The sequence below is a fragment of the Lontra canadensis genome, unplaced genomic scaffold, assembly GCF_010015895.1.
Source record: "Lontra canadensis isolate GAN:19392208 unplaced genomic scaffold, GSC_riverotter_1.0 scaffold79, whole genome shotgun sequence".
NCBI classification, from domain to species: domain Eukaryota; kingdom Metazoa; phylum Chordata; class Mammalia; order Carnivora; family Mustelidae; genus Lontra; species Lontra canadensis.
In genome coordinates, this window is record NW_022631073.1 from 2,495,166 (window position 1) to 2,562,446 (window position 67,281).

Sequence of the window (67,281 nt, forward strand, 5' to 3'; positions counted from 1 at the left end):
TTAAATCCAATAAAAGTGTCCTTTGCAGGGACAGAAAGGAAGACACGGAGAGACGTCCATGTGAGGATGGGGGCAGAGACTGAGGGGAAGAGGCAGGAAGGACCCCCAGAGCCTCCAGAGGGAGTGCGGCCCTGCCCCACCTTGACGGCAGACTTCTGGCCTCCAGAACGCGCGAGGATCAGTTCCAGTTGGCCAGTGTGGGTCACTCGCCGCAGCCGCCCCGGGACAGCTCGTACAAGTTAGCACGCGGTGTGCCCGTGGGGGAGCAAAGAGCTAACGTCCTCTCCCGCCCTGACAAGCACGTCTGGGGAAGGAGATACACAGGAGAGACAGTAGAGAAACTCTGCACGGAGCCACCAGGGAGATATTAGCGGTTCCTAGAGCAGCCCTCAGGCAAGTCAGGGAAAAGAAGGGATCCCGGTAAAAGCAAAGGAATCTAAACACTCAGGCCCTGGAGGGTAAGGACCGGAGCCTCGTTCAGAAATTCCGGCATCGAGAATTCAGAACTGCTTGTCCCGGAGTAGGGTTTCCGTAGCACCGGGACGGGGTGTGCGGAGCAGCAAGCATCTGGCCGACAACCCAAAATCACCAAGTGTGGGCGAGGCCTGTTCTGGGGACTCCAAAAGGGGCACGGGGAGGAGAGACAGGGGCCCTCCGGCGCACGGGCTCTGGTCCCTGGAGCGCCGCCGCCGGCCGGAGACCAGGGTTCAGCTCAACATATGTGGCTCCGGGGGGCCCCTTGACCGGAGCGCGCCCCCAGGGAACGCGCGCTCTTCTGGGACTCTGGCTCGTCTCAGGTTCTTTTGCCTTTTCACAGCAACACACTTCTGTTTCCGTTTTCGTTTTTGTTTTTAACGTTGGGTGACTTCAAACAAAAGCAGGGATGAAATATACATGAACATTACCATGCGTGGCTTTTTAGCTAGAAACATTTCCTCACGGGTAGAGAACCTGCTTCAGAGGGTGCGGAGCTCGGAGCCATTTGATTAGGTTAACACGGGAGAAAAAACATTTGCAGGAAGCACAAAGCCGATAACCACATCCGGACCAGGAAAAGCAAAGTATTAATCAACACGAAGGAGACATTGAGCTCCTGGACGCCTACCTGAGCCCGCAGAAGCATCCGCAAGACGCAGCGTCACGGCCGCGGGTGCCGAGAAGCACGGGCCAGGCCCTGGGCCCCGAGCCGGGCTGACCACAGCTGCCCTGTGGGGGGACAGGTCGCCTGCCTCCGTGAAGACAATTCTGAGGCCATCCAAGCTCCAGGGCTCCCTGGGGCTGCTCTGTCGGGGCCGCGGCTGCGCTCAGCGCCTCCCTTTGCTCCGTCCTGCCCGCAGGCCCCTGCAGACGTTGCGCCAAGAGCCCTTGGAGAAATTCCTCGCTTGAAAGCCTTTGCCTCAGAGTCCGCTTCCCGGGAACTGGACCTGTCCTGGCTGAAACCCCCTGTGCCCACTTCCAGAACGCCTCCCCCTTCAGTGTCCTGGAGGGACCTGGTGTGCCTTTTCCTTTGTGGGTTCTTCTCACGGTCTCAGGGCCGTGAGTTTTGTTTTCTTTCGTTTTAAAGATTTCATTTTTAAGGAATTTCTACGCCCAACGTGGGGCTCGATCCCACAACCCGGAGATCAAGAGCCACACGCTGCACCGACTGAGCCCGCCAGGCGCCCCTGGGCTACGAGTTTCTTACTGTGATTTGTCGTTTTGTTTGCTACTTTTCCCGTGGATATTTTCCCTTTTATTTGTTTTTAAATTGCTTCAGCCTGGCCCTACAGCCTGTAGGGCTAAAGCAGATTCTACAACAAGCATTTGGGGCTGAAAAAGCCCTGTTTTCTCTACTCTATCTGGTCCCCACCTTTCCCGGACCCCCTTCAGTCTCTGTTCACCCCATCCTTTCCTCCAGTGCTGGGCCTGGGGGTTTTCCTCCCGAACAAATGGTTTCTTCTATTTACACAATTCAGTCTGCTTATCGCTGGCGTCAGGACCAGAGAAGGGAGGCCCCACTCCCCCTCCGCGGCTGCGAAGTCCCACCCAGCTCTTCAGACAAATGCACGTGCTCAAAGGCCCTTCTGCATCCTGAGCCTCAAGCTGCCCCCCCCCCCTGTTGTCTTTACTGCTCTTTGTCCACCCTGGGAAGCCACCCAGGGAAGGCAGCCTCTTCTGATGTCCTGCCAATATGTGGTCCCTGATGGTGGTTCCAATGCCTTTTTGGGCTAAACATCCCTGTGCTGCCTAAAACACAGTTCTGGAGACTTTTACTCCTAAGAAATCCTCCCCTGGATACACTCCCATGTGTCAATTCATATTTCTCTTAATAAAATGTTCTTAATGTAATTCTCTCCATTTCATTTTCCCATTGACAAGTCTACTTAGACTCCTAATTTCACTGCCGGAATCCTCCTGTGTGCACAGAAGTGTGCTCTCATGGCTCAGCGATCCCCCCAGGACACCCCGATAGGCGGCCAGCCTGCCCTCCCCGGAATATTCTGGACATGGAGAACACAAGAGTCACCAGCCAGTTCTCAGACCACTGGGCAGACACTGGATGCTGGTTCTTTCACTGAGTCCAAATCTTCCTTCAAAAAGATGAAAGTGCAAGGACACCAACTGCACCAGCCCTTCTCACGGAAAGCTGGGGGGGCGGGGCGTGCAGGCCAGACGCCCAAGCACCCATGAAGTAAGGGAGGGATTAAACAAACTGAGGTAAACCATGCCCAGGGAGAGATGAAATTTGTAAATGCTGACATCGTGTTTCTAAAGCCACAAACTGCCCAGCACACACTGCTGTGGTGGGAGTGGGGGAGGGGTCCAGTCTGCTCCAACTGTTCCCGCAGAGCTGCTAGGCCAGCGGGGTTCTATCTAGAAGCTTCCTCCTGTTCGTAAACACCTGCCATGTCTGCTCTGCCCACCCACCTGCCACAGGAAGACCGACCTCCCCCAGGGGAGCCCCAGCCTCTGTCCTGCAGCCCCAGGGCTCCGAAGGGCCAGGCGCAGGCAGCAGACGTGGGGCCTTTCACAGCCGCCTCGCAAAGCCTGTCGCACGCCGCCCGGCTCCCAGGGAGACCCCCTCAGGGGAACGGGTTTCTGCAGAACATTCCAGAGAACGCTCACAAATGCTGGCCAGCTGAGCTAATTAACAGAAGGAACATCATGGTGAGAACACCGGGAGCTCCTGCCGCCTCCACGGCAGCAGCAAGAGGCAAACACAGGCCGCGCGAACCCCAAGAGCAAGCAGGCTACTTCTCCGCCCGACTGACGCCCCCTTCCTTTGGGAGATAAGTTCCCACAATTCTTTCCTCGACTAGACCAATAAGCTGCTACCTAAGTGTTTTTGTTTGTTTTTTACTTAAAAGCTTTCTTCATCCCTCACCTCAGCTCTGAAACCAAATGCCCACGTCGAGAAGCTTCGCGAGGCAAGGAGGAAGGTTTTAACTCCTTGGTCCTCAGTCCTTCCGGTTCTCTCTCCATCCGGCGCCTCGCCCTGTCCTCTATCCTTGGTGCTGGACGAGGAAACCTGATGGCGCAAGTCCTGGGGTGGGGCCACACTCCCCCTCTGACCAGCTGGTGGCCAGAGGCAGCCCTGGAACGTGGGAGTGCCCCCTGGGAAGACGGGCCTGCCTTCTTACCAGCGGATGTGCTGCCTCCCCCCAACCAGCGGGCCCCCCAGATTCACAGAGACCCACGGTTGAGGGGGAGAAGTTGGGGCTTTGGGCTCGGACCCACGGACCTGGGCTCAAATCCTGCTGTGCACCCTGCCCCCATCCTCACCTCTCTGGACCTGTTTTCGGCCTCCAAAATGGAGTCTCGGTCACTGTTCGGCTTTGCTGCGAGGCTCCAGTGTGAGAAGGGCACCGGCTCACTAGGCACTAAACACCCCAGCCTGGCACAGTCCCTCTACCTCGTCTGTGTGCAGCCTGGCGCTGCAGAAGAGGCAGGGTCCCCCGTGCAGACCTGAGCCCCATCCAGGATGCTCGCAACAGAGACAAATGTATTAACCTGTGCTGGATGAGGACGCTCTCTCACTCGCCAACCCTGATGCATCTTCCCAATATACTAACAGCTCTAATGAAGATGTGTACAAGATTAACACGCGCAATTAGAAAGAGGGCCTTTCTGTCTCATTCGATACAGAATCAGCTTTTTATTGCACAATTTATAATATCTCCACATTTTCAAAGTCAAGGAACACAGAAAGGGGAACTCGGCGTGCCAGAGTGTATCACGTATAATCTTTGGAGGAAAATGAGAACAAACGCATGAGATAAATCTCATTGCTCACTGAATAGTGAAACCCCACAAGAAACTGTGTTCACAACAAGAACCATTTAAATTGGCTGGATACACCCTTTGTGACCTTCAAGAATGTGGTGAAGTGACCTGGCCAGCATTTTTGACCTGAAATAAGAACATTTCAGGAATCACAATATCAGACTCTCAGTGGGTTTTCATCGCCTTGGCTGCCAAGGTCAGGAAGACTGGCGCCAGGAGCACTGTGCTGGGCCACACTCACCTGCAGGCGGGGTGGGAGCAGGTCCCGGTGCGTGTCTACCTGCGGGCTAGAAGGCACAGGGCAACGGCCAGGAGCCCCGAGCTGCCCAACAGGCTCTGCCCATGGCCACTGAGCTTTGCAGAAAGGACACCTCCTCCCCCGTGCCTTGTCCATGGTGGTCAGAGGTGAGGAGGGCACTGCCTCCCTGAACACGAAGGAGGCAATCATCCAGAAAATCACTGACCCGCGGGCCGTGCCAGTAACACCAGGCTTTCTGGCCCCCATGGTTAGATAGAGGTCCTCTTCCAGTCAGCATCTCTGAGATGGCAAGCTGAGAGTGGCCGCCAAGGCACAGGTGTGCCCCTGGGCATTGTGGGGGGCACAGAAGGCAGAGCACCCACCAGCCAACTCGAGGATCTGCCCCTCAGAGCTCCACGCACAGGACACAGGACCACACCTGGAAGAGTTACTGTGTTATCACCTGACACCTGCAAGTCCCCCAGCCACCTAAGAGGGAAAGGGGGTAGCATGGGGAGGGAAGTGGGGAGGGGACATGAGAGGGGGGCGGGGGGGGGGGGGAGAAGTGAAGGAAGAGGGTGTGGGGAGGGGAAAGAGGGCAGAAGAGGGTAGAAGAGAGGGAGGAGGGATGGGAGGAAGAGGAGAGGAAGGGGAGGAAAAGAATGGAAGAGGAGGGAGAGGGAGGGAGGCTTAAGGAGGGAGGGAGGAGGAGGGAGGAGGGTGAAGGGAGAGGAGGGAAGAAGGCAGGGGAGGGAAGGAGGGAGTTGGAGGGAGGAGGGGGGAGGGAGGGCAGGCAAGGCTTTCCACAGATCCACAGCAGCCAAAGCTCATGGGAAAGAAACTATTTCTTGTGCAATTCGTATAACAAGAGCATTAAAAATAACCTGTGGGAATTACTTTGACTTTCAAGAAGCTCTCCTAAAAGGCTACTTCCTCTCTGGAGGGTAAGGAGCTTTCTGATGTTACAAACCCAGGAAGACAGCAAAGAGCAGTCTGGGGGAAAAGCGCGTTGTAGAGACGCAGAGACGCAGAGCTGTTCTCCGGACCATCAGCCACCCGACAAGTGGGATCACCTGTTCGTTCCCAGCAAAAACTGGCTCTGGGGGCTGCGGGTGCTGCTGGCAGGGGCAGGGCCCCCAACGATGGGGACACACGTAGCACCAGCGACTGGACACTTAAAACGGAGACGGGGATGAGTTTCGCGTTGTGTTGACTTTGCCATAATCACGTAGACGAACAGGTTTTCGAAAGCTTTACGAACACGCAGCGGGGACCCGGACCTCCTGGCCGTCCTTTGCGCTCCCTGGCGGGGACCCCTCCCGGCTCACTAGAACTTTCCGGGTCTCTGCTCCTTCGGGCTGGGCCCTGGCACCTCCACGGTCCTCTCCCGGCTCCCAGGGTCCCCAGCTAGAAAACAAACCTGGCCAGTCCTCTCCCCAGGACTGCACACGGCCTTCAGCCAGACCCAGCTCCGGGACGTTAGCATCTCAGCTCAGCACGGAGGCTCGGGGCTCCATCCTGGGGGTGGAAGCCCTTTGTCAGGGGGACCTGCCCCCGCCCCCCCAGACCTGCGTGTGCTGAGGCCACATGGTGCCAGCCTCCCCCACGCCATCCTTCCTCCAGGACATCAGGCCTCCCTCAGTCAGGGGTTGGGGGGGTGGAAAGTGACTCAGGCCCTGGCAATGTGGCCAGGCAGTGCCCTGCCCCGGGCGGCCCCCCAGCCTCTAGACCCCCCTCCCCGGCTGTCCTTGCTGACAGCCCCCTGCAACGGACACCTCCACGGCGCTCCAGGGCAGCGCCCCTCCAGCCGCTCACCGCGGGACCGGGCCTCCCTCTGCAACAACCCCCCGGCTCCTGCTGTGTGGGGACCCCTCCTGCCCCTGTGAGGGAGGCCACTGGGGAGCTCCTCAGGAGTGCCGGAGCCCTGCACGGTGTGCCCCCCGAGCTGCAGGCTCTCCCAAGGGACACACCCGGCATTTTCCCCCCACTCGGCTCCCCCAGGGTCTGCCTCTAGGGGCCACCACCCCCCGGGGTCCTGCTAGCTCGTCCATATCCCATGTCACAAATCCCCTTTTCTACCTGCTGTGCTACAGCTGAGGGTCAGCCCTGTCGTGGGAAACAAAGGCAGAAGGAAATGGAGGTCAAATCAAATGTCCTTCCACCTGGGGGGCTCAGTCGGCGAAGGGCCCACTCAGGTCGGGGTCCCGGGACCCGCATCACTGTGCCCCCCACTCAGTGGGGGGTCTGCTTCTCCCTCTCCCTCCAACCCAGCTCATGCTCTTGATCTCAAATAAATCTTTTAAAAGAAATTAAGTGTCCCTATAACCTGCAGCCCACAGACAAACACTAGAGGTGGACAGAGAGTAAGGTCCCATCCAGGAAGCTCCCAGAGTCCTGATGTCAGGGCCTCGCTGGGGAAACCCGCCTCCTTTGACAACAGCCAGGCCTTGGGTGTCCCGAGAGTCTCCTTCAGCAGATGAAGGTCCTTTTGGAGTTTCCCTTCGCTTTACTTCCCCAACCACAGCCGGAGGCAAGGATCGCAATAGGGCTGAGCCATGGGCAGGTCCAAACTGGGCCGAGGTAGTGTCCTGGGGCCCACAGGGGAGGCTTGGGTCGCGGGCCAGAGGTCTGCACTGTCTTCAAGCGCAGGGGAGCAGGGAGCTCCAGTCGGCAGTGGGAGGATGGGCCCCTTCTGATCCCAGACCCTCGGGGACCCCATCCCACATCTCAGGTCCTTTTGCTTCCCCTGCCAAGGCTGAGCTCTGCTCGGGTGAAGCTTTGGCTGCCCCCATGGCCAGGGTGGGGGCTCTAGCTGCTGCCCAGGGCCCTCCCCCTGGAACATCCACTGTCCCGGAGTGCCGTCCCGCTGCCCTCCTTGCCATGACGAGCCCCACGTTCCTCCAGCGCCATGGACTGTCCCTTCCCCAGCCACCAGGCCAGCTCCCCACTGCAGCTCACAGTTCTCAGAAGTGACCCTTGGTTTAGGCGAGGGCCCACACCCACCCCCCAGAGGCCAGTCCTCACTACCTGCTCCCAAATCTCACTGCGGTGTCTGCTCTCAGAGCCCCCCTGGAGGGGACCCACCCTGCCCTGGAGGCCAGTGTGCAGGAGGTTTCCTAGGGGCCCTCTGAGCAGGACCCTCCGGGCAGGGGGTGAGGGGCGAGGTCGGCTTCCTTTGGTCCCCACAAGGGCTTCAGCCCACCCCCGGGGAGCTCTACTACTGGGACGCCCTCCACAGGGCTGACACCCCGGGAAGGGGCAGGACCTCGGGCCTGTGGATGGCAGCCCCCCGCAGCTGGGGGCAGGACGCTTTCCACCAGAACAGCAGCTGGGCACAGCACGGCATCTTCCACGAATGGGGGCCCTATGTGTCACGCCATGAGGAGACGCCATGGAGAACAGACGAGCGCCTGGGGAATGGTGGCAGCCGCACAGGGACACGCAGTCACCCTAGGTATGGAGAACTCACCGTGGGACTCAGAACAAAAACCCTCACTTGAAGCAACCACACTCGCCACTCAGAGCCATTCCTCAAAACCCATCACGGTCCTCCAGCTTCCGCAGCTGCTAAGATGCTGAGGGCGCCGTCCCCATTCACGGAAGGAGGAACGAGGGGCAAAGGGTCATGGACAGCCAAATTCACGGACAGCCAGCACCCAGGATGCGTCTGCCCCGTGTGCTCCCCACCGCCCCGCACTCACGGCCAGCAGCCCGACCTCGTCTCCGGCGCTGGCGATCTGGGTTCACGGAGGAGTCAAGGGTCTTGGTTAATGCGAAGCTTACCGGGGCCCCCAAATTATGGTAAAACACACAGAACGTAGACGTCACCATTTTCTAAGTGCACAGTCGAGCAGCACAAAATCCATCACCCTGTGGTGTGGCCGTCCCCACCGTCCATCTCCAGGACGGTCTCGTCTTCCCGACTGAAGCTCTGTCCCCGTGACACACGAACTCCCCTCATGCCCCGGACCCTTGGACACCACCGTCTGCTTCCCGTCTACACCGGCTGTTTCAGCCACTTGGGAGTGGAACCGTGTGGCAACCGGTGGCCAGCTGAGCTCCACAGGGTCCCAGGCGCACCTGCGGCCCGAGTCAGCACTCCCCTCCTTCTAAGGTTAACTAATACCTCACCGCAGGTGGGCACGGGGGTCAAAACCGGAAAGCGGTCCTCAGCCCCCGGGGTAGCCCCGAGGCCAGCCATGGATGAGAGAGGCTGGTCTGTGCGCTGGGCCGCAGGTCACAGAGGCGGGTCACCGCCATGACCCTCGGGAATAGTCTCTTCCTCCTGTCTCACAAGAAGCCCCCTGTCCTCCAGGCCACTCCCTAAGCAGCCTCCAGGTTAATAAAAGCAAATGGGGTCTTACAGGGCTTCTAGTGAAATGATGGGACTTCTGACGTTCGCTCGAAAGAAAACTTAATTCTGAGATACGGCGCTAACCTGTGGTTCTCCTTTCAAGGGGAAGGCCATCGCCTGAGGGGCCTGGCAGGGCTGTCACCGCCCTGAGGACCATGCTGACATGCCGGGCAGGGACCGGATGCCGGGCTCTCACGGGGCCTCCTTCAGAGTGAGCAGCCCAGCAGGAAGGGGAAGGAGCCCCCCAACCCTCGCTGCATGCCTGGACCCCAGCCCCAGGAGGACAGCGAGCCCCAGTACCACCATCATCATGCGAACTCCTGGTGAGGCTGGCAGCACCGGGAGGGCCCAGTCCCAGGGACACAGGAGGCTGGAGGGCCACCGACCCCAGGGACACCCTGCTCCTTGCGGCCCAGAGCATCCTGTCTGCGTGTTTTCTGCTCAGCACACTACACACTTTGGGCTCCTCCCCCTAACAAACACATTTTTAGGGCCCCCCACATGGACGGCCCTCCTCTGTGCGGGCCCGAGCAGCCCCTCTGGACTCAACACGCGCAGCGGCCCCTGAAGAGTGAGGCTGGCCCCGTCCCTCCGACCCCCGCCCGCACCCCTCAGCTAGGTCCTGCTGCTGGCACCCTCGCTCCCTGCTCGGACCCCCACCCAACCACACGCGACAGCCGCTCTCAGGGACAGGTGCACCCCACCGCTGCCCCCCACCATGGACTCCACCAGGGAGCACCCCCACCCTTCCCGCCAGGCCCTTTCTGCCTCGCTCCAGCACACAGCTGTCCCTCCAGGGCCCAACTCACTGCTGGCACACTGCCACCCAGGAGTGACCCCTGGGGGCATCCACCACACCCTTCGCACCAGCCCCACCTAAAGAGCAAACTGAGGCAGAGCGCTGTCGGGGACCACGGGGCCGCCCAGGAGGACCAGCCCAGCACACCCGGCTTCACAGATGGGGGTGGGGTGGGAGATGCCTCAGCCAGCAGGGGTGGGGGTGCAGTCTGCCAGAGCACACACTCCAGAAACAGCCCTTCCTGCCTTCTCTTCCAATCAGAGGGACGGGGCTCCCTGTGGCCTGATGCCCAGACATCAGGCTGAGGAGGGCAGGGCCACAGCCCCGCCGGGGTCATCTCTACCCTGCCCCAGGGGAGCTTCCAGTCCGAGGTCTCTCCCTCCACCCCATCTCAGTGCTGGCCCCTCCTGCTGTCCCACCACCACCTGGGGAGGAAGGAACCCATGGGGGGGCAGTTGTCTCCTCTCCCACTCCCAGTCAGCCTTCCTCATCCCCCACCCCGTCCCCCAAACTGGGCTCCTTCCTCCCCCAACCCCAGCCACTCAGAGAGCTGGGGGAACAGAGGAGGCCTCCCTCCCCACCACAGGATTCCCCAGGACACAGCCACTAAAGGCAGGCACCTGCTGGGACGAGGGGAGGGGGACTGAGGGGGGTGTACATGGAGGATTAACACAGCAGAAAAGCCAGCAGAGCTGATATACAAATATCTCGAAGTCTGACATCCCTCTAGGCACACAGCAACTGAAACCTGAGGAAAGCCCAGAGTCCCTGATTTCCACCCTCCAGCTGCTCCTTGTAAATCCTCGGAGCCAGGCCTGTGGCTTTTACTGAGCTCTGAGGTCTCCTTTCTAAGTGAAGTCCACACCAAAGGGCAGTGCGTTTTAGAAAGCGACTTCGGGAACCCAGCCACCGGACGGAGCTCCCGACGAACCCTTCGGACCGCGGGAGAGGATGTTCGAGGGTGTTTTTAGCAGTAACTAGACATTCGTATTACTGCTCACAAGTTGCTTTCTCCATATTCTGCAACCCAGACCTCGCTGAGCCGGAGCGCTGCCGGGCAGGTCGGCTGCGAGGCCCCCACCCAGGCAGGGTGCTGTTACCTACAGCCGGGAGCCAGGAAAGCTCCAGGGGGGACTCCCTGCCCCTTCTCCAGCCGAGGGTGGGAGAGGACACACTCCTCACAGAGATCCAAGGGCTGTGACGAAGCACAAATTTCAACCGGCCAGACATCTGGTGTCTTTTTCACAATTTCTATCTCCAGCTATGTTTGGAATCAATCATTCACACATCGCACAGGTAGCCAGACATGCTCCCCACAAAACCGTCCACGAGCAGCATGCCTCCATCGCTGCGTCCATGCCCGTGCGGGGAGAGAAGGCTGGGCGCGGGGGGCGGTCCACACACCCGGCCCTTCTCCACAGGGTCTGCCCCGCGCCCTCCCACACAACGGTTAGGTCACTGGGGTTTGTGGAGAAACTGGCAGCACCACTATCCCTTTCCCTACAGCATCATCTTCTGGGCCGAGGGTCTCAGCCAGAAGCACTGAAAGAAATCAGTCCCCAGTTTTTTATCTGCTAACAGAAGAAAGAGTCTCTTGGTTCACCCTGCTTGCTCCATGCCTCGAGAAGAAAGCTCCAACAAATCCGACAGGGTCCAGCCAACGTAGAGGATTTGGAGCAGACAGGAATGTGGGGGGCTGGGGCATGTCCCCTCCACTTCGGAGCCCGTGGGACAAGTCCACCTGGGGAGGAGCAGCCTGGTGGGCATCAGCCGGAGCTGCTGCCCCCAGGAGGGCAGTCCGGATGCCCTGCAGGCTTCCCTCAGTCCGGAGCCTCCGGTGGGGTGGACAGGACCAGCTAGTCATTGACCTTGGCCACATCTACGGAGTAGGAACTGGGTGCCCCATGGTGGCCCGCTGTGCCCACGGCTCCCCACAGGATCCTGTCACTGAGAACAGTCACTCCAAGGTAGGGACTGAACCCAACGTGCTTCCAGCACCACTCCGCAGGGCCACGTGCAGACATCTCGGGGTCTCTCCTGGACAGCACACTGGGCACTCACACTGCTGAGGGCTGCAGCTCCACCGGCGCTCCCGCCCCAGCTCCCCTCTGCACTCAGATGCCGACCTTCCGCAAAATATCCCAGGGTTGTGGACAAGAACGCAAACAAGACGCGCTGGAGATGGGCCCTACATTCCCACACACATGCACACACATGCACACACGTCCGCACACGTCCACACACCCCCCACAGCAACCCCCCCTCCCAGACTCAGCCTGGGACCCCGGCATCAGCCACTGTCCCGGCAGCTCAGCCACACCAGGTCAGGCGCACAGATGCCACCTCTCCCTCCCTGCACACCGGCCCCTCTAGTGCACCCCTGTAGCCCCAGTGTGTGCTCCTGGACCTGGGGTGCCTCTGCGGCTGCCGAGGAAAGGCCAGGGACCAGCTCTCCCCCGGGATCCAGAGGCACTGAACCTGCCCACTGCCTTTCCCAGACACCTGGGTAGAACAACCCAGGCTGGCCGGTGGATGTGGGGAGGATGAGAGACCCCACAGAGCCTGGCCCACATATCCCGTGTGTGCGTCCCCCGCACCCCAGCTGGTAGCAGACCCACGAGGGTGCAGACAGGCCAGGGACAGGATGTGAAGGGACAGAGTGCTCTTACTGGGGCCACAGACAACTGGTACAGGCGCGACAAAACCCTGTCCTGTTCACAGGAAAGCATCATTAACACGGAGCACTCCCAAGATGCATGTCTCATTAAGTCACCAGGCGGCGCACCCAGAGCTCCGACCCTGCTTCCCCGCCCCGGACACCGGACTCCTGCTGGGATAATCGGGTAGGTGCCACCTGTCCGGGCGCAGCTTTGAAACAGAGCTGGTGTCATCTGGTCAGGGTTGGCGGCTTGCGGTGATATCGACACCGTGCTGGTAAACCGCCATGATGCCCTTACGGGGACCAGAGTGAGGCACCTGCATTTCTGTTATTTCTTACAAGTGCATGCGAACCGGCTATTACCCCGAGTTTTCTCTAAGTCCCACTGGCCAGCGTGTACGCAGCAGGCTGGAGCAGCCCAGAAGCTCGCAGGGGCCGGGCAGCTCCTGCAGGAGGCCACACCCCAGGGAAGCAGAGACCCAGGAAGACAGCACATGTCTGGACCTACTGGGGGTTCAGAGGGGTGGCAGGTGGGGACAGCCTGAGGAAGCAAGGATGGGAGGGCTGTTGGGCTTTTGCAGTAGGGAAGAAAGAGAAAAAAGGTTTCTCCCAGGATGCCCAGCCTCTCCCCCAGGCTCCAGAGTGAATTCCCCCCAAAACTGCAGAGTCTCATATGGAAATAAACCAAATTTATAACTTTGATAGGTCATTTGAGTTTGGGAACAAGTCTACCTCGCCAAAACGATTCTTCCTTCTTTAATTAAAATCCTTTATTAACTGCCAAGCCAATACTGTTCCCCAAGACAGACAAGATAATGAGCCCACATCCAACGGCCCAGGCGGGATGCAGTCCAAGCAGGTGGGGGGTGGGGGGTGGAGGCTGGGGGGCACAGGATAGGGGGCCAAGCCCCCACAGACACGCCTCCCTCGGGCTGTGAGCGTGGCCCAAAACCGGGCACAAACTGCAGGTGTGCCTGAAGCCCCCTGTGGTACCCAGCAGGCAGAGGCACACTCCAGCCCAGAACTTTGCAAAGTCACCTTTCCTCCGCGGTGCCCACACTGCTGGCCAGGAAAGGATGGGGTGCATGCCCGATGGAGGAGGCCACCTGGGAACACAGGGCCCTGGTCCAGCAGGTCTGAGGCTTGCTCTCAGTCTGTGTCAGCCGAGCAACAGCACTGAATATGGCAGGTGCTGGATGCCAGCAGAAGCTGGGCCTGTGCCCCATGAGCGTGGGATGGGACCCCAGACAGGGAAGTGGGTCAGAGATAGGCCAGAAACACCCAGAGCAGCCGCCATCCCCACCACAGGGTGCCATGGGGATGGTGACTGTCCGCCTGCTTGGTTCAATCCCCCAGTGATGGCCCTGACTCCGTTTTTTTTTTTTTCCACTTCATTTGAAATACTTCAAACACAGACCAGAATAGAGACCCCTACAACAAAAGCCATGCACCTACCACCAGCCTCACCCAAGTCTAAAACCATTCTCTCTCCTACCTTGAAGTCTAAAACAAATACCCATGAGTCCCCACTGGCACACGCAAGTCATCGGATAAATAGACAAATGGGAAGAAAAGACTAATCCGCCAACGTTCCCACGGAGAAGAACTCCAAGCCGTGTCATCAGATAGTCCCACCAAGGATGGCCCCGCAGTGCAGGCTGCGCATGGTGACCTCCTTCCAAAGAAGCAGTCCCTATGGACAGCAGTTTGTAGACACAGGGTCAACTCTGGGTGGACAGGGTGTAGACAGAGTGTAGACATGGTGTAGACACCGGGGAGGCACAGGGTAAACTCTGGGTAGACAGGGTGTAGACAGAGTGTAGACACGGGGTAGACATGGTGTAGATACAGGGTAGACTCTGCATAGACACGGTGTAGACACGGACTAGACTCTGGGTACTCAGGGTGTACACACGGGGTAGACTGGACACCCTCCGGTCTACGCGCTCCACGTTTCTGTAACTAGTCGAGTCTGACACCAGTCTAGAAAATACACGCTGATTCTGAAAATCTACTCAAGTGGTCCCCGGTGTCCCCCAGGCCCCTGGGCTCCGGGCTGTGAGGGGACACCAGAGAGCCCCCCGCAGGGAGCCGCCCCCACGCAGGCCGGAGGCCGGTCAGCTGCGGCCCTGGGACGGCCTGGGGACGGCGTGCTGAGCGCTGTCCCATCCGCAGGGCAGTGAGGGGCGGGCTGGGCCGTAGGGGACGGTGCGCGGCCTCCCGGAGGCCTAGGCAGGGACGAAGCTGCCAGCAGGCCCAGGTCTAGGGCGCCCGCCCTGCGGGGGTCCCCTGCCGCCCGGACCCCCGGCGGCCTCCAGGGCCAGAACACCACGTGAGCCCCGGCGGACCTCCGCACAGGTGCGCGGGGCGCGCTCCCGGGAAGCCAGGGAGGCGCGGGACTCCGGGCCCTCAGGCGCGCTCACGGCCCGGCTCTCGGCGCGCTCACAGCAAGGCGCGCGTGCCCCGCTCCGCGGGCCGGCTCCGGCGCGCTCCTCGGTCCTCGCACGCCCCCTGGTGCCCGTCAGCCTCCCTGCAGGCGGCGCGGGCCCGTTCGGGACGCGGTGCGCAGCGCCCCCGCGTGGACACGTGCGGCCTCGGCCCGAGCGGAGGCGAGCGGCCGGCGTGGAGGCCCTTCCGGGGCTGACCTCGCGCCCGCAGCTCCAACCCAGCGGCGGCCAGGGAGCGGGAGCCCTGGCCGGGCCGGTCTGCCCTCGCGGGTCCGAGGATTGAGAGGTTCTGAGTCTTTCGGGACGCGGCAGCTCGCGGCCCGGTCCCTCCGGGGTCGCCCCGGGCCCCCGCCCCGCCGCGCGGGCTGGAAAGCTCGGCCTCGCCGCCCGCCGCGCTGGGGCTGCAGGCGGACCGGGCGCACCTGGAGACCCCGCGACCGCGGCGCGCTGGGGGCCGGGGCAGGGACCCCGCGTGCTTAGGACTCCGACCCGCTCCGACCCGCCCACCCGGCTGCAGGCACGGGCGGCGCCTTCGCGCGAGAGCCCGCGGCCGGCCGCACGCACGGCCCCACAGGCGGGGGCGTCCCGGCTCCGAGCCCGCGGGGGGCGGGGGGCGGGGGGCGCCCTCGGGCCAAGCCTTAGGGAGGGGCGCGGTGGGACTTACCTCCCCGGGACTCGCCCTGCAGCCGGGCCCTCCGGAAGGTTGGCGCGCGCGGGCCGAGCCTGGGGGGGGGGGGGAGGGGGGGGGCGGGGGCGCGGGGCTGGCGGGGTCGGCGGCGGCGGGGCCTGCGCGCTCCCTCCCCGCGGGCCGAGCCTGCGCACAGAGCGCGGCGGGCGGCCGGGCGCGCACCCGTGCCCTGGAGGCGCCCGCGGAAGCCGGGGTGGGCAGCGCCGTGACTCCCCGCGCAGACGTGCCGCTCCCGGCCTCCGCCCGCACCTGCCGAGGTAAGAGGGCAGCGCACGCGGGAGCGTTTCCGTCCCTGGATGTCGAACTCCGGTGTGTGCGCCCAGGGTTGGAGGTCGGCGCCCCAGCCTGCCCCCGGCCGCGACGACCCCGGAGGCCTTGCCCCGAGCGCAGTTTCCCTCTGACCACGCGGCGGCCCGAGCACACTTCGGAGGAGGAGCGCGCGCCGCGCCCCGGAGCGGCGGGGATGGGGCCTGGCGCGGTCACTGCCCAGCGACTTGGGCGAACTGGGCGCCTGCTCCCCGCGGGCAGAGCGGGACCCTCGGCTGCCGCCGTCCTGGGCCCTCAGCAGTTCCTCCGTGCCCGGCCCGGAGCGCCCGGCCGCTCCTGGTTCCGCGAGAGCCGCCCCTGGGGCCGTCGGCTCTCCCTCCCGGTGGACGCGGGGAGGCTCGACCTTGCCAGACCTCCTGCCCCGCTCAGGGCGCGTGGCGACCGGCCCTGGCCCGCGCAGACCGGCCCCGCGCCCTGCCCAGCGCCCTCGGCCCCCTGACTCAGGGAGGTCGGCGCCTATTCCGTGTCTCCGCGAGCGGGAGGGCGGACTCTGGAAGGAGGGGACCCAGGGCCACCTCACGGGTCCAGCAGCTACCAGGTGACCTGGACCAGTTCTTCCAGCGCCGTTTCCCGGGCTGTGAAGCGGGGCTGGCGTCCGTGAGTTCTGCGGGGCAGCAGGACCTGACACTTCCACACGGCATGTCGTCATCGCAGGCCTTCCCACGGACGACGGGCCACCGTGTTGGGCAGTGGGGACGTTTCTCGAGCGAACAGTTTGGATCAAGTTCGAGAGAAGCGGCCTTAGCAGGCCAGTGGTTAGGCTAAGCGGCTCTTGAACAGAATCTCTAGGAAAGAGGGCGGGCGGGGGGGGGGTCACGGATAGGTCCCCAGTCCCGCACTCCTCGGACTACTTGCTCTGACGCAGAGCAGTCTTCGTGGGCCTTACCCAGCCCTGCACTCGGACGGGCCCGCGCTATTGTCATACTGTGCCGCCTGGAAATTCTTTCTGATTGCACCTTTGCACTCGGGTTTTGTATCCGCGGCGTAGTGGGATGATGGAGCGCGCCGTGGGAGGAGGGGACGGTGTGATAGGCAGGGCCCCCGGTGCTCCCCCACCCCACCCGCACACAGCATGCCTGATGCCCGGTGGGCTCGAGATCCCAGTGGCCGCAGCACGAGGTCAGTGGGGCTCAGATCAAGGACAGGTGACTCGTGACACCTATGACAGAGCTGTGGGGACCACGCAGCCCCGAGCAACCATGCCTTCCATTCAAACCAGAACTCGCCTCGTTCACCAAAAGAAAACAGCGGTCTTAGAAACAGACGACCAAGGAACCCTGTCCCCTGAGTTGCCAACCCTGTGCCAGCCGGTCTGGCGCAGTGAGCCAGGTCCTCCGCGGTCCTCCTCCGCCCTCCTCGCACGCTGAAGGCGCAGTGCTGAGAGATCGTGCGCCGGATCAAGAACTGAAACACGAAGTCTGGCGTGTGCTGCGGTCGTTCTTAACAGCTCGCAGCGCTACACGAGCTGCGGCAAACCCGACGTCGGGCGTATTCCAGGGACACGTCAAATGCTGCTAGATCTGCATTTAAAACCACCATTGAATGATGCAAAGATGGACGCATGCTAATAATTTTTAGCTTTACTTAAAACGCTAAATTGCAAATTTTAAAAATTTGAAAACTAAAAAACCCTTTTTTTAGCACCTCTAAGGGCACTTTCTTCCTGCTTGTTTTTTTGGTTTTAAATATTTTATTTATTTGACATCACAAGTAGGTAGAGCAGCGGGCAGAGAGAGGGGGGGAAGCAGGCTCCCCGCCGAGCAGAGAGCCCGATGTGGGGCTCCATCCCAGGACCCTGAGATCATGACCTGAGCCGAAGGCAGATGTTTAACCCACGGAGCCACCCAGGTGCCCCTTTCCTACGTTTTGAACCAGGGGCCCAAGTTTTCATTCTGCGCTGGGCTCTGGGAATTAGACAGCTGGCCCCGGCGCTCAGGCCCCACCCCAAGTGAAGCCACGGCTCCTTCCCAGCGGCAGGACACGCCTTGGAGAGCCCTTCTCTGGCGCATCGGGAATGTGTTCTCTTGGGAATGGAAGGCCAGGTTGTTTGGCAGAGGCTGACCAGGAAGCCCCAGCACTGTGCCCAGAGGCCACCCCCTCCAGTTCTCCCTCAGGAGGGAGGGGTCTTTGAAGATCTGCACTCCTTCCCTGTTTCATTATGTCATGGTCCTTCTTGTAAAACAACACACAGAAAAATACTATAAAATACTAAATTTAACTCCTGTAAAAATACTACGGTCCCTTCTTCCTGAACAGATGTCCCCATTCAGGTCCAAGGCCTTGTTGAGAGGCTAGACTGTGTCTCACGGCAACACTTGCTCCTAGAGAGGAATCCTTACCAGGACCACAAGGCAGGCATCCCCCAGGTGACCCCCAGAAAGGGCAGGCTCTCCCTGTAGGAGTTCCTATGGGAGACTTGTAACTTCCCCAGATAAAACTTGGTGTTTCAAGGGAAGATTAAATAATAGGATCTACAAATGATAACCATTTAGATAAAGGTGTGAGGGCATAGAAACTTTTTATGGTCACAATTTTCCAAGGCCTACCACTTGACAATTTTTAAAAAGCCACAATCCTAAAATGGATGTAAAACTGCTGTCATTTCAGAAGCCAGCCTTCTGCAAGGAGACCCTCAGGCAAGGCCTCCTCGAGTGGCCTGCTAGAGCACAGCCTTGGGGCTGGGATCGGGGTCCTGGCTCAAATCCTAGTTCCTGGCCCTGGAAACCTGCAGTAACATAAATGCACCAGGAGTCCTTTCCCAAGGGATGCTCAGTCCAAGATAAGCCAGTACATGGGGAGCCCAGGCACACGCCCAGCACACAGGCACCGGTCACCCTCCTGGTTGGGCACCTCTCTGTCCTCGAGGTCAACTGAAGTCCTGTCCTTCGAATCTGAACATCTCTAGGTAGCAGACAAAATTCCAGGGCGAGGAAGGGGAGGATGAGATTCTGAAACCAGGGTGGGGAAACCAATTATGAAACCTTGTCTTGGAACTACCCATTCCCCGGAATGATGCAACCCTAAGATCTTTCAAGTTCTGTCCATTCCCAGAACGCAACATCTGAAATGTATAAAAAACTGAATTCATCTACAAAGAACCAAATTGCTTTTCTTTAGGGAAAAAAAGGGTTTGGATTTTGGTAATAAGTACCAATCGTCCAATTTAAGAAAACGGATTTTAATTAAAAATTAAATCAGAAATCGTGTTTTGTATTTCAGTCTTAAGCTTTTAACTCTTCTCTGACCGCAGGACAGGTCTGCTCTGTGTGACGCTTTCCAAGGAGACAGGGAGGATGACCTGAGTCCAGCCGTGGTTTTACTGATCAGTTAAACTTTTCAGGACTACGATGTAGTTTTAAGTTACTAAAGTGAGGTTTTCTATTTATACAAGCCAATCTCAAAGAAATAAAAAATATAGATTACAAAAATCCATCTCAATTTCCCAACTCCTTAGATTTTTTGTACACTGAAAACGCAAAACCACTGTTTTCATCCTTCTTGAGCAAGTCGTCCATCAGTCAAGATGGACAGGCCCAGAGTTCCTGACTTGGCGAGGCTCAGCTGTCCCACAAGGTGACACGAAAACGTCTGCGCTGCCTCATGGGCAGAGCCAGCCCTCCGTCTTGTTCTCTTGTTCAAGAGGAACATGTACATCAACACAGCAACTTCTAACACATTTGCCTACCAGGCCTCCTTCAAGTCAATCCTCGAGTCCCTTGGTGCAGCCGGCAAGAGGGATTACCTGCTCTGACGCCCAACAGAGGGGTGGCCCCAGAGAGAGCAGCCCCCGAGCCTCCCACGCGCGTGAAGGCAATTTAATTGCACAGCCTCACTGGGGGAGGCCTCACAGAGGCAGTGGGCCTCAGCCTTAGGGAGACACATTATCCTGGAGGGGGACCCCCGTTCCAACCCTATGGCTGTGCCCTTGAGCAAGTTTTTACCTTCCTGCCTTCCTTCCTGCGCAGAATGCCCAGCTCCTCTCACTGGTTTTGTTTTTTCAATTTTTGGTTATGAAACAAAATCAGAGCTTAAAGGGGGTGGTGGCCCATTCCTACAGGCTTATCACCCCAGGTGGGTGCCAAGTCCCTAAGAATGCTTCCTTTGAAAGGACGTTCCCTCCAGTCCTGGACAGACAAGTCAAGAAGAGTTACCCGCCCTTCCTTCAGGCCTTTCTGGAAGGGCGATCCTGAGGGTGGGGTAACAGGTCAGTCACAATGCCAGCTGCCCCTTGTGCCCTGCAGACTTAACCGCCTGCCACAGCCCCTCAGGGTCCCACCATGAGCTCCAATTTACAAGGAAACTCAAGCATTTGGCAGCTGACCGAGCACAGCTGGGATGTGCAGAGCCCTGCATCCCAGACGCACACCCCAACTCCTCCAAAACATCCCAACTCACTAAAACCATCCCACAGCACCTCCCTGGAGTCCCTCCCACCACAAGCTCCCAGTAAAGCTTGGACGAGGCAACATCCCAGTGACACGGTCACCTTACCTAGAGGGCTCCACAGTCTCTCAAGCCCTGGGAACAGCCTTCTCTAGGATTTGTAGATTGAGACGGAGAGGATTTCAATTTTGACAAAACATTACAAGGGTAGGTTCCATTTTTATTAGAAAATTGGATCCGGGATTGCCCAGAGAAACTGAAGTTCAGTTGGGCCCAAGAATCGCTTGCCTTGCTCCTAAAATACACCTAATAATCAGGTTAAGAAGAGCTAAATCCGTTCGCATGGTTGAGATCTCTGACCTTCTCAACGGCTAGCTGAAAACACCTGTTAAGCAGAAATGCGTGCCACCGCCACTGTGACACTGGAGCCAATGGAGCCGACCATTTACAGAATCCAACCAAGGGCCAACTCCCCGAAAACTCTGAACACTCACCCTAACTCAACCTGTGATGCTCAAGGACGACACCACCGGTTTCGCACCATGCAAGTCACCCACCGGGAGGGGAGGCCATCCTGCCACGTGCGAGCTTAGACGCTATCAGAACCACCACCCTAGGCCCGAGCGCTGTTTCCCAAATTGGAATGGGCACTTGTTAAAACGTATGCGTTGTGTTGATTTAACTGTGCATTAGGAAAAAAAGTAGCTTATCAACTCTGCAGTGATCTATTCTTGCTTAGGACAAGGTGAAGCTAAAGCTGGCTTGTTGACAGGCGGCCCTTGCAGACGGAGCAAAAATCGCGAAAGCCCAGCACAGTACTTTCAGTTTGGGTCCCAGGACAGGAGAAAATTATGCACGTCTCCCCCGTGGTTCACGGCATCCCTGAAGCCAATGGCTTAATAGAGTTTGTTACAATTCATTTCCATCTACATTTTAAAGGTTTCACTTATGCAATGATTTGTTTTAAATGGAAAAAAGAAATTCACGGACCAGTGCCCAAAGGAGACCCATCTAATTACACACACTGGCGAGGAAAGCCACCACGACAGATGCAGTGCTCCGACTGGAAGCCCGGGGCCCTGCCGCCTTTAGGGTCTTGTGCAGACTGCCCTTGGTCACACACACACGCTACAGACGTCGGCACTCTCCTGCACACAATCGAATGGGGCAAGGGGTGGCCGGGTGCTCGAGCCCCGGTGAGAGCTAACTTCCCTCTGGTTTCTCATGAAAACTGCTGACTTCTGCTCCCCTTTCCTTACTCAACCAGCAGATGCTTCCGTGGCACCTCAGCTGTCCAGGCCGACAAGCCTGAGAATCTGATGAAGGGACACGGTCATGGCCACTGAAGTCGAAGAACCGTGGAGGCGAACTCGGCCACTGGCTTAAAGTGAACCGGACAAAGGCCTAATGGGGCAACTATTTTTTTAAAAAGATTTTATTTCTTTGACAGAGAGAGAGATCACAAGTAGGCAGAGAGGCAGGCAGGCTGGGGCGAGGGAAGCAGGCTCCTTGCTGAGCAGGGAGCCCGATGTGGGCCTCGCTCCCAGGACCCTGAGACCATGACCTGAGCAGAAGGCAGAGGCTTAACCCACTGAGCCACCCAGGCGCCCGGGACAACTATTTTTTAAACGTGAGATTCAGGATCAAAACACCTGTTGAAATTTTCATGGACGTCAGGATGTTCTCAGCCTATGCAAGGGCTAAATCAGTGATTTCGACAGAATGACTGAAATAAATTGTGGTGCGTAACACACCCTCGTGTCCAGCTCTCCCTGTTGTGAAGAGCGTGAGGCCAGGAACACGGTCACCAGCTCCGATCGTCCTCTGCTGACACGTGCCCTGGGGCCTTCTGAAGCGAGTCTCCGATTCAGCGGAGCCCTTCATCGCCTCCGCGGTCTCACTGGGGCCACATGCAGGGATGCTTCAGAAACGCATTTTCAGCTGAATTTTTCCAGGCTGTGAAGAGATCTTTGGCCATTGAGGGGAGCCAGTGGTTTGGTGTATGAGCTCTTCTAAATAGGACTGTGGCTTTCAGACGCCATCACCGTTCTGCATTTTCTGAAGCCTGCCTGCTTCTCAGCTCCTATCAGGTACCCACAGAGTATGAAAAAGAAATTTAAAGTTGGCCAATTACTATATATCTAACACCTATAAAAAAAGACCGCTTTTTTACACAAGTATTTTATATCGGATTTGAAGATGTTTATTGCATCCTGTTTGGTGAAAAACAAACAAAACATACATGTATTTAGCACAAGCTGGTGGGATACCCCGAGCCTAACGGGTGAGCAGCGGTCTGAGAACGGAGTCGTGCGCGGCCCGGCTGGGACGAAGGTCTCCCGCAGCAGCTGGGCACCGAGCGGACACTCCCTAGTTCTCTCCTTTGAGCACTGGCAGCAGCTCTCCACTGTCTCTCAGTTCCTAACGACAAAAACAGAAAGCAAAAATAGTATGTACGCACAGAGATCAAAAACAGAAACCTCCCAGACTGTACCCCAATCTGCGAAGAAGAAACACTGGACTGGAATGAAACTCCAGCCGCCAGCACGCCGGAACCAGGTGCCACGCCATAAGACTGAGCGCACCGTCGGGTTACAAAGGGCACTCAAAACCCAAGAGCTTGTTCAGCATTAACGCAGACAACAATCAGAGCAACACAATGACGCCTCCTATTTGAACAACAGCAATAAATATGGAGGACAACTGTGAGTGACGTGCAAGCACGAATGTGGAAGAAAGCGGCAACGTGCTGGTCAAGGCCACTCCGGTGCAAGGTACGGGACACCCGCAGCCACACGGGGTCACGATTTCAGGCCAGCCCAGAACCCAGCTGGGCTGGGTACTCTCATGAGTACCAAGTACTCGTACAAAGTGTACACGTAAAGGCCAAAAACCACTAAAAAGACATAAACATCCAGAAATGTTTTCTGCTTTCAGATTTAAAATTTGGAACACAGCTATCAAATTTAAAATGTGCAATAAATGGTAATTGAGACTTTCTAGTGTGGGACAAGCACTTAATTTGATGTCAGTATTCGGGTTATCACCAGGCAACATGAACGTCAATCAGTAAAACCACTAAAATCCATTTGACCTCCTCGCTGGTTAAGCCCTAACAGGTGTGATCCCGTCACACAAACGCAGCACTCGGTGAGGTCACGGTCTCCCACCTCCGGCCCGCTACCCAGCAGGCGTCCTGGAGCCGAGGGAGGCGGCAGCACTTTTCTGAGCGTCAGACCTGGGCCAGGCAGGCAAGGGAGGGCATGCAGCTCGTGGCGGGGCCCGGCAGCCACAGCTTCCCTGGCTGCCCGAACTTCTGTGTGTGTGTCCCCGTCTCGGGGCACAGTGAGGACGGCCCAGCACAGGGCAGCGCGGCTGGCACGCGCTGGGACCCCCTTCACCGGCGCCGCTGCTACCGGGAGCCGAGCCGGACCCAACAGCCTCACGGTCGGAGCAGACGCGCTGCAGCGGGCGCCGCGCCCCGACCCGCTAATTAGCGGCCGTTTCTCGCGGGACCCCAGACTGACCGAGCCCTGCAACCACGGGGTGACTCCCTTACCCAGCCCTTCAACAACAAAGGCTCTAGTGCCGGACGGCCAGCCAGAAGGAAGGCGAGCGGACACCAGTGACGGACGTCGCGGGGACTGCAGGTACGGGACTGGGCTCTGCAGAAACCCAGCACGTGGCAACCTAACCGTCCCCAGCTGTCTTCCCGGGCACACGCTCCCAGGTGTGTTTTTAGGTGAACAGGAGTGCCCTGACGTCCGGACACACACCTACAGAGAAGTCGCCCACAAAGCTCAGCTTTAGAATTAAATGGGATTTACTGAGCATTATCTTCCCACGCGTTAACAGGGGCTCAGGCAGAGGCTACAAAACACTCAGACGATACAGGCTCAAGAGTATTTGGGGTTTGAAGACTGTCTGTGTCTTAAACAAATAAAAGTACATAAAACACAACAGATGCACATGTATTTTTGGTGCTTCTGGGCCACTCAAGAGCTGTTAAACGTTTTCCTCTCCTCCAGGAATGAGACACTTCACTAGGAAAACCGCCTCACAGTGCCCTAAGGAGCGTGAAGTCAAACGAGGACCGCTGCGGCAGGGGGGCTGCGCGGGGAACTGGCAGGATGAGGGGCCTCGGCGGCGAACGGCTCCTGTGCCAGGGCGGACGAGACGATCCGGCCCACGGAGCTGACGTCACTGAGCGCTGGGCTGGGTCCTCTCACGTGATGAAAATAGGAGCTAAAACTTATTTTAAAACAGTGCTACTTATCACGTGCTTTCCACTTACAAAGTCAGACATCTGCCCTCAGAGAGACTCTTCTAACCGGCAAGGCAAGCAGAAGGCCTGCCGGAGCACTGGACACGGGAGCAGCTGCTCCTGCCGTGGAGGTCTATGTCCCGGAGCAGAGCCAGGCCTCCTCCTCAGGCCCCGTCCTGGGCCCCCCGCCCCCCGCCCACCGCTACCTTCCCCCAACACCATGATGCCCTGCTGGGGTGGGGAGTTAGAGGAAGCAGAGCTGCAGCTCCCCTGTGCCAGCGGGGAAACTGAGCCGGGGAGCACACAGGTGACATTGGGCAGGCGTGCCCGGAGGACAGCCAGGCCCACTGAAATTCACTGTGAGTTTACATAAAGCAAACCAAAGGAGTAAGTTAATCATCAAAGATGTATTCTCCAAACATGCTTACAACCTGACAGACCTAACCAGGGTTAAAGCATCTGAGACCAGAGGTGGACAGGAGATGGGCCACTGCGGTTTCGCCCTGTGCTCTGGGAAACCGGGGCCCAGGCTCTCAGATCTGTCACACAGCCGGCAGGCCAGGCGGCACTGGGAGTCCGGCCTCTGCCCACGGCCTGGTGCGCTCCTCTCCATCCCCCCGAGTGCACACAAGGCAAAATGAAAGAACATGAGAAAATAGTACGATATAAATATAAAAGGACAGAACTTAAGGAGGAGGAGCAAAACATCCCTGTAGACAAGAGGGGCCCTGAGGGACACAGAAAACATGCAAGTATGGAACGGGCCAGCGATCCAAAGCAGAGGAGATGAGGAAAGAAAAGCTAAAAACATGGACGACTTAGCAGAGTGGGAGTAAAAATCAGATTTTGAGCTTGGCCATAATTAGAGCATCTCAGAATGCCAAGTTACAGTTTGGCCCTGAGCGGGCAGTCCCTGGAGAGACGATGGCGGTTGTACAGAAGGCCCCACGACAGGGGGATATCTGACTGGATCAGGGGAGGGTGAGAATGGTCTGATCCAGCAGGGGCAGGGAAAGAACACGGTACTACGGACACAGAAAATGGTAACACGGGGTCAGAGATGATCGGATGGGAGGCCAGGAAGGAAAGCACTCAAGGAAGCCCCATAGTTACCTTTCAGTGTAAAAGGATAATTTTCAAACACGCCAACACTTCCGTCTTTAGGATACCAGATGAACTCCGACCTTACCTTAACAATGTCCAGACCTCCAACAAGCTCCCCTTTCACATACAGCTGAGGGTACGTGGGCCAATTCGAGTAAGTTTTTAACCCCTGCCGAACCTACGGAAAAAATGGGAACTCTGAAACCTTACTGTAAGACCCTAATGAGTAAAACTAAGGCAAAGGTCAAGAAACAACACAGAACTTACTTCTTCATCCTCCAATATATCAAATGTCTCGTATTCAACACTATAAAAAGGAGAAAACATTTTAAAAGGAAATAGTTTCATTAAACAAAAATTATAAAACCGATTTCATGTTTTAGAAACAGTCAAGAAAAGGAAAGAGTTTTGTTGCTCCTGACATTTATAGTGGGAAATGGAAATGACTTTACTTTTCAATCCGTCAGGCACCCCACAGAACAAGTCAGCCCAAGATACAAATTTATCTGGATTCTTCTCTAGACAGTACTGGGTTAGACAGGGGTCAGCTAACCTTGTCTCAAAAGGCAAGACGGCCAACACACAGGCTCTGTCGGCCGGTCTGCTGCATCCGCTCGCTGGGCTGCACCGCTCAGGAGCAGCTGGACAGGGCAGAGGGGAGTAGGCGTGGCTGTGTGCCGGTAAAACTTTACGTGCACGGGTCGGCTACCAGCTGCAGTGTGCCAGCTCGCAGGTCAGACTTGTACCCCAAGTTTACGCAAGTCTATCCTTAACACCACATTTCTACCGCCCACCCCGGGGCTGCTGCTTCCGACCTACTAGCAGGTGCTCAGGGAGCAGGAGGGAGCAGCACTGAGGCCCACGGACACCCACGGACACCCAGAGCTGGACCGGAGGCTCACTAGCCGGGACAATGACACTGTCAACAGACACCACCTTACGGAGCTGTGCTTTCCCACGTGAAAATAATCAGACTTCAGAGCACAGGTGCTGCTCTCGATATGCAGACACCAGCGAGAACGGTCTGGCTTCACGCCGTCTAACGAACACCACTTGTAGAACGAATGCCAGTCACTGCGTGGAAACCCAAGCACACGTACTCGCAGGGACGTCACTATCAGGTGGTCAAGGAATCAGTGTGCATGTCGCACGGATTCCCACAGGGAGAATGGGAATATGTGCACTCCCAAGAACTAGCCAAAGAAAATGCCACATGTAAAAGATTTCGGTTTCCTTAAAACCAAAACCACCTTCATAGGGAAATCTTGTTCACTTGTAAACAAGTTTCCAAGAAAATGGTCCATGGTGCAGAAAACAGTCAAAAACAAGTAAGATGACACAATAAGTCAGCACCAAGTACCAAAATAGGAATGTCTAAAAGAGCAAAATAATTAAAAGAAAAAAAAAGACCCAGTGGAGGCTGCCCTTCAAGGTGAGCTGAAGGAGGCAGGCGCTAATCTGGACAATGTCATAAAAGCGATGAGTTCCAGAACCATCTCCGAGAGTCCCAGCAGGTACTGGGCCCGCGCGTGCGTGTGCGCGTGTGTGTAGTCATAATGGCCAATGCATCTCCTGAAAGTTCTTGTACAGAGATGCGGTGGACACTTGGCACACAGCCCCTCAAGACATGTATCCCTGGGCCAGTGGAGGGAAGGCGTCAGAGTGGAGGCGCCGGAACACAAAGCCAGCAGCTCGTTCTCCGGACCGACGGCCCTCAGCGCGATCAGTCTGGTCAAGCTAAAGAGCCAGACAGGCTCCCGCCCCGCGCATCCCGGGTCTGCTGCTGGGAGGACTCCATCCCCGAAGAAGCCCCTCTGCTCTGGGGCAGCCGGGCTGGCAAACCCAAACATCAGACAGACGGGGGGGCAGAAAGCGACGTTCTGGAGGCCCTCCACCAGACACACGGGCCGCCACGGCCCGGCACTGCGGCGCTCTGGCCTCACAGCCTTGTGGAGGGACACCCCAAGGGGACACACCGTCACGAGGGACAGGTGGACTGAGCGTACCATGCCTGGGAGCTATGATAGAGGGAAGACAAAGAAATGATGACCAGAACCCAGCCAGCCTCTCCGACGTCCACGGGCAGTGAGGAAGGGGCAGGCCGGAGCAAGACAAGACACTAGACTCTCCTCTGCAGATTGTCACAATCTTCTTGTGAAGAAATCAGTCATTTTGCTTTTTATGTCCCTAGAGTTGTATTTAACATGTGCTATGCAACTGACTACTTTCAACCCTGCCCATGAATATCTACGTATTTCAGAGATTACCTTCCCCATAGCTTCATAGGTTTCGTTAATCTGTTTAAAGCTATAGCTAGAATACTTATAATATTAAAAAGAAGCTAGAATGAGAAAAGAAATTTTTTAAAAAGCCAAAACATTTGATAAACTCCACAGAACATGGGTGAAACATCTCCAAACAAGTGGTTTTGTTTTTAAGCAGAAAAATCAATGCAGTTTTCTTAACTGTCAGCATCGCCGCTGAGCAGATCAAAAAGCATGAACACAGCCATTTAACTTCCCCCACTTCTCAGATGTACCTAACGACCTCTGCAGATGCCCCAGCCGTTTCATCAACTGTTTAGAAATGAGAGTAATTTTAAGGAAAATTAAAAACCTCTGATACACTTTCCCTAAAATATCTTTACGCATGTTAAGGACTTTCTTCTGGGAAAGTAGACAAACGGTAACTTTAATGATCGCCTTCTAAGTAGCTCCTTTATTTACCAACTGGCTGACACTGGCCAGGAAACCCTACTGTGGTCTCAGTTGCGTCATTCACAGGACACTGTAGCAAAGATAAAGGAAACAGCTACAGATGTAACAATAAGAGGCATCAGTGGCAGAACTGAAAAGTTGGAATTTCTTTTTTTTTTTTTTAAGATCTTATTTATTTATTTGACAGAGAGATCACAAGCAGAGAGGCAGGCAGAGAGAAAGGGGGAGCAGGCTCCCTGCTGAGTAGAGAGCCCAATGTGGGGCTCAACCCCAGGACCCTGAGACCATGACCTGAGCCGAAGGCAGAGGCTTAACCCACTGAGCCACCCAGGCACCCCGAAAAGTTGGAACTTCTTAAACACACCATTTGAAACCAAGATTTACGTACCCAGTACTATTTAGTATTTCCAGAATCTGTTTGCTGAATCCACACTTTGCTTCCTAAATGCAGAAGAAGAAAAAAAAAAAAAAAAGAATGAAAGAAATGAATAAAGATGTATTACATTTTCTATGCAGCACACTGGTGTGGTCCCATGGTACATCGGTCACCAGGGTGGCATGGACACGCCCCAGCGCATACAGGCTCTGACCGTCGGGGAGGACACGTGTCCTGGAACCTGACAAGCTCTATGGTCAAACCTTCCTGAGTGGAGCCTCGACGCTCTGCAGTTCGACTCCCTCTCCATTTCACTCTCAACAGATGACCTCAACTCACCTAACCTTTCTGCAATGATGAGGATCATATCTTCCCATTCCCAACTACACAGTCACTCCCATTTTTTAAAATTTATCTTTATAGAGTACTGACTTTTTTTTTGAGGTTATGGCACTGTGACATGGTTCCTGTCAGGCCCCAAATCCCAGCAATCCCATGGAACGACGAGGGCCCACATAAATTTCTTAACAGCACAAATGATTCTGCTTCCAAAATATATCAACACCAGCCAGGTTTCCAGAAAACACTGGAGAATCTTGAGAATAAATATCTGCTTTAAATAATCACCGAGAAAATATAAAACGGTAACTTTATCCTGAGAGGTATTAACTTCCTCTATTTTGTTTTAATGAAATCAGTGAACCACTCAAAGAATCTAGGTCCTACCCTAGTGACCCCAGGATGCGGAAACCTTTACTACCAGCTTCCCAGTCGTTACCTTCACTGTAACAGTTACACTGACTAGTTACGTTAACTAGTTGGTTCCACTGTATGTTAACTCTCACACTAGCTATCACAACCTCATTCTCAATGACCCCGGAGGTACCCCGTCCATGTACACCCGGGGCAGTGGCGCCCAGGGAGCTTACGCGGGCGGCCGACACACCTGGGCAGCGCCAGCGCCGCAGGGAACGCAAATGCGCGTTTCTCTGTTCCATCAGCCTCGCCTCTCAGGGCTTTAGCCTCCCCAGCTCCGAAACAGACCACACTGTCCCCTTCTGCCCACCTCTGCAACGGGATGAGAATAAAGGAAGGTAGCAGAGCCCAGTGTCTGGAGATCTCGCTTCCAGTCCAAACACAAACGATCATCCGTTTTGCTCCAGCTGTCAGCGGGAGCGGTCTCTCAACCCTGATATTCAAAATGACGCCCAGCGGCCACGTATCGTCATCCAAACAGCTCCGGGAACCAACCCATTGGGAACAAGAACTGCTGAACTGTTTCACTCATTCACCAAATGGCGCTGACCACCCACGATGCCGCGGGGCTTATTTCTCCAGTGCTCACTTCTTCAAGGGTGATCTAGGGCTGTGCACCCCAAGAGCTATGAGGCTCCCTGTACTCGGGAAGTATTGGGACCAGAGAGCCCACTACACCAGCCCACGGCCTACAAGGTGCCGGGACAGCAGCTAACAGAACCAGGACAGGGTGAACAGTGTTGGCCAAGTTTGGCAGCAGAAAGAAATGCACCCCACAGAGATGCTGATGATGAAGTCAGGCAAAATGCAGATTACTTTATTTGATCTCCATAAGCACCAATTAAGGCCTGGGAACTTCCTGATGCCACTACAGCTTCATTAGCCACAGCTAGGAAAAAAGATTTAAGTGTCCCCTTGTTGCAAATGTTAACATCAAAAGAAATTACAAATAAAACCATTTTTGAGTTCTTTACCTGTTTGTTTCCTTTCATAAAGAGCATCACAGAAGCTTTATTTGTCAGTACTTTGAGCCTAAAGAGAGAAAATTGATATAAAATGGCTCAGCTCAATTATTAAACACCACTTTTGCTCCGCTTCAGGAGTAACATGCATACTTGAAGGATAGCAGGATGATAGTTCACAGCTCTGAGTGGCATTAAACAAGCAAATGCATTGACATTTTCCTTTATTTCATTCTCTCCCTGAGCCACCATAAAACACAATATGGCTTTTAAGGCAATGAATGTTCCTTCGAGTTGCAATGCAAGCCCATCAACTCACAGCACTAAAAAAATAATAATAACCAACTCAATAAGGAATTGTTCAAGAAGGGGCCATACACGGAGCCCACCCACCACTTCCAAAACCAGATCCTGTGTGCTCCCTGCTCCACTGCGAGGCCGCACATAGCTCCATACTCCCCAGTGCCCGCAAGGTCACAGCATCAGGGGAAGTGCCAAGGGCTGCGACACCGGGCAGCACCCACTGCTCAAGTCCAGTGCCCCCACCCTAAGTCTGTGTCCCCAGCCTGCCGGCTTTCACACCCTGCGCCCTCACTTGTTGCCAGGAGCCCAGCTGTGTCTAGCCTAAGGTCCAGTCAGCCAGCTCAGGACACTCTGCGTCATGAGAAGGGGCTGCTGGAGACCCTCTGAGCCCCGTGGTGGTCAGGTCACTGGCTCCTCCTCCCACCGGTGCCCTGGGTCACTCACAGCTCACCCCCCTCAGGGAACAAAGTGATCACAAACGAAGCACACAACTCACGCTCACAGCCAGGTCACACTCACTTCGGAGAGAGTACTCTGGGCTGACTCTACGGTGCTGATCACCATCCATCACCAACAGTAACACAACAATCTGGATCAGGAAACCCAAACGTGTCCCTCCGTCCCACACGCAGAGACGTCACCAGACCCGAGAGCTCGGGCTCCAGCTCTCTGCACTCTGGCGGTCCTTCAAGGGATCACTCCAAGCACAACGAATACACGTCCCTGTACAACCTCTCTGTGACTCTGGCCGGTTCAGTTTCGGTCTCTGAGCCACAGGAAACAGACACGGCACGTCAGGAAGAGAGAGCAGGTGTGATGAAGACAGGGACACAAACGACAGCTACAGTGTACCCGACAGAGAAGGACGGGCGGAAAGCAGACGCAAGCACGCAGCAAGCACAGAGGACATCGGAGCCTGCAGCGCCTCTACGAGCCGCCCAGGGGTACGACAAAGAACGCAACTGGGGGCACGCCCGGGCGACTCAGTCGGTTGAGCATCTGACTCTTGATTTTGCTCAGTTCATGATCTCAGGGTTGTGAGATCGAGCCCCGCATCGGGCGTGGAGCCTGCTTGAGATTCTCTCTCCCTCTGCCCCTCCCCCCGAAGAAGACAACTGGGGGCGCAGTCCACAAAAGGCCTAGGAGCATCACCGTCCTATCAAAAAGGCAAGAAAGGGTACAAATCATTTGAGAAAATGTGGCACTTACAGGTCAGTTTGACATATATGGGATACTATTTATTAATCAAGGACAGATAAGTGAGGTGCTATTATAAACAATTTTAGAAATTCTCAAAATGCTCAATAGCAAGAAAATTAGAAGAGGAAGTTTCACCTTACAGACTCAAGCCCAAACTATGAATGGCTGATACATTGATGTATTTCGAAATAAAATTCTTCTTTAAATCTCTACATTAATTCAAATTTATTACAATAAAAATCCCTTTAAGCCTCCCTACAGGCCAAAGTCCAAAATTTCCATAAGACAAAATCTTTAAAAGCTGATTGAGATCCTTCGTAAAACAAAGACCAATTTTACAGCTCCAAAATCTCCTTGAGTTCTAAGTTCTCGTGGTTAGAAAGGCAGTGTGAAACTGAAGTGTTTACACACGCACCACACACAAAGCCTGCGCTCCTCACATCGGCACCCTTCGCGCTCAGTGCTCTGACAATGCCACGGGCAGGGACTGCTACCTGAGGACCAGGACTGCTGGATCCCAGCTCCAAAACACAGAGAAAAATGGAGTTGTTCCACTGAAACAGTGATATTTCTATAAAAACAAAGAATATCCTCCACCTAATCATTAATTTTGTGTAAAAATTTCTCCATTGCAAACGAGACCTTCCCAAGTTTGCATGGCTAATCTGACTGCAAACAACACAATTATGACCTTGGCACACAAAAACAAATCCCTGATTTCTATATGGAAAGAGCAATGCAAAAACCAAGAATTAAGAAATATTTTTAAAGTACTAAACAGTAGACTATTTGAAACTTTTAAAATACTTACCTTTCCTCTAATTTCGGAGCTTTAGGGCAAATTGTATCTAGTTCGTCAGATGCTTCCAGCTCCTGAAATAAACCCACATCTAAATTTAAGAAAACATTCACCACAACATAAATCTCTTTGTTAATACAGAGTATCAATCAATTCATCAGAAATACTTCATATATCCCAGATTCATTTTTGTAAATGCAGAAATTAATTTATATTCTAGATTGATTACTGCACTTAGAAAAGTGAGCTCTAAATGAAAATTCCTCACAAAATACAGACTTCTCGGTTCTAACCTTAATGATATCAAGTCCTCCTATGAGCTCTCCAGAAACATAGAGCTGGGGATAGGTGGGCCAGTTGGAATAGGTTTTGAGGCCTTGACGAACTTCTTCATCTGAGAAGATATCAAAACTGCTAAACTGAATATTATGTTTGTTAAGGATTTCCACCATCTGCTTGCTGAAACCTGCATAGGAAAAAGAAAATCAAGAACTTAGCTTCTTTCTCATACCCGCAATTTCATGTTGCGTCACAGCACACATCAGCTACTGACCAGTCTGCTGTCTCACCCACGACTTACTCAGCATGCCTATGCGGCATGTGAAGAGAAAAATGAATTCCAAAAACCACTCATCTGACCTTGAACTGTATCACGTGCTCCAGTATGGCTTAGTGTAAAACACACATGTGAGTTTAAAAGTCTGTGCATATTTATCGATGTTCCTCTTACTATTAGGCACATTTTTTGTTGTAGGAGAAACAATTCTAGCCAGAAAGCCCTGGCACCTGCTCAGTCCAGCAGGGAGACAAACAGTTGAGCCCTGCACCAGCTCCCTCCCCTCCCTGCACTTCCCCATCAATCAGAGGATGGACCTGGATGCCCCAGACCATCCCTCCCAGCTCTGCTGTCTGTGAATCTCTACGAATCACCACTGGATGGAGGAAAAGCCCCACAGCAGCCATCATTAGCCACTCATTGTGCACACAGACTGGAAACCCAACTGTTTGGTTTCTAGTGCCTTGTACTAGGTCTGTGTGCCCGGTGCAGCTCTTCTCTGTCTTTTGCCATCTCTAATAGAATAAATTAAAAGTCAAGGAGGAATGTGTTCTTTCAGTTGAAACTGGTACATTGAATTTCAAACCTGTCTTCTCTGTTGTTATATAGGCACTGTCAACAGACTGACAGTGTTCTTTCTCATCTGGTACCGTAATCTGACAGTCTCTTTTTTAAAACTATTTACGTTCCCTGAAGTATGTAATGTGGTTTTTTTTTTTTTTTACTGCACTGTAGTGACAATTTTATGTTCCATGATTTTATTATACTTTTGTGACACATTTTTGTCCTGTACTTTTTTGACATCATTTTCTGATTATGACATTAGCACTGTACTTTTTTGACATCATTTTCTGATTATGACATTAACACTGAAGAGTGAGAGTGTGAATATCAGTCTTTTGTAAATCTATTAGTCTTATCTGAAAAGAGGATATTTTTCTTTCCATAAGCTAATTCTTCCCAATTGTTTTTCAATACTTTGTATCACTCTTCTCACTTTGCATCCTTCTTTTCAAACACAGTCATAATTCACTAGAAAATGACCTGTTCTTCAGGGGCAAAATTTCTGCAGGATTTCACAGCATCAGCCTTTTGAAATAAAATCAAATCATAAAATTCAGTATAAGATTAATTACAAAAATAGGCATCCCCTGCTGTCATGCAAAAACACTTTTACTCTTAAAACCTGGATGTTTTACTGAGCTCCAGACATCTTCCAGATCTACAGTTTATTGAGATGAAGCACTGGTATTTATTTGTACAGCATATAAGTTGCTGTTCCTCCAACTCAAGTGTTAAGTTCATGTACAGCCTGAAGTAAAACACTGATTTTGAAATTTTTTTCATTCATCTGGGAGTTCATTAGTAAACAGCTAACGGCTGATTGCTGAAGGTTATTCTGTTGCCAATATATTAACTCATTTCTACTGTAACTGACTGAGGAAAAGCTTCATTTTAGCTTTAGGCAATTACATGCAGACTAGAAAGATTGATGGGTAATGTTTCATTTTTAAGGGTTAAAATAGCAGACTAGAAATGTTATGCTTAAGGATAAAATAGTGAGAAGGCTTCCTACCAATAACACAATATTTATACACTTTTTTTTTTTTTTAAGAAAAATGCACGCATGCCATAGAAATATTTACAAAAAGGAAAACCACGTTTAGCTGCGGCACAACCAGTGCTTCAGTCCGCAGTCGTCTGTATTCACAACAGGAGGCATGAACAGTGCACCGACCTGGGCCAGGCCAGCACTGTGCAATCCCGGTAAAACCCTAAAACCCACTTCTGAACCTACACTGCTTATGTATGATTGAAAAAGAAAACCACACTAAGGGAGAATTTTCCTGCAGAAGAAATGTCTTTCCCGTGGTTCAAATATCCTGTGCTTTGCTAAAAGTTTTGTTAACTGAAATGAATACAAGAATTCCCAAATAACTTAATTAACCGGCATGTTCGAGGATTTAACATTCTGTTTAAAAAGACGGACATCTCAGTGCTTCTTGAAAATCTGCCTAAAACATGAGCGCCCTCTCTCTCCTGTCCTCCTGAGGAGCACAGAATAAGAATAATCTAATTCTTCAACGACAGACACCCTATCAACGCGCCAGGCTCATAACACACGAATACACTTTTCTGCCAGTAGAGCCCAAAAGGAAAAGCGATGGAGACAGGGGGTAAAGTGTGCAAGGGTCGGGCTGAGAGCCAGCGGGCTCCACGGCAGACCCTGAAATGGCTTTCAGGGCTTCCTTGAGAAAAAAATTTAATGTTACTCACTAATGGTTTTTGATTAATTGAAAGCAAGGTGGAGGCCAGCTCATCAAAACTCACCACAGCCCTACTCCACAACGGGACCCAGGGAGTCCTGGGTGCTACCGGCGGCAGGGCCTTCCGCGGGAATCCTGTACGAAACATGGAAATACCAGCCAGGCGCGTTCATGAGCACGAACGGCTGCTGCGTCTATAAAGGAGGCTCTGGCTACCCTCCGTCTCCGACGTGCCAACACAAGAGCAAACCCCTTCTCCCCTAAGCAGCTCAGAAAGGAAGACGGTGAAAGTCAAGTGTGCTCCTATGTAAGAGAACAGCTTGAAATGCAGACAGTTGTGTCGCGGGCACAGAGAAGGGGGAAAACGGGGCCAGAGGCGCATCAGTGAAGGAAGTGGCAGGGCGGTCACAGCAAAAATCCCTTCTACCTGATCCTTAAGTAGATTTTTTTTTTAAAGAATACCTACATTCTAAAATGATCTGTTTACCCTATGTCACGTTTTTACTACATCTGACAGAAAGCCATGCTGTTACAGAAATCAAGACATTAGGAAACAGAGAATCCTGTTAAAAATGTAATTCTGAAAATGATAAAGAACAGGAGTGCTGGGGGGGCTTGGTCAGGTTAGTATCCAGCTCACGATTTGGGATCTGATTATGACCTTGGGGTTGTGGCATCCAGTCTGATGGCAGGCTCCAAGCCCCTCCCCCCCGCCAATCAATCAATCTCTCTCTCTCTCCAAAATAGATAAAATGTTTTTAAGAAATTATAAAAAATAAAACAAGGACTTGTTTGGAATGAAACTGTAACTGGTAAATCATATATATCTAAAAATTTCTTTCAAATTCCTTAATTACATCTTTTATTATCTAAATATCTATAATACTGTGTTTTTCAGATTGTTCTGACATGTTATAAAGCTTCTTTTTTATTCTACCTTATTTATAGTCTTCTAAATGCCAGGCAGTTAATATACAAATGGCTAGAAAAACATTATACATTAAGTCTAATAAAAAGGTAAGCAGGAAAATGACTATCTCTAAGCGTAATTCTAACTTACTTGAATAATCATACAACATCTGATCTGAAAAGTATCTCCAAGACTAGCTCCAACCCCAGCACCTGCGAAGGAAGGACTGAGGGCTCAGGGAGTATTACTGACCTGTACCTACATCACCAGGGCAGGAGCATAAGGTGGAGTCAGGATGCAGCTCACCTGCAGTGACATCTGGCCACCACGCCTCCTGCCGCACCACCTCCCCCCTGCTTAGCACCCCTTCCCAAGCTGCACTTTTACCACCTGCCCGTCCTCTCAGGCTCTCACTCAGAAAGGCGTGAGAGAATGCTCCTGTGCCAATCCCAAGAAGAGAGTACTCTATGGGTTTCACTGCAGGTTTACAGGGTAGAACCCGTCCCACGGGCTCATCCGCACCTGACAGCAGTCGCCTGCGGTTCAGGACGCAAGGAAGGCACTGAATAAGACCCATCACACTCGTGTTGTAAGCCCTGTTCTCAGGTCACCACAGAAAGAATCAGAAATGTTCTTCCTGCCTGATGAGAGAAAGTAAACCAGTTGCAACCACTATTAAAAACAAACCAGCACAACAGAGGCCGGCTGTTGCTATCTGGGGTTAATTCTAGTAGAAATGAAGATTTTTTTTCTTTTTTTTTTTTTTAAGATTTTATTTATTTATTTGACAGACAGAGATCACAAGTAGGCAGAGAGACAGGCAGAGAGAGAGGAAGGGAAGCAGGCTCCCCGCTGAGCAGAGCCCAATGCGGGACTCGATCCCAGAACCCTGGGATCATGACCTGAGCTGGAGGCAGAGGCTTTAACCCACTGAGCCACCCAGGCGCCCCTAGAAATGAGGTTTTTCAACATATAAATAGCAGGCATTACCTGATATATAATAGTAGCAAGGACATTTTTCAAGTAGAACTGAGAGAAAAACGAACCACTTCTTTACCTTTTTAAGACAGGTCTCAAGATGAAACTCTATTTTTAAAACTAGACTTTCATAATCTAATATGTAATTTGCTAACCATATAGGGAAGAACTTACAATTAAATTTACACTGGAAGCTAGGTTGTTTTTATAAAGTCACACTGGACACGCAGTAATTGGATCAGTAGCACATTCTATTTTACTGCTGCGTATCTTAATAAACTCCCTCCTGTACAGTTGAAACAAACACTCTCAGATTCTCAACAGCACCATCAAAGGGCATTAAATGCTCAATTATGAAGCATAATAACACTGCACTAGGCATAGTAAAAAGAAAATAACATAAACCCAATACCAGAGGGGTCGAATCAACTCTCAAAACTCACTTAAGGACAAAATTACAAGCATATATGTACAGAAAATAAGAGTGACTATAAGCCACAGAATTCAGAATCTTTCCATTATTAGCACCTATAAGCAACAGGTGAACACTGCAGTCACATAATTCAACTCTGGGACCAGAAGGAAGGTAAAAGCACAGGGGAGACAGGAATGCCACCAAAATTCTACATATTTTTAAACTGCTGAATCTGGATGACATGAGTCAAGAGAGACTGCTAAGAAAGCCAGGAAACTGTTAATAGCAAAATGAACTGAACAGACAAAAAGCCCACTCAGGTGACAGCAACGTGGTGGCTGGAACCTAATCCCAACTCCGCTCCAAGGTGACCTGAACGGCCTCCCCCTCTTTGGGTATTTATGTAAATAAAACAAAAATCTTCAATCAGATGATTTCTAAGATGCCTCTGGGTTCCAGCATTCTCTGTGGGTCTGCTGCACACTAACTCTCACCACCACACGACAGAATCCCAGACGGAATTACAACTCTCCGGATTTTCTAAAGGTAACTCAACACAAGTGTAAGAGCAACAGACAGAACAGAGGCGGGCACCTGGCCGCGCCCCACACTGGTAAAGCACCCGTTCGGTGTGTGTCCTTGGGAAAGCAGCTTCTTACCACAGCGCGGCTCCTGTGGAGTTCCTTTCATAAACAACATGCAAGGGGCAGCATGAGTTAATTTCTTCAGGCGAAGGTTGAGATCTTCTTTAGGATGCTCGTTACCACTGGGTGGGAAGGAGCCGCTAGATGCATGTCGCTGAACTTTTTTGGTCAACTCAGGGGCATGTGCACCATCTAATCGGTCAATTTTCTGAGAATTCTGAAGTTAAAAAAGTCGTTTAGAATACGTGTGGCATTCTTTCATCATCCCTTTTAAGATCCAAAATTTTAACAAGTCTGAACTCACAGCTCTAGCCAATTTTTAAAGGCATCAACGCTATTATTAGGTATGTTTTTTAAAACCTGATTACCAACTGTCAGATGCATCTCAATTTTAGAAATGCATAATTGTCTTCATTTTTCTCTTTTTGTAAACATACTAGAACGTCACTATGCCTCAAACTCAAACCAGATCAGAGTCCGACCTAAAAGAGAAAAGAGTTCCCCACCCTCACTGGGACAAGTCTATTACTGAGTATAAATGCAGTATTGCGGGGGGGAACGTGGTAACACTCCGGGGTGCCCTAAAGCACAGCTTTGCACCTTCTTCCTGAGAGAGTCATTAACCAAACCAGGACCAGCCAGATGTTCCATTACGCCCAGGCACATGCCCTAAGTAACCAACTTTTATGCAACTCAGGGAACATTTTGGGTCTACAGTCAAGTATCTGGATTGCTGTCTAGAACCCCCAACTCTGACTGCCCATGTCACTTCTTCGGGATCCCCAGGCCAAGCTTGGGCGTCAGCGCAAACACACGGAGACTATGAGAAGACAGGGCAAAGCCAGGAATGACCAAGTGCTGAGTGTTCAGGGACTTGGGGGGAGGGTAAAGGGACCATGACAGAGCCCCGTGGCCCACGACAGATGCAGGATCTCTTTGCCATCTTCATCCTTACCTTGAAAAACAGAAAGGTGGGAACAGAACTAATTTCATACTTTTCAGATACTTCAGGAACAGCTTCAGCTTCCAACTTTAAAATAAAAGAATTTAAAGCTTGATTATAAAAAGGTCCTTTTTTTACTACTTCAATATGTAAATCAGCTTCACACGCATCATCCCTTCAAGTAGGTGTTTTTAAAGAGTAGGGGAGGAAAGTTTATGACACATTTACATTTAAATGAGACTCACTGGGCTGGTGTGTCATCACTGAGACTGCAGTGTCAAAACAGGTTCAGAGGTTTTTATTTTGTTGCACATTTCAAAAGATGCCTGGAGGCTGTGAATAAAATTTTTGGTGCACTAGTGACCTAGTAAATTCTCAATCATATGCAGCTACTACTATATTGGAATCCATAAATCACTGACCCCAGTTATGTCATGATTACAGCGCTTATTTTCTGCCCACAGCAATTCTTGCTGTTTGCTCTATTGACTAATTTCAAGAGGCAGTACATCACGACTGACAGCTGTAGCCTTCTGCAAATTATGGAGCAAAAGGAGTATTTCTTCAATAAACTATTGATGTCTGATAAATTTTACCGTTAACTCCTGCAAGGCTGCTGGATGCTAAGCAGATATCTTGCTAGGCTATTTGCTTCTGGGCCTATTCACACATTTAAATGCATTTTAAATAAGATGACTGCGTCCTGCTTGGTAATCTCCTTGAGGCCCCTCAACAAGATATGATGTGCTATCTGACATATGAATTTTAAACATACTTAATAACTCAACTCTAAGTAATTAGAACACAATTCCTGTAAGCTATTTATGTAGGACTTTCTAAACCATAAACTTTGAGAAAAACCAAGACATAATACTATATCCTTCCCTCATAGGACTGTCAATTTAATATAAACTCTTTAAAACCAATAAAAATCTGTATTCACATTATACCTGTAGGAAATAAAATTTATTGATAAATTATATTGTTAAAAGATTTAAAAATATATATATCCTGTATTTTTCCAGGAATGAAAGATTTCCACTGGGCTTGAAACACTATTTTTATCTAGCACTTTCCCCAATCCAGTATATATCTATCCAAATGAAGCCTGACAGTAAGTGGGAGGCAGAGTCGTTTGTCTTTGCTTCCTACCCTCCATTTCATATATTTCTTGGGTGCTCGTTTCCTACTTTATTTTTTTTCTTTAAAACACCTTTTTGAAACAATATTTTTAATTACTTTCATTTTTCAAAGTGTACTAAGGTGAAAATTATATACATTTTAAATCAATATCCACTGTCCAATAAACTTGAAAAAATGAACAAGGAGAAGACAAAGCATTTGGAGACAGCTATTTAGAACATACTTTCTCAAAGTTTTTACAACTTCTGCGTTGTTTTCTTTCGTACAATTGCACACTCAGACCAAAGAGGAACAGAAAAGGCAATGATTAAGGTGGTTCATTATTTTCTTTCTTTCAAATAAACTCTCGAGGGCCCACCACACTTTGGCATTGGGTTAGGCTCAGTTACTATCCCTACCTTTGGTACTACTGGACTCTAACCGCGAAATAAGACAAATTTTAAAAAGGGGCAATACTAAGAAGAGAAGAAGAAAAAAAGAAAGAAAGAAAGAAACCCACAACATAATAGTCTTAACCAGAGCAGACCAGGAAGCATCTGGACTCAAAAACACAGCCCTCTCTGTGGCTAAAAGCTGACCTCTTCTCATGTTCCTGCTGGCTTCCAACAGTCTTCCTTAATAACAATTTTTCCAGAAAGCAAACAATCCTTTTGAAATTCCTAAAGCCAGGAAGATCACCACATGCGCCTCTCGCAAAGCAGCTCCCAGGAAGATGCGATCTTAGTAAGACAGCAGTGACATCTTAGTAAGGCAGTGGTGACAGACAAATTCCCTCGAGCACCGGCCAACAGTGCCACTGAAGGCAAGCCCATTCCCCAGAATATCAAGGGTACCTGAAGTTCTAAAACCTTTGCACACTGAAATTCGTTGGGAATATTTTTACTGGATGTGAAACAACATGACAGTTCTATCAATAAAAATAAAGAGTACTGAACACTGACCTGCATTCAGAAAAGACCAAAGGTCATCAGTAACAGCAATCTTTCCTGGAAAGCCTGCCCAATGCCACAAACCATGACAAGCTCTTTGCAGACAATGGCCTAAATTACTAAATTAAAACCTGGAAAGGTGTATAATACGTAATGGTGGCTAGGTAAAGACGTAACTTGTCCAAAGACACACGGTTAATGAGCAGTAGAGCCAAGAAACAAACACAAGTTTGCTTGACTATAAAACCAATGCTTTATTCATTATATTGTGGTACACTTTTTCTACTGTATCAATCAAAAAGAAAGATGAAATTTCAAAGACAGGATTTATACATGACTTGAGCATCCACCAAACATGAATATTTCCAGAATGGAATCTCAGACAGAATGCTTTTGGTGGGAACCACTTGCTTGCTGAACCATGACTCTCAAAGTTGGACCCTTCCCCTGAAGTCTGCTTTATGTCTGTGGAGTGGGGTGAAGAGAGGCAGGGAGGTGTTACCACAGCAAGAGAAATCCAGAGGTAGGGAATTCACTCCCTCCAGGGTCACCGAAGACCACTAAGACAGTAATGGTCAATATCTATGACTAATCTAGGCCAGACACTGTTCTAAGTGCATTCTGTGTACTCAAGGCACAGTAACAGATGCTGTACTGTTAGAAGTTATCACACCTAACTTCCAGAAGAGCCTGGCACTTAACAAGGTTAGATAAGTCAGCCAAGATTCCAACACTCTTGAGTGGTAGAGCAGGGCAAGTATGGCTCCAGAGCCAAGTTCTGCTCTACACGGCCATGCTGCCATTTCAGCAAATCCTCCGTCCTCATTTTACTGCCTTTTCAGTATCATCCATGTGACCACACCCACCTTCTCACGAAGCCTTCACTTGGCTTCCCATTGTTTCTTTTTCCCAAACTCTGAGACGGTCTCTCTGGCTTCTTCCTTCACATCTGGCCAACTCTACATGGCTGGCACATCCCAGGACTTAGTTCTGAGGGCACTTCTCCTATATAGCCTCATTCTCCCTCAGTGGTCTCCTGCAACCCTGTGGCTCTAAGTAACGCCAGTATGGCAACAACGCCCAAGCTGTATCCAGGCCAGACCTTCCCCCATCACCTCCGAGCTATACACACAACATCTGCGCTCAGATCTCTACTAGGTGTCTCCCACTAAACCTGCTCCTCCCCACGGCATCTTGATCTCTTTAATCGATTAATCCAGATGATCAAATCAAAAAGGAGACAATTTCGATTAATCCATTTCCCTCACCAGACGTCCACTCTATCAACAGGTCCTCCGGGTTTCCCCTCCAAAATATAAGCCAAATCAGACCATCACATCATTTCAATGATCCCTCTCCACTAGAGTCATAGGGTCACTGGCCTGTGAAAACAGCTTCCTAATGAGTGTACTTGCTTCTAGTCTGCATCCTTCCTTCCCCCACTTCAAACCACTCCCCACAGGACAGCTAGAGGAATCAACTTAACAGAAATCCAATTGTGTGTCACTTCCACTGCACTCAGAATAATACCCAAACTCTTCCAGTGTCCACAAGGTCATCTAGCTGTTCCCTCCCTCTCCAACCTCTAGCCATAACTTCTCCTCCTTCATTAGCTCCACCGGCCTCCTGTCGGCCCTCCAACAGTGTTCACTTGCTGATGTACGGTCTAAAAGTTCAGCCCCAGCTCTTCCAATAACTCCTTCTCACGTTCCTGCTTTCCCTTACGAGATACACCTCTCTAGCCCAACCCAAATAAAGTGCACACCTGCCCCCAAGTCCTCCTCTTCAATGGCCTATTTCCTTCTTTTCAGAACTTACTACTATCTGAAATTACCTTGGTTACATGTGACTCGATGTCATACTGTTCTGTACTCCCAGTGACTAGCATAATGGTGGCATATATAAGTGTTAGATAAATAAAGTCTAACACAATACTGAACAAATGTTGGTCACTACTGCTAAGCCTACAATGGCACTGACCACTGGCCAGGGTGGTCCTGATCCCCAAGGCTGCGAACACTTAAACCTGACCTTCAGAGACATTTTGTTAAGCTTCATAAAGAGGCTTCTTTCTAAATCTTGTGACATGTGATCTAAAAGGAAAATTTTTCAAAATCAAATTCTTTGTCCAGATAGATATATAAATCAAAGTTTTTGGTAGCTTTTAAAAGTCCTTTACCAAACTTAGCCCAGGAATAACTAATAAACTTTGTCAATTATTTGTATTTTTTTATTACCCAGATAGTATAAATAAAAGTTGGGGTATTTTTAAGATTTAGCAATTCTACTTGAATTATCTGAGAGGCATTTTTAAGAGTTCCCCCAAAATGGAATCCTACATATGTTCTCTAAAATGCCATCATCGTTATTATTATTATTATTATTATTATACCAGTATTCTCTGGTGCTGAAAAAAAAGGAATTCGGCTAACTGGTACCTAGCTAGACAGCTGGTTAGTACCCTTCTGGAGATTGCCCAACATTGTCTGTTTACACCAGCTAATTGTACAGACATTTAGAATAAAACATTTTTTTTAAGATTTTATTTATTTATTTGACAGACAGAAATCACAAGTAGGCAGAGAGGCAGGCAGAGAGAGAGGGGGAACAGGCTCCCCACTGAGCAGAGAGCCCGATGCGGGGCTCGATCCCAGGACCCTGGGATCATGACCTGAGCCGAAGACATAGGCTTTAACCCACTGAGCCACCCAGGTGCCCCTAGAATAAAACATTTCTATAACCATATAGAATATCTATACTGATTATATAAACCCTTAGAAATTAAATACTATGAACTATATTTTAAGATGCTTGCATATTCAATGATAAATCAAACTAAAACAAGTCTTAGTTTCTGAAAATAAAAAAATGCTAATTTAAGTATATAACTCCCTCTATACCTCTGCCATACCTAAAGCGACCATGCACATAATAAAATTCAAGTACGGCAGGTACTGTACAGTGTAACAAGATCATTACTAAATGAAACACAGTAGTACAAACCTCACCAACCAGGCGGAAAATAAGCCTGACTTTGAGAATTTATGTACTAAAGTGCATTATAAAGGAAAATGAATACCATAGCCTAACTAGATCAAAATACCAAGCTGGAAGAGGGGTGCGGGAGGGTGACACAGAAGGTGGGGGCCACCTACACAAAGAAAGCAATGAAAACAAGATAAGGTAAAGGTCTCTATTTCAAGTATCCCACCATCTAGTCAAGAACAAACAAGGGACATCTGGGTAGGTCAGGGGGTTGGGTGTCCCACTTGATTTTTGCTCAGATCATGATCTCGGGTTTGTGAGATCAAGTCCCATCTTAGGCTCTGGGCTGGGGATGAAGTCTGCTTGGGATTCTCTCTCTCCCTTCCTTCCCTCACTCTACCCCCACAAGTGCTCTCTCTTTAAAAAAAAAAAAAAAAAAAGCCAATTAAAACAGGAAATCAAATGACAGAACAGAAAAAACCCAAGAGTCTCTAACTAATAGTTGAACCAATGGCGCAGACTAAGTTCAGAGATGAAGGAAAGAAAAGCCGCAGGAGTGCACAGGAGACCTCACAGAAAATGGATTTGAATTGAATCATCATATTGAGTACTGTAACAACATACAATTTTATTTGGAGAAAAAGTAATGATAAATTTAATAATTTAAAAATTGAATAAAATTTCAATAACTAAATCATAATAAAATCAAATGTAAAGTTAAAAATGAATGGCCAGTCCTATAAAAAGATGAATTTGATCTGGACCTCAAACAGAACTAGTGGTACCCAGCTTTCCCATCACAAGGAGCCTTGTGCTTCTCTTCCTCCTTCCAACCTCTCCACCAGACACTAGATCTTGAAAGATTCTATCTCCCAAACAAGTGATTAAATGATAAATGTGTTTTCCCATTTTAGTTAAAGTGCCAACAAGCTGACTTTACATAATTTGAAAAGCAAAGGCATGTAACATTTTAATTCGCCATTTAATTTTATTCTGAAGAAATGTTAAGTTTTCAATAAGACTTTCAGCTGTACAAGTAACTCGTCGATCTCCCCTAAGCCCTTGGATGCGGGCAACCCTCCGCCTGGGGCCCAGGGCCTCAGGGAGGTCTAGACAGGGTGGCCAGTGCAGGAGAGGACACACCGCACGGTGCCGAGGAGCACGGGAGCCCTCCGCCACTGCACCGTCAGTACTAGCAAAAGCGCGCTCATTCAGCTCCAGTAAACCTACAGGTCCTGCCTTTCAGCAACCTGGTCCAGTGAGCAGGATACCCAGGCCAAAATGCACGCTCACTTTTCTCAGGTATTGCTTTTCCATCATCCACAAAGTAAGAAACTACTTATGGTCACAAAACTTCATACTCAAACTCTTTGAAATATCATGTTTAAGATCACCTAATACAATGATTTTGTAAACTTAAGTTAAGCAACAAACTGATCTCTATAATTCACAAGTCAAAAATGCCAGACTAGGGGAACCTGGGTGGCTCAGTCAGTTAGGCGCCTGCCTTTGGCTCAATCGTGATCTCAGGGTCCTGGGATCAAGTCCACGTCAGGATCCCTGCTCAGTGGGGAGTCTGCTTCTCCTTCTCCCTATGCCACGCCTCCCACCACAGAGCGCGTGCACTCTCTCTCACTCTCTAACAGTATCTTTAAAAAGAAAAAAAAAAAAAAAAAAAAAACTAAGAAATCAAATTAAAAGACAGAGGTGGCAGAACATGGGTTCCCTACCCCAGATGGCTCAAGAGCTCTCACTAACAAAAGCGAGCTCTCTTTAAATGAACTGCATCCTCTCTTACTGAGGCATACCAACAGATCTCTCAAATATTTCACTTATTTGCTCAACATTTAAATCACCTACCTTACAAACTCCATGCAAATTATTTTTACCATTTAAAAGAAACACTACTGGGATGCCTGGGTAACTCAGTTGCTTGAGCATCCAACTCTTGGTTTCAGTTCTGGTCATGATCTCAGGGTTGTGAGGTGGAGCCCTGTGTCAGGCTCCATGCTCAGTGCAAAGTCTCTTGAAATTTTGAGATTCTTCCTGCGGAACCCCCCCCTCCACCCAATGCAGCTCCCCTCACTCACGTGCTCTCTTTCTAAAATAAATAAAATCCTAAAAAAAATTAAAAAAAAAAATTAAAATTAAAAAAAAAAAAAAGGAAAGGAAAGGAAGAAAGAAAAGCGAAACAACTCCACAGAGTGAATTTCCAGAAAGCAACGCCTCCTGGGAGAACTACCCACCTCGTGCTTCAGCCTTCCCATGAAGAGCAGGTGCACTCAGGTTCAGGTGTCCCTGACAGATAAGGACTTCCCAACCCCTGGCTTACTCAGACACTTAAGCACTTCAACAACTTAAAATCTCACTGCCAAGTGTGGCACCAATGTGAGAAGGAATTCTATAGTCGCTTTAAATAAATCATTCAGATGGCAACTAAGAACAATGTGCTACCTAACCAGTAACATTATACACATAAAGCCGGACATGCAACAATTACCATCATCTTGATTAATCTTATGATTGAAATGTTTAATCATTCATTTCACTGGTAATCATTATCTTTTATCGCTGACCAAACATGCAGTTTTAATGTCTCCTTCTATTATTTATATTGGACATTTTAGGGTTACATTCTAAGGTTACATTACACATTGCATTGGAATTTTAAATAAGTCCTTAAATTTTAAAAAGCTAACTATTACATCTATATTTGCTCTACCTTCATAAAAAAACACTGAAAAGATTCATGCAAAATTAATATAAGTAGTCCCTTCTTTATAGGGTGGGATACCAGGGCTGACAGGGAAGAAATGGGGGAGTGTTTTCACTGTATACCTTTTACGCTGTTCTGATTTTGAGACATCTAACTACAAAACCTATTCAAAGCCCACTTACCTGTATAGAAATTGCCTGAAAATTACATTGCCTATTACACAGATGAATTAGCCTGTCAGAATTCTGTTTTCAGTTTACATAAAAAGCGGAAAATACAGAAGATACCACTTTTAGCCCCATATATGTGTATATCTGTCAACATGTGCTCTCTACTCACTAATTCTAGTTTTAAAAAATAAGGATTTGGTACTTTTTGTTTCTTTAAATCCTAAGGATTCAAGCTCTTGAATACAGGGTGTGCCTCCCTTCCCAAAACTTCATTTCTAAGATTCCTGACTCCTATTTGGGCTTTGTTGCCTCAACCAAGACTAAGTCCTGAATGACGGCATTAAATGTGCTCAACCAAGTGAGCTGATCTACAGCCTCGACCATCAACTTCCCGGCGCGCGCCCCCACAAGAGACAGACCAGGGATGCAGAGTGTGCGAAGCTGGGTAAAACAAGGCAAGGCGGGGAGAGGCTGGGTTCTTTTCTCCTCCGCTTCCTAAACAGGTGAGAAAAGCCTTCCGTTTCTCCTGTAGGTCTGCATGTACCCGATCGCAGACAGCGGCTCTTCCTGTCCCCTGCTCCCTGGCCTCCACACAACACACCCTTCCTTCACTGGCTTTCCACATCACACCCTGCGCTTCAAGGAAGCAAGCTTCGTTAATATTGTTACTATACTCAAACCACGATGATCCACAGTGAATGATGCGGCTGCTTCTGCTGGAAAACACCCCCACTGCCCACTCTGCAATTCACCGGCTCTGTCCTCCCGCCACACACGTGTCAGGGAAAGTGTGCTGATGGTCACAATACTTGGTACTTGAGAAATGCAAAACAATTTTAAGATTTTTAAGAATAATCTACTGCAGGCAACCCTGTCAAGATCCCCTTGCTTTTAAGTACTTTTTCTAGATCTTCACTTAATAAACCTTTAAAATAATAATAATAATAATCTACTGCAAAAAGAACACTAACAGCAATTATAAACAATTATAAACTAACAGCAATTATAAACATTTCACATCCCTCCTCCCTTGTGTTGATAAAATGCAGTCTGCCTCATAAAAAAGTGGCGCCACAAACATAATACCTTCACAAATGAAACTCGAGGCTGTTCTTTGGCCAATTCTGCCATCACATCGTTCATCTGAGCACACTGTGGGGCCCATGGCGCCCAGAAATGGACCACAAGGAGGGACCTGGAAATCAACAAAATACAATGTTTTAAAGTTACAGTATCTTTAGAAATAAGGAAATACTGACACAGGTTAAATTCTATTACTAAAACAACCTTTACAAGAAGCGCCTGAACTGGTTTTCTACTGCTGGAATTCTATCGTATTAAACACAGACTGGAATGCAAGGCTTGCAACGTCTTGGCAATCTTTTAGATGAATTTTCAAGTTAATGATATTTCTTGAGTGAAGACTTAGCTCATATGAAGTGGTTCTAAATACTCATCCATCTCAACTAATAGTCAAATAAATCAATTGTGTTTTCAGACCCTTAGGAAAGGCGGAAACTAGACTGCGGCAGCCAAGGCACCCGTCGGTGACAAATGGCCGCACATGCAGTCACTACGCAGCATTCACTTTTTAAGCACAGTACGGTGATGCCAGTGTCTAACTGTGACCATAGGAACAGGAATAAAACGTTGAAAATGCAAGGCACACAGGCAGAAAACTAGGGAAAAAATGGAACTCATTTTCACAAAGATGGGCTTTTTTTATATTCTATCACAAAAGATTTTCTAAAAATTGATGGTATGAACAGACAGAACAGTGGATTAATAAATTATTGACTAAGTTCTTGGGCATCTCAGCATGTACTTATCAACTATTTTCATATAAAACAGTCTTGGCTAAGCTAGCCTTCAAGTCTATCTTCATATTGAACTGAAAACCCCTTCTATAGGATTCTAAGTACAAGTTACAGCCATCCCCAACCAAAAAAAAATCTGAAAAATCAGCAAGAAAACACATTGAAAAATACGTTATCCAGAGGAAGGAACTAAGGACAACTAACCTGTGGGCAAGAAAAGGAGTGGCAAACCGTAAAACCAGGGGAACAACACAGCTTCGAGAAGCAGGAGCCCCCACCCAGCGCCTGTGAGCAGAAGCAAAGGGAAGTCCTGGGGGAGAGGTAGGAGGGGCAGGATCTCGTGACCTTGGAAGCACGTCTAGAGACTCCTAGCTTCTGGCTCAGTGACTGATGGTGCCTGGTGGCAGGAGCCACTCATCACGTATAGAAGCTGCCAGCCTGAGAGGAAAGGACACCTGCGTGGGGGAGCTGTTACCGATGGTCCAGAGCACAGAAAAGAACTCTGTGCTTTACCCACAGACGGATTTGGAAATCAAGAATAGAGCTGGCACGGAGCTCTCCTACATGAGAGGATAAAAGACAGAGGTCAGAGCCTCTGGACTTAATCAACAGTAAGTTAAGACAGATGGAGGAAAAGGAACCCAGGCAGTAGACCAGAGAATGGAGCCTAAAAAGCACAGCAAGGTTACAAGGCCTCCCAAAAGTCAAGAAAAGGATGTCGAGAACCAAGGAGTGACAACCATCCAGGCCAGCTGGGCCAGACTGCAGCAGGCAGGGACTGAACGAAGAAGAGGCTGTCCGGTGCTAGAAATCTGCACTCGAAGAAAGCTGCCTGTAAACAGAGCGCTAGGCAGAGGGAAAGAAAGGATCAAGGGATTTGCTTTCTTTCTTTAATGCAAGAAAATCTTCATGTTTGTTTCATAGGGTGTAGTCCAGGTGGGGAGAGAAGGATGAAGATGCTAGAGAGGCTGAGGATACAAGCTCTCTGGGGGTGGCAAGAGAAGGGAAATATAAGAGCAGAGAATTCACCATGAGGGAAGGGACAGCCTCCTCTGGGGCAGGAGTGAAGGAATCAAGAATGGGTAAAGCTACAAATAAATGTTAGATGTTGGGCGGGGGGGGGTGGGTAGGAGGAGAGTGGGGGAGATGCTCCTGAAGTCCGGTTTTCCCAGGCAGGAAGCAAGGTCATTGGCTGAAACAAAGGAAAATGGGGGCCTGCAGTCACAGACAGTGGTGAGGAGGAAGGGAGAGCTGCCCAGGGGCTCGCAAGAGGAAAGCGCAAAAGATGCACGCAAGGCTGGAAAGGACATACCGCAGGTCCCTGATCCACAGCTGCTCAGTGGTGGGCCGCAGAACTCAGAAGCTTCAGTGTGCCGTTAGGTGGGCCTCGCAGTCTGTGGCAGAGACTATGCTGTGTCCCTTTCCTCCAGGGCACAAAGCCTGACGACACTGCTCAGTCATCCCTGCCACTGTCTGGGGTCCTGGAGCTGAGCTCTGGCCAGTGAGCCTCTGCAGAGGACCCTGGGGAGGCCCCAAGGCCTGGGGCTCCCACAAAAGGACAAGAACTGCACAAGAATGTTGAAAGCAGGGGCGCCTGGGCGGTTCAACTGGTTAAGTGACTGCCTCGGGCTCAGGTCTTGATCCTGGAGTCCCAGGATCCAGTCCCACATCAGGCTCCCGGCTCAGAGGGGAGTCTGCTTCTCCCTAGGACCCTGCCCCCCAACTCGTGCTTGCTCTCTCTCAAATAAATTTTTTAAAAAATTAATACATAAGTAAATAAAAATGCTCACAGCGTCCTCGGATACAACAGCGAAAAACTGGAAATAACCCCAAATGACCACAAGCTGGAGAAACTGTTTTATGTTTATACGACAGAATACTAGTCGGCAGTAAAAAGGAACCACCTCCAGGTGCACACAACAACGTGCACCTTAAAAACATGATGCAGAAAACATCCCAGAGGTACAAGACCATGAGCTGTGTAACTCCATTTACATCAAGTACCAAGAACAGGCAAAACTAACCTATAGTAACAAAGAGCAGGTCAGTGGCAGAAACTATGGGAAAGAACATTCTGGGACTATATTGTTTTGAATGGTGGCTACTTGTGTATATACGACTGTCAAAATTCATCGCACCTAGCTATTAAGATCTGTGCATTTCATTATGGTATGTTAAGTAATGCCTCATCTTTTTAAAAAAGCCAGGATACCACTTCTAACTAAATTGAAAAAGGATTTTTTAAATAATAATATTCTATGATAAAAAAAAAAAAAGATGTAAGGAACCAAGCATTTCCATATCCTACTGGTAAAAATTAAATTGGAACCTTTCAGAAATGTCTTACACACTGTCAAGTATCCTAAGAAGTAATTAAAGACACAAAGATGTATATATATGAGTACTTTCCCATGATCTTACACAACATTCAACAGGAAGAACCAATTCTTCAACAACACTATAGCTTTTTTAATGGTCCTATAACAAAATATTATCAAGCCATTAAAAATCATTTCAAAAAACTTTAATGACATGGAAAAATGTTGACAATATGATTTTTTTTTAATTTTAAGATGTTACCTTTTTTTTTTAAAGATTTTATTTATTTATTTGACAGAGATCACAAGTAGGCAGAGAGGGGGGGGGGGGGGGGCAGGCCCCCCGCTGAGCAGAGAGCCCAATGCGGGGCTCGATCCCAGGACCCTGAGATCATGACCTGAGCCGAAGGCAGAGGCTTTAACCCACTGAGCCACCCAGGCGCCCCAAGATGTTACCATTTTTTAACAATATGAACTGACATGCAAAAAAAAAAAGACACCCCTTAAACTAATATACTATTGTGTATCAATTATACTATAATAGTTTAATAAAAAGGAAAAAATGGCATACCCATACAACTTAAATTCCATTACCATTGACATGGTTTTGAAGAGTAATTTAAATCTTAATTTAAATGTGCAATCTTAACTTCCATATTGTAAAATAGCAGTAACTAGGGACACCTGGGTGGCTCAGTCGCCTAAGTGTCTGCCTTTGGCTCAGGTCATGATCCCAGAGCCATGGGATGGAGCCCCACATTGGGCTCCCGGCCCAGCAGAAGCCTGCTTCTCCCTCTCCTTCTGCCTGCTGCTCCTCCTGCTTGTGCTCGTGCTCTCTCTGTCAAATAAATAAATAAAATATTTTTAAAATATTTTTAAAATAAGGGGGTGTGCCTGGGGGGCTCAGTGGGTTAAGCCTCTGCCTTTGGCTCAGGTCATGATCCCAGGGTCCTGGGATAGAGCCCTGCATTGGGCTCTCTGCTCAGCAGGGAACCTGCTTCCCCCTCTCACTCTGCCTGCCTCATATATATATGCATATATATATATATGTGTGTATTTTTTTTTTTTTTTTAAATATAGAGCACCTAGGTGGCTCAGTCAGTTAAGGATCTCCCTTCCACTCAGGTCCTGATCCCGGGTCCTGGGATCGAGTCCCGCATTGGGCTCCCTGCTCAGTGGGGGACTCTGCTCCTCCCTCTCTGTCTGCTGTTCCCCCTGCTTGTGCTCTCTCTGTCAAATAAATATTTTTTAAAATATTTAAAAATTAAAATACAATAGAAATACCTGATACCCTGGGATACTGGGAAGATCAAACAAAAATATAAAAACATTTGAAAGATAAAAGCATGACATTAATATTAATAGTAATTTTACATTATCCACAGTAACCTCCCATTTAGATGCTCAGCTTTCTAAGGAAGTTCGCACTGCCTAGTAGCACAAGAATATAAACCTGAAATGAACACAAATGCTGCCACCCTCTCTCAGGTTACAGGGAAGAGTGCTCTCTGCCTGCATGAAATAACCCAACTGGCACAGTGCACCGTTTGAGGAAAAACTTTAAAGATCAGGTTCAAATCCCAACTCATAAAATTTTAGACAATGTAATGAACACCAGTTGTACATCAGCAAAACAATTAGTGGTCAATGAACAGCTGTTTCTCTGTTACTACTAGGTGCTCTGCACCGGCAGCCACTTATCCTGAGAACACCAGCTACCATTTACCAAACACTATCCTATACTAGACTCTTGAGTATTCTACAAATGGGTAACACCTCTTCCAATTCCTCTGCAGATGGGAATCAAAATCCTCACTGTATAGACGAGCTGAGGTTTCAGTGATACACAAACAGCTGAGATGACTTAAGGAAAGCTAAAAATATAGGTATTTTTTTAAAGATTTCATCCATTTACTTGAGAGAAGAAGAGCACCAGCACAAGTGGGGAGAGGCAGAGGGAGAAGCAGACTCCCCACTGAGCAGGGAGCCTGACGTGAGGCTTGATCCCAGGACCCCGGGACCATGACCTGAGCAGAATGCAGACATTTAACCGACTGAGCCACCCAGATGCCCGGCCAAAATTTCAATTCACGTAACACTTTAAAACTGAGAAGTGGTATTCAGGAAGTCGATTTTTTAATGCTTAGGGCAACAAGTACTGTTCATTATTTTTCCGCGCTTCCGTTTTCACAAAAATCGGCGGAGCGGTGCTTCCGCCGCCGACCGTCACTTCCAGGGCCTGTTCCAGCTCATCACTAAGGAACAGGTGCGCGGCTTCCTGCATCACTTCGGGTACAGACCACGGGCAACAGCACAACCAAATCGTACGGACTGTGCGATCTCAAGGGTTTTTGTGATTTAAAAAAAAAAAAAAACCAAAATGAAACATAAAAACGAAAATGTGCAGCACGAGGCAAAACAGTCTTTCGGACGTTTAGGAGGGGCAGGCGCACACGAGCCCGGCTGCTTTGAAGAGGCCGCCACCTGCGCGGCCGGTGTCACCACCCACCCTTCGTCGGTGAGGACGGTCACTTCCCTTTTCCTCCCTCAACACTTTTCCAAGGAAACCTGAAATGTCCAACGGGCCGTTCGGGTTAACACGGTGAACTCCGTCACCTCCAGGACGCGCGGCCAACCAGGAGCAAGGCGGGACCTGCCGCCGCGCTCGGCTTCCCGCACAGGCGACCAACTCCCGATCCCACCCGCTCTCCGAGCAGAGCGCTACCGGCCTCCGCTTCAGATCCGGCGGGCAGCACAGGGCTGGGGTCCACAGGCATGCCCTGCCCGGAACCACGCAGCCACTCGGCCCCGCACGCGAGGCCAGGTCGCACGGCCCGCATCATCTCATTTGCCGGCGCCACCCCACTCGGACGGGGCCGCACGCCTCCAGGCCATGTCGCCTCCGGGGAAACTGAGGCCCGGTCTGAAACCTGCCCAGGGGCTCCAGGGCTAGTTAGAGGCGGGGCTGGGGCAGCCTCGCGGGCAGTGGGGCCCGGGCTCCCTCCCGGTCCTCGGAGGGCTCCTGGGCCCGCTGGCCTCCAGGTGCGGAGCCGCCCGGGATCCCCGGCCTGGACGCGCTCCCCGCACTGTCTCCGCGCCCGCCCCGGCTCTGCGTTCCGGGGCGGCCCGACAGCTGGAAGCACGCGTCCCAGACCCGAGCGGACCGCGGCCGCCGGCTCCCGACCCCGGAAAGCCTCGCGCGTCGGCCGGTGAGCTGCACAACCGGAGCACCGCCCGCTCCTCGGTGCCCCGAACGCTGCGCGCCCACCGGGCACGGCCGCCCCGGCAGCCGGGCCTTCCTGAGCCGCCGGCGGCGGACAAAGCGAGCCGGGCCCGGGCCTGGGTCTGGCCGGCGGGGTCCGCGCACCCCCTCCCCCAGCCCCGGGGCTGAGTCACCGTGTCGCCCGAGGCCCCGGAGGCCGCCAGGCCGGGCGGCGGGGCAAGGCCGGGCCGAGAGGCCGAGCTCGGCCCTCTCTCTCCCTTCCTCTGCCGGGGCCGGGGGGCCGGGCTCGGGGGCCGGGGGCCCCGCCAGTCCGCCGCCCCACCAGGCCCCACCGGACCGGCGCGAAGGAGCCGGGCCGCCCGCCTCCGCCCGAGAGGCCGCCCCCCGCGCGCGTCCCCGCAGCCCTGCCGCCCGCCGCCCCGCTCACTTGGCTCTGAGGCGCAGCAGCTCCTCAAAGTGCTGGGCTGAGCCGACCTCCACCACGGCCGCCGCCGCCTCGGCCGCCCCCGCCGCCATGCTGCAGCCGCCAGACAGGAGCAATCGAGCGCGGGCGGCCGGCGGGGGCGGGGCCTCCGGAGGCTGCGCGCAGAAGCCCCGCCCATGGCCCCGCCCCGGGCCGGCGCCGGCAGCGAGCGAGGAACCCGGGCGGGGCTTCCGGGGGAGCGTCCGCGTGTTGGACCCGCGCGCTGCCGGCTCCCGCCCCCCACCCGGCTCCGCACGGCCCGCTGGGGCCCCGCGCGCTCTGGGCAGCTCCTACGGCCGCTGGGAGAGGGGGTACGCGCGGGTGACTGAGTGTAGGTGAAGTCACGAGGTCTGGACATTCAACAAGATGACATTTTAACCTAAAATGAAATTAAGTAAAAGACGGGGATATTACCGAAAATGGGAAATCACGTTCAAAATGCAGTAAGAGCCACGAGGAACTGTTTTTGTGTTTTGTTTTGTTTTGTTTTGTTTTTGTTTTTGTTTTTTTGGACAGACAGAGACCACAAGCAGGCAGAGAGGCAGGCAGAGAGAAAGGGGAAGCAGGCTCCCTGCTGAGCAGAGAGCCCGATGCGGGGCGCGATCCCAGACCCTGGGATCACGACCTGAGCCGAAGGCAGAGGCCCAACGCACTGAGTCACCCAGGCGCCCCCGAGGAACTGTTTTGTATCCCAACTGCGGTGGTACATATGCAAACCTAAACATGGGATTGCGTGGGACAAAACCACACGCGCGCGCTTTCCAGTAACACTGGGGAACCCGAAGAAGAGGGGCGGATGGCGGGAATGTGGACAACCCGGTTGTGATTTCGTGCTACAGCTTTGCGAGATGTCATCTTTGGGGGAGGATATGCGCAGGATCTCTCTCTATTGTTTCTTACAACTGCACGTGGCACGAAATTATTTTAAAATGTACCCCCCAAAAAAGGCTTTTTTTAAAATAAATGAAACCTAGAGATTACTATGCGAAAATGCAATAGAAGGTGGGGGGAAATAGCCCGTTGCAAAATAGGATGTATGTACTCCGATGGCCCTTTTAAACAGAATTATAGGTAAGTAAATTAGCATGACTGTATATAAGCTGAACATTACATAGAAAAAAGGTCTTCAGAAGGATATGTCCCGAAGTGTTAGCAGAGCTTGCCCCCAGAAAAGAGGGGAATCAAAGGGAGGACCTTCCCTTTTTACATCCTGTACTTTTTAGTGTCATTTGCATTTTTTCAAAGGACAGGGACCGGCTTTGTCATTTAAAAAATAACGAAACTGTAATGCACTAGGGAAATGTGCTATAGTCATTCTTTTTCAAAAAGCAGCAGTAATCACTCCCTCTAATGTGGCTGTTTTAAAAAGCCTGATTTTCCCTTTAAATGGAATTTGCTGAGAGCAGCACACACCAGCTACCAAGCACCTCTCTACTTTCAGGAAAGATTGTTAAGGAAACTCCAGGTTACATTTCCACTTCTGCCTCGGGCTCTCTCTGCAGCTCTCACTGTTTACATCAACAGGCCTCAGGGTTAGAAGCTGACCTCTGAGCTTCAAAATGCTCTGACTTAGGCGAGAGAGACCGCTCTGCCGGGCCCAGCCCAAACAGTGTGTGGCCGTTGCTGGTGAGCCGAGGATCTGTAGGCATATATATACCTGCCCCTGCCAAAGCCTTCACTTGCGTCTGTATTTATCACTCAATGCTCTGTCCAGCTGCTGATGTAAAGACATCACCGCCTACCTACACATCGTAGCTAAGGAAATGCCCAGATCCACAGCAGGGAAGGGGCAGCATCAAGACTCGCCCCAGGCTTTCTGTTACCACCTCAAGCCCATCTGGTGGCCCACCACAGCACCCCATCCAACCCACATGCTGTTAATACCCTGTCCTCTCTCTAACCACGTCGCACCCAAAGGGGAAAACTCCTCCTCATCATTTTAAACTGGCTTGGCCTGTTAGGGAGTATTCTGGACTTGGCTTTCCCAACACCCCTGTTAGGACTCAAAAGCTTGAAAACACAGGAAAGCAAGATACTGCAGCTGATTTTGGCCTCTGTCCCCAGACACTGACCTTCTCCTGACCTCATATTTAAGTATCATGTAGCCATGTCCTATTCCCTCGGGGCATCCCCTTTGGGAACCCAGTGATATTTTAGCTGAAGTGTCCCTGGGGCAGGGCCCTCTCCTGGGCTTCCATACTCTCCTAAGTCAGGAAGAGCTGTCCCAGGACAGCAGCACAGTCCTGAAATGGATGTTAGGTCTCCCCAAGGGTGCTGTGTGGCACCTCAGGGACCTGGAACGTGGGGACCGGGAAGCTTGGGTGACGGGTCTTGAAGACGGAAATCCTGGCCTAGGAGAGCCAGAGCTAGACAGAGCTGCAGGGGACCTTCCTGGGAGCAAAGCAGGTCCACCGACGCTGGTGAATTGACCCCATTTTAAAGAAGGGTGTGTGCGAGAGAGATGGAGGTATGATCATTTTTTCCGGTAACGACAGCTGACACTTACTGCTCCTAAACAGGCAAGGAAATATTTTAGCCGTGCATTTTTAATGACACATCCTTCCTTCCTGGGGCCAAGTGTCACTCCCTGGCAGGGCACAGGGCCAAGGGCAATGCAGACACCAATGAGCCATGGTGGGGAGGAGTGCCTGGACACTACAGAGGAAGGCTGGGAATAAAACCCCAGCCTGGCAGGGGGGCAGGTAGGGGGCTGCTTCGGAGGGGGGTCAGGTTGTAAATTTCACCCCAAGGCACTGAGAGACACAGGAGTTCTGAGAGGGAGAGAATGAGCCAGCGTTTTTAATGGGCAAAGCATGGCATTAAAAAGTGTTGTTATTCAAGTAAAATGGCCAATGTTTCCTTTCTTTTAAGAGAGACTCTTAAATTCCAATTACTCTGCCCCCGAAGACCAGTTGAGAATAACCCCAACTGGAGGGAATTAATTTCCTTAGGAATTTCCCTGTTACAAGATTAATGGAGCCCCCCTGCAGAGAAACAGTAAAACTGTAAGTACAGTAGATTTGCACCTGAAGGATACATATTTTAATTTCTGTTCTCAAGCTGGGATAACATCTTCTCCAGCTACTATAAAAAGCATAAATGAGCACCCTCATGTCTGCTGAGAACCCGCGAACATGGAGCTCCCCAGGAGGGGTCCGCACCTGCTGGGGACGACCAGGAGTCCCCCCCTTCCCCCCACTCCCCGCGGGCTCACACTCTGTCCACATGCACTGGTGGCCAGGGCTCCTAACCAGGGGCACAGTGACCACCGCTGGGTACAGGGCTGGGAAGGGCCCAAACAGCGTACCTTCTAGAGAGCGCTGACGGGTGGGGACTGGAAGTGACCAAAATTCAGAGCAGAATCCCTGGGCCAGATTCTGTGAAATCCACCCTAAACCCCGTGCCCCAGCCCTGCACTCACCCTGGCACCGCCCTCTCAAGAGACCACAGCTCTGGACGAAGAATAGGGAGAACCAAAAGGTAGAAGGTCTGTGTCCTGACCTCCAGAGACCGCCCAGGACCTTCTCACCCCACTGTCCATCAGCTTTGGAGGCCCCTTAAAGATTGGGTCTTGGGGAGGGCATCTCACAAACCATGTTGAAACATGACGACAGGTGGGATGTTCCAGCAGTCCCCGACAGTCAGGGACTATCCTGACTGGGAAGTGGCAACAGGCGGTGAGGCTTTGTCTGTCAACCCTTAGGAGCCCAGTCTTGGATCTCGGCACCAGCTGGCCAATTTTCTGTGTTCCTTTCCCTACTAGAAACTGCTTTTATTGGAAGAACTCTATGTATATGCTGGCTATAAACGTTGTTTATGCTGTCATAGCTAGATTTTTATTGGCTGTATTTTTGCTGCACTTGCTTGAAAAATAATTATTTTCAAAGAAAAGAAGAATTATATATCCAGTAAACTAAATAAGACTCATGTTTATTAGGGACCCCTGACAGCTCCTCAAACGTGAAAAAAGATTTCGAAGCAGTGAATGGACAATTTATGTGCAAGTTTATTTGTAAAACAGATTTCAACACATACTTCATCTTGGCTGTGCCAATAAAAACACATTCCATTTCTTTTCAGATGTGTGTGTTATCTGATGGTTCCACAGCCATCTAGTTGTTTCTCCTAAGATGTGACTACATGGGTAAGCATGTACCCGCTCACCCGATCTGGAATTGGGTTGAATGTTCTGGGCTTGCCACACACACACACATGCACGCACACACACATGCATATCTCCTAAGGTGCTCTCTAGAGGAAATATACTTATAAGAAATGTATTCACAAATCTTAATCCAATTACTCTGATCTCCAAAAACACTTTAGTCGATAATTTTTAAATTCACGTTTAATTATTTATAATTTATCAGGAAAAAAAGTCATCCTGAGAATTGACAGCCCGTTTTTCCATCCCCAGTGTAAATTCTAACCTCTCTTCCACGCAGGGCCAGACCGGGCAGTGGGATCAGCTGCAGACTGTCTGCAGGCTATAGGTGGCATCAGCCGCCTCCTGAGGCTGGGCAAGGAGCATCCTTTGTTGGGTGGCTTCTTTATGCAACATCGAGAGGCCACCGTTCAGGATTTACACAAACTGATTTTGTGTCTGTCGGCACTCTGCTGATCACTAAACACGAGCTTTTCCCTGACCCACCAACTTCGAGCACCTTCCCGGGCCCTTCTCAGTTCAGTGGCTGATGTACTGGACATCCTGTGACAGTTCCCGAGTCCGTGCCGCGCCGGGAAGGCGTGCCCGTGCAGGGCTGGCGGGGAGGGAGGGTGCTGGCGGGGACCAGGCTGTCACTTGCACGCGCACATGCGTGTTTGTTTGTGGGTGTGACGGGGCAGGTGGGGATACCGGGACACTCTGTTGATCATGAGTGTTTGTAATCTCTGTGTATGTCTATAGGCAGCTGCCTGTTGTCTTGGGTCAACTTTCCACATGGAAACAGTACTGCGTGTGCCCATGTATGTCTGTGTAGGTGTTCTCTAAGTCTCTCTGGTGTTAATTCTCTGCTCCCATTTATAATTCTTGCTTCAGTTTTGAGAAACTAAGGACACAGATGAACTTGATTTGGTGTCACAAACAGCATCGCTTATCAATCAGAAGTAATTCTTAAGAGAGCTAAGTTTTAACCAGGCGAGCTCCTTCAGGCTGTGTGGCTTCCGCACCTGAGGTCCTACCAAGGACCCTTCCAGACACTGGCTCTGCATCCATGTCATCTCACGTGAACACGTGGGCCTTGGGGTGCTGACCTTGGCATTCTCTCACAGTCTGCTCTGGCACGGAGATATGCACGTGGAATGGCCGTCTGGAGCATCCAGTGGGCACTGTGCGTGGAAGTGGCCCTTCCTACCTGTGGAAGGAATTCAGGGTACAGAGGTCTGGGAAACACTGGGAACGCACACGCACATTCCTTAAAAACAGATCTCCGCAGCGCACAGCTCACAGTCCATCATTGGTTCTCAACACACGGCAGATGCCATCCCAGCCCGAGAAGCTGACCAGAACTTTAGTTAAATCCATGACCACAACAGTCTCACCCTTGCCTCAATGCCTCGAAATTTGGCCACACACGCTTCCTGCACTTTCTATTCTGTGAAAGAGAACAGTGACGTCTCCCCAGGTACAGGACGACGGGATACTAGGATTTTGCTTTCAGTCATCTGAAATGTGTATTCCTGGGCCTCTTCCAGGGCTGCTGTGTGAACGTTGGCCCGGCACGACGGCCCTCGCTGGAGTCCAGTGGGCCATTCGGGGCGAAATGTACGGAGTTCAATGCACCCGCCCTTAGCCGGCTCAGGAGCCCCGCTCTTGTCAGCAGCTGTTCTCCAGGAAGTTCAGGGGCGCTTTCGGGGGGTGGCAAAAGAATGACGTAACTCTGGGTGCTGGGGACCAACCCGGATTTGCTTCGAATCCAGAAAGGATTCCCGGTTCAATGGTCTCCAAGCTGGCTTGCCCAGGTTGGATTTTGATGGCTGCGACAGTTTTCCTGCCAGATCACTGCTGGCTTTGAATTCCTTCCTCAGAACCAAGCAAAAAAGAAAGGAGAAAAAGCAAACCACTGATATTTACATGATGCACGGGCCCTGTTGCCCTGATGTGTATGTAACATAAATGAGGCAGCATTTCATGTTCTCATGATGAAGTAGCTGAGTTTTCACCTCCAAGCATGTGTCCTTCTATCAGAGGACAGCAAACCTTGGTAGTCACTCCATCGATAGCCTACCTTCAGTTAGCATCAATCACTCACTCCTTCGTATGAAATATGCTTTATTATTTATTTAATATTTATTTAATGTTACTTATTACTTATGTAATATTTAATTCATTATTTAATCAGAATAAATAGCTCACTTAATCATTTCAGTGCCACCACCCACTTTAGACTTTCCAAAGCAAGACACACATTCTTTTCTCAGTCCGATTGTGTTGACCCACAAAATGAATAACAGGAGATAGAGGGGAGAGTCTCCTTCCTTTGATAAGAGGAAGGGGTGTGGGGCGCCTGGGTGGCTCAGTGGGTTAAAGCCTCTGCCTTCGGCTCAGGTCATGATCCCGGGGTCCTGGGATCGAGCCCCGCATCGGGCTCTCTGCTCAGCATGGAGCCTGCTTCCCCCTCTCTCTCTGCCTGCCTCTCTGCCTACTTGTGATCTCTGTCAGATAAATAAATAAAATCTTTTAAAATTTAAAAGAAAAAAAAGAGGAAGGGGTGTGGGGCCCCGGAAAGAGGAGCCCTTGATGCCCCCGGTCTGAGGGAGACAGAGGCGCTAAGCCCCACCTGGCAGGTTCTGCAGACCCTAAGGACAGCTCTGCCGGGTCCCGAGCCTGACAGAGTCCTGCCGCAGCCGCCCTAGGGGCTGAGGTGGAAGAGGACAATGCTATCTGGCATCCTTGGTCCCTCCATGAGGGGACCCCTACCAGTCCCACCTTCTATCCTGCTATATTCCTATCATCCCCGACTCTCCAGTCTTCTCTCAGGACTGGTCCAGACCAGGAGGGATGCTGTCTGCCATTTCGATGAAATCCCGTTTTCGAGTTTTGCACACACTTTTTGTCCCTGAATCACCACAAGCAGAGACGGACCCCTCTTCAGGAGGCACAGTGAGTTTCCGGCCGCCCAGTGTTCTCTCCCCTTGAATCATCATTCCTACACAGGACCGAGTTATTATTGGCCATAACCATATTTACTCCACAAAAATATGTCCTTTTACATTGGGATGTAAATATGAAATGACAGTGTTCTAGAATACCTGGTCACTAACACGGCAGGATGAAGCCAAACCCCAAAGGATCCCAAGGCTGAGCCATGTCCTTAAAGAGAATGTTCTAAGGGATGGCCATACAAACCTTTAACACCATTTAGCAATCTCTTTGGAGGGGCTCTGTCTCTTATATACCTGGAGATGTAGCATATGAGCTTCTATGCTTTTGCTTTTGTCTTATAATTTCAAATTGTATATAGTCAGGAAATACTGCACTCACTGGCAATCAATTTATTTTGATTGATATAAAGGGGTTAATAAAATCCCCCTTAGAAATAACAAGAAGGGGATAGCAATATATCTTTCTGGTGCCTTCTTTCGCGGCACATAAAGAGAGCAAGCTTCTTTACTTCTCCCTGATAAGTCTTCTCCTTTATTTTCTATACCTAGTGAGTCATTTATAACCCTTATTACTTCCAACCCACACACAGTCATATTTCCACATGTTACCAGGGATCTCCTTGCTACGTCGTGAGAGCTGAGAGGCAAAACAGCCTATAATTTATATGAAAATACATGCCAAAAATGGATTATCGAACATAACCAATGTGACTTCGTACACTTGCAAATAAAAGAAATTTAGGATGAAATATAAAACATCATGCTAAAATTTCAATCTGTTGTTGAGACATAGCGTAGCACAGAAAGTACACTGATGTCTGGCGCTTGACAAATATTACCAAGTGATTAGGAGCAGAGATAAGTTAAGATGAGATACAATTAATACTTCCATTCAAACAGAAAGCTATTATTGATTTTAGAAGGCACAATTGTGGGTTATTAATATTCTTATTTATTTACAGCACCTGGGAAGAAAATGCAAAATGGCAGACCATGAAATGCTTGCCTTCTGTACGTGCCAAGTGTTTACACTCACATTCCGGGAGGGACTGGGGCACGTACCTTGCACAGCATCATATACATGTCTCATTTGCACTGGTCATAAAGTCTTTCGATATTAAATAAGTATCCACTGCTGGTCATCCCCGAAGAGCACATTTACAGGAGCAGGAAATGATGTGGGGAACTGGCTTAGATCTCAGAAGTCTCCACACAGAGATACTATTTTGGAAGTAGAAATATGGTGGGTCTTTTTTTCTTTCTTTCTTTCTTTCTTTCTTTTTTTTTTTTTTTGCCTCAATGAAGTATTCCTGGATCATTATAGAGACGGCATTTAGAGAACTCTTACACCAAGTCTTGCCATAGAGGAAAATAGAGCCCGAGCTAAAATGGCATTGACACAAACCATGACCTCCCCAGAAAAACAAATGTGTGCTAATCTTCTGGACAGAAGTGCATCTCTCAGACCTGGATCCTCCAGGAATAAAGCCACCTGTCCCCAGTGAGAGGCCCTTACAAGTTGCCCGTTCATTGTAGAGCTGAAGACCAAGCCTCACAACGAGGGCCAAGAGACAGGAAAGCTTGTCATCCACTTAACGGTCCAGCGACAATAAATGTCGTTTGCTGATAGCAGGCCCGAAGAGGTGAGAGGCCAGGGCACCTCTTTTAAGGCCTCCTGGCCTCGGCGGGAGCAGACACAACTCCGATAACCTTGTGCGCTCACTCATTCACTGTCTTGGCCCTGAATCCCCACCCTGGGCCCTGCCTGTGCTGGGCGCTGGGGACATGAAGATAAAGACACTCTTAGAGCTTCAGGCGAACAGAGGGTCAGCCTCTGTTCACGGATAACAGACCTGCTCCTACTCAGAGGACCTTCCAACTTTGCGGGCAATGGAATGTTTCCAAGTGAGTGAACAGGTGTGCGTGAGCCTCAGTCGCCCATCAGTACTGAGCCTTTGCCCTTGCAGTTCTGACTTTGTGATGTGTCCGCAGATGGTCTGACCGGTAAGGCGGCTCCTTGTCAGGACTGAGAGGACTTCCCCAGGCAGCACATACTCCCTGTTAAGTCACCAAGAAAGAACGTTTGTCATATGCCCGCTCTATGCAGAAAGCATCCAAGTCCGGAGGGACTCAGTTGGGAAGATAAGGACAGCATGACAGAAAGGGGGTGGCTTCCGTGGAGGACCAGGCCAGTCCCCACAGGTGAAGGGGAGTTCCCATGGGAGAGACGGATGGCAGCTGGACTTCGAGCAATGAGGAGAAGGAGAGAGGCCAGGCGTGCATAGGGCCCCAGGTCAGGGAAGGGACCTGGCGCACCCAGGCTGCTGGGGGAGGCGGCACACAGGGAGGCAGAGACCTGCCAGGTTCTTAGGGAGGAGAAGGCCCCTGACCACCCACTCCCGTGCACGAGCCACTTCTGGCACAGAGGCGCAGTGCAGAGTAAAGGTGTACAACACAGTTGTCCCTTGCAAAGGCCGTCTCTGGAGGGCTGCACTTTACAGCAGGGGGCCTAGAAACTGGCTGCGGAACCAAGGCCCATGGGGCGAATGGCAGACTACAGCCCTTGTGTAGGGGTGGGGTGTGTGGCTTGTGACCCGCCACTCAGTAAGGAGGCTCTCCACAGGAAGGAAAGGCGGAAACAGTAGGCGATCCAGGCAGGGTTGTGTCAGAAGTCAGGGCCACCCCCGGGCCTTCTGCAGCCCTGGGCACCGCAGGCAAAGCGTCCAAGCCTGGTTCTTTATCTGAGCATGAAGACGGCCCTGCAGCACTGCTGTGGGGTTCCCTGACGTCCGACGTGCCAAACGGACTGCTCTAGCCTCCAGCGCCTGCGTCCAGCTGTGGGCCTGTTCCTGGCCAGTGGAGCACGAGCACGCCGGTGGCAGGGGGTGGGTACGGGTCCCCAACGGAAGAAGAGAAAACGAAGGCCTTGGGCCGAGTGTCCTGGAGGTGGGGACCCAGGCTGTGGGTGAGCGGCGTGCAGGGCGGCTGCTTCAGGGCAGGGCATCGGCCCAGCCCCTCTAAGGAGGGACAGATCAGTCGACATCTGAGCGACAAGAAACAAGCCCTTGCAGCTTAGGGGGAAATGTTTCCAGGCAAAGAGGGTGATCTTTATTGCTATAATAATATCTAAAAGCTGCGGATTTCAAAGAAAAATTATAAGCCTATACAAGTGCCCAAGGAAGTGCTGGGAATTTCTTTTATTAAGAGGGCGAGAAGGAAAAGAAGGGACCTTTGTTGTTTATTAAGTAGCTACTATGTGCCAATCTCTGTGCTAGAGCTTTAATATGTAGAGCCTTTTCACATCCCAGCAGGATAAGCAGAGGTAACAATTTTTAGGAGGTCATTGGAGGGACCTTGAAAGGGGGGATGTTTAAGTCATTGGAAATCAGACGTAGCTTTGCAACAAAACAGTTACTCAATCCCCTCCCTACAACACATGCACACACACACACACACACCTCCCTTGCCAGGCTAAGCTGAGCATGTTTTTCTTTCTTTTTTATATGTATTTTATTTATTTACTTCTAGAGGGAGAGCGTGTGAGTCGGGGGGGAAAGACAGAGGGAGAGGGAGAGAGAATCCTGAGCAGACTCCATGTCCAGCGCAAAGCCAGATGCGGGGCTCGATCTCATGACCCTGAGATCATGACCTGAGCTGAAATCCAGAGTCAGACACCTAACCAGCTGAGCCACCCAGGCTCCCCACAAGCACGTTTTTCAAACAATCTGCAGCCCCTCCTTGAAGCTCCCTCTTTCCCGGAAGGCAGGTGACAGGAGGAAGCTATTTTATTCCTACTGTGCAGATGGAGAAACTGAGGCTCAGAAATGAACAGTTGCACATCACTCGTTAGGTTCTGCAGCCTTCAGCAAACCAAACCACTGGAAACGTCCAGTGCTCAGATGGGGACAGACTCGAGGTGGCCGGGCAGCTACAGTGAGCTGTGAGCTGACCATGTACTCCACATCGGGTGTCATGCCCGCCACTCGACAGACAGTATCTCACCCAAAATTCACAGCACCCCAATGAGGTAGGCACCTCTCTTAGCATCCCAATTTTATACCCTGAGAGGGACGGAGAATGAGAGGTTAGAGCACTCTGCCTGGGAGCTGGAGATGAGCAGAGTAGAAGAGGAACTCAGGTCACCTTCCTCCTGAGAGCCATTCCCCTGGAAGGCGGTGTGCAAGTGATGGCAAGCAGTGCACAGAAAAACACTTCTCTTTTATTATTTAGTATATTTACTTTTATATTGTAGTGAAATGTACATAACATAAAATTCACCATTTTAAACATTTTTAAGTGTACAGTTTGGTGGCGTTAAGCAACCATCAACACCATCCATCCGTGTCTGGAACCGTTACCATCTTTCTAAAGGGAAGGTCTGCACCCATGAGCTACTAACACCCCAGTCCCCTCCCCCAGCCCCTGGAAACCACCATCTGCCTGTCTCTGCGAGGCTGATTATCCCAGTACTTCATGGAAGTAGGGTTATCCTTTGTCTTTTGTGACGGGCTCATTTCATTGAGCATAACGCCCTTGTGATCCCGTGTGGGAGCTGGTGTCAGAATGTCCTTCCTCTGGCGTCTGGGGGGCTCAGAGGGTTAAAGCCTCAGCCTTTGGCTCAGGTCATGATCCCAGGGTCCTGGGATCAAGCCTCGCATTGGGCTCTCTGCTCAGCGGGGAGCCTGCTTCCCTCTCTCTGCCTGCCTCTCTGCCTACTTCTGATCTCTGTCTCTGTCAAGTAAATAAATAAAATTTAAAAAGAAAAAAAAATGTCCTTCCTTAAGGCTAAACAGTATTCCATTGTATGGGTGGACTGCATTTTATTTATCCGTTCATCCGTCTCTGGACACTTGGGTTCTTTCCACATCTTGCTACTGTGTCTAGTGCTGCTATGAACATGGGAGCTAGAGCCCTGGCTTTCAGTTATCTTGTGTTATAAACCCAGAAGTGGAGCAGGATAGTAATTTTATTTTTCATTTTTTGAGGAAATGCTATACAGGGTTGGTTTTTTTTTTTTTTTAATGTTTTAAGTTTTTATTTAAATTCTAGCTAGTTAACATA

At 50.9% G+C, this 67,281-nt stretch overlaps 1 protein-coding gene across 1 annotated transcript; it reads right to left on the bottom strand.

The window, feature by feature from the left end:
- Positions 1-22,507: 22,507 nt before the first annotated feature.
- On the bottom strand, positions 22,508-55,205 carry GLRX3 (glutaredoxin 3). Its single transcript, XM_032882063.1, has 11 exons — positions 55,081-55,205; positions 48,382-48,490; positions 39,365-39,439; positions 38,425-38,626; positions 32,933-33,105; positions 32,652-32,713; positions 30,350-30,407; positions 28,632-28,684; positions 25,794-25,833; positions 25,612-25,704; positions 22,508-22,579 (listed from the first exon to the last, which is right to left on the bottom strand). The coding sequence occupies exons 1-11, from the start codon at positions 55,167-55,169 to the stop codon at positions 22,529-22,531; spliced, it is 1,005 nt and encodes a 334-aa protein (XP_032737954.1). The 5' UTR covers positions 55,170-55,205; the 3' UTR covers positions 22,508-22,528.
- Positions 55,206-67,281: the final 12,076 nt, after the last annotated feature.

Excerpts from the sequence above, each read along its gene's own strand:
- GLRX3 (XM_032882063.1), bottom strand. The coding sequence starts at position 55,169 with ATGGCGGCGGGGGCGGCCGAGGCGGCGGCGGCCGTGGTGGAGGTCGGC. Across the intron at positions 32,714-32,932 it reads GAGGACTTGATATCATTAAG|GAGCTGGAAGCATCTGACGA; the intron begins GTTAGAACCGAG and ends GGTTTATTTCAG. Across the intron at positions 22,580-25,611 it reads GAGGTCTGGACATTGTTAAG|GAACTGAGAGACAGTGGAGA; the intron begins GTAAGGTCGGAG and ends TTTTGTCGTTAG.